General features: G+C 36.9%; 3 protein-coding genes across 4 annotated transcripts; 2 read left to right on the plus strand and 1 right to left on the minus strand.

Moving 5' to 3' along the window:
- Nucleotides 1–21,528: 21,528 nt before the first annotated feature.
- On the plus strand, nt 21,529–35,346 carry ENAM (enamelin). Its single transcript, XM_067036247.1, is given in 11 exon segments — nt 21,529–21,582; nt 23,422–23,490; nt 23,620–23,664; nt 24,114–24,155; nt 25,861–26,136; nt 27,143–27,209; nt 28,208–28,211; nt 28,646–28,694; nt 32,506–34,219; nt 34,222–35,224; nt 35,226–35,346. Coding segments are annotated over 11 exon segments (3,444 nt in total).
- Nucleotides 35,347–42,272: 6,926 nt separating this feature from the next.
- Nucleotides 42,273–53,143, minus strand: JCHAIN (joining chain of multimeric IgA and IgM). Of its 2 annotated transcripts, XR_010841022.1 has the most exons (5): nt 52,946–53,088; nt 48,428–48,554; nt 44,661–44,741; nt 43,805–44,069; nt 42,273–42,355 (listed from the first exon to the last, which is right to left on the minus strand). XR_010841022.1 is itself a non-coding variant. In XM_059065789.2 (4 exons), exons 1-4 carry the CDS (start codon nt 53,007–53,009, stop codon nt 43,865–43,867), a joined length of 477 nt encoding a protein of 158 aa, XP_058921772.1. In that variant the 5' UTR covers nt 53,010–53,143; the 3' UTR covers nt 42,774–43,864. The 2 variants fall into 2 exon arrangements, 1 of the variants encoding a protein (XP_058921772.1); XM_059065789.2 differs by lacking the exon at nt 42,273–42,355 and having other exon boundaries at nt 42,774–44,069; nt 52,946–53,143.
- A 7,034-nt stretch (nt 53,144–60,177) lies between these two features.
- LOC131757989 (large ribosomal subunit protein eL39-like) lies at nt 60,178–60,385 on the plus strand. The gene has a single exon (XM_059065790.2). The coding sequence runs from the start codon at nt 60,209–60,211 to the stop codon at nt 60,362–60,364; it is 156 nt and encodes a 51-aa protein (XP_058921773.1). The 5' UTR covers nt 60,178–60,208; the 3' UTR covers nt 60,365–60,385.
- Nucleotides 60,386–72,089: the final 11,704 nt, after the last annotated feature.

Consider the following 72,089-nt stretch of genomic DNA (forward strand, 5'->3'; position numbering starts at 1 on the left):
CATGGCTCATGGGCCCAGCCGCTCCACGGCATGTGGGATCCTCCCGGACCAGGGCACGAACCCGTGCCCCTGCATTGGCAGGCAGACTCTCAACCACTGCGCCACCAGGGAAGCCCTGCCTTTCACTTTAGTTATCTTGACATTCCCCAGACTACTAGACCTCTAGAAATGTCAGGAGCCCCATAAACTTTTGCAGTACTTATCTTCCACCCTCTGTCTTGCTACTTCATGCTAATCAAAACCTGTTGCATTGTGTCTTCAATGTAATGGATTGGCATGATTTCCTTTGGGATTTGAAGATGATCAAGGACCCTCAGGACTATCTTATGACAAATTGCAAGAGAGGTGACACAGTCCTGGGGCAAAACAGTTTAAGTTTGTATTGTTCCTGCCCTTTAAAAGCAAACTGTTTCTGATTTTTCTTACTGATTGGAATAGAAAGAAAGCATCTGTCAGATCAATAACTACATACAAAGTACCATGGGCTATACTGATTTGTTCCAATAAAGCTACCACATCTAGAACTATAGCTACCACTGGCATCACTACCTGATTGATTTTGCAATAATCCACTGTGTCCCCATGACCCATATAGCATTTGCATCAGCGAAACAAGTGAGTTAAGTGGGGATGTGGTAGGTCATCTCCCAAGCCTTCAGTGGTGACACTAATCTCTGAAGTTCCCCCTATAGTTTTTACCATCTTGCTGAGGGATTAAAAAAAGGAATACAGTTCTAGGAGTTTCCTTCCATTTGGCGCTTCCTACCATTATAGCTTTCATTCCACTGGGGTAGGAATCAATGTGGAATGCTGCCAATTGTTAGGCATATCTATTCTGACTATATATTCTGGGACTGGGGAAATAACGGCAAGATAGAGTCATTGGGCCACGGTTAGATGGATGTGGACCAAGATTCCATCTCTCATCTGACTTCTATAAGCTATAACTGGTAAACTATGAAGATTTTCAGGTTCATAACCACTATCTAATAACCTCCGGAAAGTTTGGGTATTTCTCTTCCCTCACTCCACCCTACACAGTCACCACAGTAAACTGCTTCAAGTCTTTCCAGAGAAAACCTAAGGAAACTTCCATAATATACATATGTGGTCTTTCTCACAGGGACCTCATCTCCCCTCAGCTAAGGGGCTCTAGGTCTGAGAACTAGAAAAGAGACTGTGAATTCCACTGTGGTCACTTGAGTTAGGTTCGGTGAACCTATAATCTTTCTTTTTTTAACATCTTTATTGGAGTATAATTGCTTTACAATGGTGTGTTAGTTTCTGCTTTATAACAAAGCGAATCAGTTATACATATACATATGTCCCCATATCTCTTCCCTCTTGCGTCTCCCTCCCTCCCACCCTCCCTATCCCACCCCTCTAGGTGGTCACAAAGCACCAAGCTGATCTCCCTGTGCTATGCGGCTGCTTCCCACTAGCTATCCACTAGTTTGGTAGTGTATATATGTTCATGCTACTCTCTCACTTCAACCCAGCTTACCCGTCCCCCTTCCCCGTGTCTTCAAGTCCATTCTCTACGTCTGCATCTTTATTTCTGTCCTGCCCCTAGTGAACCTAGAATCTTTTTATCTTTTTATGTCAAGCAGCACCTTAACAGGATGTCCATCTACTGTTTTCTAGAGACCATGATCTACTACTAGTCAACACCACAGATCCCTGTAGGTCAAAGCTCCCTGACTACCGTTCCATCTGGCGGCTTATTGTATCCTCCTTGTCTCTGAGAGATAAGCATCACCACCTGTCCTCTATTATTTCAGAATTCTATATTTCCCATTGATATTCCAAAGCAGCAGCCCCCATCATCTTATCTGACCAACAGAGGATAAAACCACAGAGCTCTTCATAATGCCTTAGTCAAGGAAGTGTCTTCTAGGCCATTCTGGGTGGAGAAGGGTGGGAGTGAATCTGGAATGGTAAACATAATAGATCCATTATGCCAATGTGTTTCAACTGTCATACCTGCCATCGGTGTAAAGGCAGTAATTTTGAAGTAGTACATAAATAACCATACTTTACTTACATCAAGTGATGATGGTTTTCCATTTACAGATGCAAAAATGAGGTTCCTTTTAAACTAAATTTGATTTTTTAAGTGTTAAAATTTTTCAAATTAAGTAAACAGTACAGATTAGGGTAGGATATGGCAACAATCACGAAGGCAGTAGTACATAAATGACTATGTATATGAATAAAGTTTGGGAAAACACTAACTTAATTCAATCTTCTCATTTATAGGTGAGGAGTCTAATACCCAGAAAAATAATGTCTTTTTTCAAATTCTACTTGCTGTTAATAGCTGAAAAACGCAGGCCTTCTGATTTCCCATTCAGCGCTCTCACACAGACCCTCCACAGCAGTCAAGCATCCACTTGAGAATCAAATTAAAGCTATGAATCATCTTTCCTAGTATTCATAAAATTCTGCCTACAATTTCAGTGATTATTCAGACAGCCTGAAGTCTAATCATTCAAATACCTTCCAGTATATGGTATTGTACGACTTGAGGCAAATATTCAAACTGACCCTGACTCACAGTCTGAATTTTTCAGAACTTGAAAATACTCTCTTCGGGAAAACAAGTCTCCAACTCATGACAGCTTTGAATTCCTAGGTGTGTTCTGCTTCCATCCAAATCTGCAGCTCGCACTGAAAGGTCGGCTCATATGGGCTGCATGTGACTATCAGTCAAAGGACATCAACACACAGGCTGGGCTGCATTTTGCAAAGAAGGGCACCAAACCCAAAGTTTAGACAGTTCCTTTCTTCCATAAACACTAGAGACTAGGGGGAAAGTAGGAGTACCAGCAACCACACTCTGCAGAAGCCAGACGCTAGAAACAAAATTCCCAGCTTTGAGAAATGATCATTATGAAGCTGTTTGTCAGCATACCTTTTGCTGATGCCTTCAGCTCTCTGCCTGCACTTTCATCTTTCACAGGGCTCAGCACCTTTCTGCCCAGAAACCCTCACATAACCACCAGGTTGATAATGACTTAAAGATAAGCTATGTGAGCACAGAGAAGGAAATGACTGGGGGTTTTCCTGAGTGGATGGGGATTACATTCTAATTTATTCACAACCCTAGAAATGTGGAGGTGTTATTTAAAGATGTGTTTAGAAAAACTGACATAAAATGGTCAACCCTGGAGTCATGTGTCTAGCACAGGTTGGACATCATTTCAACATGACTGCCTAGGGCTATGCTACTCCATGAAGCAAGGAAGGCTAAGTCCCAGATGATGGAAGCTACAGCATTACTACAGGGCGCAACCTTGGGGAAAAAATGGCAGATAGAAAGTCAGAAATGCTGAGACTGTCCCTCTGTCTTGGATCTCTGAGACTTCCTTTTATACCCATCCCATGCCCAAACATGCCAAGTCAGCTACATTCAAGCCAAGTTTATGAAAGGTGTGGGTGTTGAAAACATAGATTTTGTCTCCTTTTTTGCAGTTTTAGAAATGTTAGTGCCAAGCACATACATTTGTGAACGATCCCATGCTAGTGCTGAGGGTAGTAACCTATCCCAGTCTCCTGGAAAGCACATTTGTCCAACAAAGACCCAAGTGAACACCATGCACTAAGCACTATTTCAGGCATTGAAAAAAACAGCAGTAAACAGAACACCAAATCTGTGATACAATGATAAATAATGATAAGCCCTGTGTAGAAACTAAAACAGAGTGAGGGAAGAAAGCGGAAGAAGATACTACGGGGTGGTTAGGGAGAGGTCACTGAGGAGGTGATATTTGAATGTGATGATTTCCAAACTGAAAGGTCCTTAGAAAACCTTTAAGGTACATTAAAATTTTTAAAAATAAAACACTGAATGCCAAAAAAGTTAAATAACTTGCTCAAAATTACACAGAGAAGAACGTGGGACCCACAACTGGAAGCCAGTCTGACCAAGGTATTCCCAGTCTGTTATTCTGTGCTACCTTCTACCACTTCTAAAGCACCTTCTGAGTCTTGGTGTTACACAGGTGGAAGGAAACCTGTGAATTAACCCTGACTCCATGGCTGGATTTCATTAGACAGCAGTACAACACAGTAGTTTAAATACCAATTCTGCCCTTCCTGGTTTGTGACCCCATTCCTTCATCATTCTGTGCCATGGCTTCCTTATGTGAAAGCAAAACATGCAAGGTTAAGAAAGGTAATAAAACTCAACGTTTGTTAAGAACTTACAATAGTGACTTGCATATTAATAGCTCCATAAATGCTAGCAATTACTGTGATTTTTAGAAATACTGATGTATATAATATCACCTATCATTACAATTGCAATGAATTAATTATTTGTGTAATGTTTGTTTAAATCTGCCTCCCCTGCTATAGCCCCATAAGCTCTGTGACAGCAGGGATATTTGTCTTGTTTACCTCAGTGTCTCCAGATGCTAGAATGGTAACTGACTCAGAATATGTGCCTGATATATATTTACTGAATGACTTAATGAATTAAAAATGCATAATTGCCATAGATTTTGGAAAAGAAAGCAAAGCTGGTGAGAATTTTGCCAGCAAAAGCTGCCATTGCACATTTAGACTTAATGAGTCTCTAATTTAGACTATTTTTTGCCACAAGAGGGCTTTAAGTAGGCAATAGCCTAACTCATTTTGTATAAACAGCTACATGTACATGGTCCCCTACTTTATACTGCCCATAATTACTTATCATAGGAGCCAAGCTCAGTTAAGCTTCTGCGATTGTACTTAATTCATTCAGCCAACACATTTTGAGCACCTACTAGACCCTGGTACTGTGCTAGCCACTAGAGACACAATGATACCAAGATGAGTAGGTAACTCATGCTGTGGTAAATGCTGCTGCTTAGATAAGGACTCAAAGAACAGAAAAGTTGACTCTGCTGGGAGAGAAGGGTAGAGTTTCACAGAAGAGGGTATTTTGGGGTTGGCTCTGAAAAGATACAGAGTTTTTTAAGTGGAAGAAGTAAAGAGGGAATTCAAGGCTCAGAAAACTACAAGTGCAGATGGACAAATATTTAGAAAGCTCTGGAGAGTCTGGGGAGGGTAAATAATATGGCAAGAGTGTCATGATGTCAGGAAATATTCTTTAGTGTTAGGTTACAAAAACAAGAGGAGGCAGATAGTGACTTGTATGCCCAGCTAAGGAGTGTACATTTTGTCCTGTAGCTCTCAGAGAAGAGTGATACAGGACCAGAACTGGTCTGGGTGAAATTAACCTTGATAGTAGTGAAGTGGGTTGGAGGGTGTCTTTGAATGGGGGATGGTTGGAGGTATGAATCCAGTTAGGACTGTCTGTCCTCTGAGTCTTTTTTCCTGTCTGTCCTTTCTGTCTCCACAACCTCTGTGTGTGTGTGTGTGTGTGTGTGTGTGTGTGTGTGTGTGTGTGTGTGTGTGCACGCGCGCATGTGTGTCCCCCTCTCTCACACCCTCTGGCTCTCTGCTCTCTCTCACTCTCTCTCTCTCTCTCTGGTTGACTGCCTCTCCCATTATCGTTATTTGATGTACTGAGTCTCAAACCTGGAGTGTGGTATCAACTGCTAAGAACTGCTCAAAATAAAACATCGTGTGGTGAAATTGACATTAAATTGAAAGTCAGTGCCACCAACATTGACCCTAACCAGGAGTGGAACCTTAAAAAAAATCAATTAATCTCTCCAGACCATCATGCCCCCCCACCTTATATGCACAATGAAGTGGTCGAATTACCAGATTTTATTTAATTCCACAAATATTTACTGAGTGCTTACTATTGTTCAAGGTGCTAGGGATTCAGTAATGGACAAAACGGATAAAATTCCCTGCCTTTACTGCAGAAGAGGAAGACAGACAAAAATTTGTTAGAAAAATATATGTTAATTGATGATAAGTGAAATTGAGAAACATAAAGCAAGAGAGGGGATTAGTGAGGATGATAGGGCTACAGCTTTACCTCACTGAGAAGGTAAACTTTGAGTGAAGACCTAAAGGAGGCAGGGGAGTAAGCCGCATAGACTCTGCGTAAGCATTCTAAGCAAAAGGCATAGCAAAGATCCTGAGGTACAAGCATACCCAGTATGATCAAGACAAAGTAACAAGGCCAGTGTGGCCTGAGCAGAGGAAGGACACAAAGTAGGAGGAGAAGGACATCAGAGAGTTGGGGTCAGACACATAGGGCCTTGTGGCTGTTTAAAGTCTGTCTTTAACACTGGTTGAGATGAGGACCCATTAGAGGAAGGTCATGATCTGACTTATATATTTAATGTATCACTCTGGCTGCTAATTTGAGAATAAACTGAAAAGGAGCAAGAAGCAGAGGGACCATAAGGTGGTAAGATTGGACCACAGTGGGTGGAAGAGGTGCAAAGTGGTCTGATTCTGGATCTGTTCTGTAGGTAGGGCTGACAGGATTTTCCGAGGAATGGGAGAAGAGTCAAAGATTATCCCAAGGTTTTAGGTCTGTGAAACTAGGACAAGGACACCATCCCTTTAGATAATCTTACAGTCTCTTCTACCTCTGAGATTTGATGATTTGGAGAAACTTTTTCTCTTCCTTCATAGTGGAATCTTCCACTATTTCAGAAACCAGTTCTTAAAAAACTGAACATATATGATATCTCTTTTATATTATTTCCTCTCTTCAGGAAGCTTTTCCAATGCAGGAAAATCTATGAAAATCTATTTCATTGTTTAGAAAAAAAAATGAAAGAAAAATATCCTTTTGTTTAAAAACCCAATCTTTTCCAGTTGCTTATCTTTTTTAAAAACCATCTTTATTGGAGTATAATTACTTTACAATGTTGTTTTAGTTTCTGCTGTATAACAAAGTGAACCAGCTATATGTGTACATATATCCCCATATCCCCTCCTTCATGCATCTCCCTCCCACCCTCCCTATCCCAGCCCTCTAGGTGGTCATAAAGCACCGAGCTGATCTCTCTATGCTATGCAACTGCTTCCCACTAGCGAGTTATTTTACATTTGGTAGTGTGTATATGCCCATGCCACTCTCTCACTTCGTCCCAGCTTACCCTTCTCCCTCCCTGTGTCCTCAAGTCCATTCTCTATGTCAGTGTCTTTATTTCTGTCCTGCCCCTAGGTTCTTCAGAACTTTTTTTTTTTTAGATTCCATATATATGTGTTATCATATGGTATTTGTTTTTCTCTTTCTGACTTACTTCACTCTGTATGACAGACTCTAGGTCCATCCACCTCACTACAAATAACTCAATTTCGGTTCTTTTTATGGCTGAGTAATATTCAAATGTACATATGTGCCACATCTTCTTTATCACTTCATGTGTCGATGGACACTTAGGTTGCTTCCATGTCCTGGCTATTGTAAACAGACCTGCAATGAACATTGTGGTACATGACTCTTTTTGAATTATGGTTTTCTCAGAGTATATACCCAGGAGTGGGATTGCTGGGTCATATGGTAGTTCTATTTTTAGTTTTTTAAGGAACCTTCATACTGTTCTCCAGAGTGGCTGTATCAATTTACATTCCCACCAACAGTGCAAGAGGGTTCCCTTTTCTCCACACCTCTCCAGCATTTATTCTTTGTAGATTTTTTTTAGGGTGGCCATTCTGACTGGTGTGAGGTGATATCTCATTGTAGGTTTGATTTGCATTTCTCTAATGATTAGCGATGTTGATCATTCTTTCAACAATCTTACAGATTGTTGGCAATCTGTGCATCTTCTTTAGAGAAATGTCTATTTAGCTCTTTTGCCCATTTTGGATTGGCTTGTTTCTTTTTTTGATATTGAGCTCTATAAGCTGCTTGTAAATTTTGGAGATTAACCCTTTGTCAGTTGCTTCATTTGCAAATATTTTCACCCATTCTGAGGGTCATCTTTTCATCTTATTTATGGTTTGCTTTGCTGTGCAAAAGCTTTTAAGTTTCATTAGGTCCCATTTGTTTATTTTTGTTTTTATTTCCATTTCTCTAGAAGGTGGGTCAAAAAGGATCTTGCTGTGATTTATGTCATAGAGTGTTCTGCCTATGCTTTCCTCTAAGAGTTTTATAGTGTCTGGCTATACATTTAGGTCTTAAATCTATTTTGAGTTTATTTTTGTGTATGGTGTTAGGGAGTGTTCTAATTTCATTCTTTTACATGTAGCTGTCCAGTTTTCACAGCACCACTTATTGAACAGGCTGTCTTTTCTCCATTCTATATTCTTGCCTCCGTTATCAAAAATAAGGTGACGATATGTGCGTGGTTTAGCTCTGTGCTTTCTATCCTGTTCCATTGATCTATATTTCTGTTTTTGCACCAGTAACATACTGTCTTGATTACTGTAGCCTTGTAGTATAGTCTGAAGTCTGGGAGCCTGATTCCTCCAGCTCCATTTTTCTTTCTCAAGATTGCTATGGCTATTCAGGTTATTTTATGTTTCCATACAAATTGTGAAATTTTTTGTTTTAATTCTGTGAAAAATTCCATTAGTAGTTTGATAGGGATTAATTAAATCTGTAGATTGCTTTGAGTAGTATAGTCATTTTCACAATGTTGATTTTTCCAATCCAAGAACATGGTATATCTCTCCAGCTGTTTGTATTATCTTTAATTTCTTTCATTAGTGTAATAGTTTTCTGAATACAGGTTTTTGTCTCCTTAGGTAAGCTTATTCCTAGGTATTTTATTCTTTTTGTTGCAATGGTAAATGGGAGTGTGTCCTTAATTTCTCTTAAAGATTTTTCATCATTAGTGTATAGGAATGCAAGAGATTTCTGTGCATTAATTTTGTATCCTGCTACTTTAGCAAATTCATTGATTAGCTCTAGTAGTTTTCTGGTAGCATCTTTAGGATTCTCTATGTATAGATTCATGTCATCTGCATGACATGAAGCTTTACTTCTTCTTTTCCAATTTAGATTTCTTTTTGTTCTCTGATTGCTGTGGCTAAAACTTCCAAAATTATGTTGAATAATAGTGGTGAGAGTGGACAACCTTATCTTGTTCCTGATCTTAGAGGAAATGGTTTCAGTTTTTTACCATTGAGAATGATGTTGGCTGTGGGCTTGTCACATACGTCCTTTACTATGTTGAGGTAAGTTCCCTCTATGCCTACTTTCTGGAGGGTTTTTATCATAAATGGGTGTTGAACTTTGTTGAATGCTTTTTCTGCATCTATTGAGATTATCATATGGTTTTCCTCCTTCAGTTTGTTAATATGGTTTATCACATTTATTGATTTGCATATATTGAAGAATCCTTGCATTCCTCGGTTTAACCCCAATTGATCATGGTGTATGATCCTTTTAATGTGCTCTTGGACTCTGTTTGCTAGTATTTTGTGGAGGATTTTTGCATCTATGTTCATCAGTGATATTGGCCTGTAGTTTTCTTTTTTTGTGAGATCTTTGTCTGGTTTTGGTATCAGGGTGATGATGGCCTTGTAAAATGAGTTTGGGAGTGTTCCTCCCTCTGCTGTATTTTGGAAGAGTTTGAGAAGGATAGGCGTTAGCTCTTCTCTTAATATTGATAGAATTTGCCTTTGAAGCCATCTGGTCCTGGGCTTTTGTTTGTTGGAGATTTTTAATCACAGTCTCAATTTCAGTGTTTGTGATTGGTCTGTTCATATTTTCTATTTCTTCCTGGTTCAGTCTCAGAAGGTTGTGCATTTCTAAGAATTTTCCCATTTCTTCCAGGTTGTCCATTTTATTGGCATATAGTTGCTTGTAGTAATCTCTCATGATCATTTGTATTTCTGCAGTGTCAGTTGTTGCTTCTCCTTTTTCATTTCTAATTCTGTTGATTTGAGTCTTCTCCCTGTTTTTCTTGATGAGTCTGGCTAATGGTTTATCAATTTTGTTTATCTTCTCAAAGAACCAGGTTTTAGTTTTATTGATCTTTCCTATCGTTTCCTTCATTTCTTTTTCATTTATTTCTGCACTGATCTTTATGATTGCTTTCCTTCTGTTAACTTTGGGGTTTGTTTGTTCTTCTTTCTCTAATTGCTTTAGGTGTAAGGTTAGGTTATTTATTTGAGATGTTTCTTGTTTCTTGAGGTAAGATTGTATTGCTATAAACTTCCCTCTTAGAACTGCTTTTACTGCATTCCATAGGTTTTGGGTCATCGTGTTTTCATTGTTATTTGTTTCTAGTATTTTTTGATTTCCTCTTTGATTTCTTCAGTGATCTCTTGGTCATTTTGTAGTGTATTTTTTAGCCTCCATGTGTTTGTATTTTTTACAGATTTTTTTCCTGTAATTGATATCTAGTCTCATAGTGTTGTAGTGGGAAAAGATACCTGATACAATTTCAATTTTCTTAAATTTACCAAGGGCTGATTTGTGACCAAATATATGATCTATCCTGGAGAATGTTCCATGAGCACTTGAGAAGAAACTGTATTCTGTTGTTTGGGGATGGAATGTCCTATAAATATAAATGAAGTCCATCTTGTTCAATGTATTATTTAAAGCTTGTGTTTCCTTTATTTATTTTCATTTTGGATGATCTGTCCATTGGTGAAAGTGGGGTGTTACAGTCCCCTACTATGATTGTGTTACTGTCAATTTCCCCTTTTATGGCTGTTAGCATTTGCCTTATGTACTGAGGTGCTCCTATGTTGGGTGCATAAATATTTACAATTGTTATATCTTCTTCTTGGATGGATCCCTTGATCATTATGTAGTATCCTTCTTTGTCTCTTGCAATAGTCTTTATTTTAAAGTCTATTTTGTCTGATATGAGAATTGCTACTCCAGTTTTCTTTTGATTTCCATTTGCATGGAATATCTTTTTCCATCCCCTCACTTTCAGTCTGTATGTATCCCTAGGTCTGAAGTGGGTGTCTTGTAGACACCACATATATGAGTCTTGTTTTTGTAACCATTCAGCCAGTCTATGTCTTTTGGTTGGAGCATTTAATCCATTCACATTTAAGGTAGTTATTCATGTGTATGTTCCTATTACCATTTTCCTAATTGTTTGGGGTTTGTTATTGTAGGCCTTTTCCTTCTCTTGTGTTTCCTGCCTAGAGAAGTTCCTTTAGCATTTGTTGTAAAACTGGTTTGGTGGTGCTGAATTCTCTTAGCTTTTGCTTGTCTGTAAAGGTTTTAATTTCTCTGTTGAATCTGAATGAGATCCTTGCTGGGTAGAGTAATCTTGGTTGTAGGTTTTTCTCTTTTATCACTTTAAATATGTCCTGCCACTCCTTTTTGACTTGCAAAGTTTCTGCTGAAAGATCAGCTGTTAACCTTATGGGGATTCCCTTGTATGTTATTTGTTGTTTTTCCCTTGCTGCTTTTAATATGTTTTCTTTGTATTTAATTGTTGACAGTTTGATTATTATGTGTCTTGGCGTGTTTATCCTTGGGTTTATCCTGCATGGGACTCTCTGTGCTTCCTGGACTTGATTGACTATTTCCTTTCCTATATTAGGGAAGTTTTCAACTATAATCTCTTCAAATATTTTCTCAGTCCCTTTCTTTTTCTCTTCTTCTTCTGGGACCCCTATAATTCGAATGTTGGTGCGTTTAATGTTGTCCCAGAGGTCTCTGAGACTGTCCTCAGTTCTTTTCATTCTTTTTTCTTTATTCTGCTCTGCAGTAGTTATTTCCACTGTTTTATCTTCCAGGTCACTTATCTATTCTTCTGCCTCAGTTATTCTGCTATTGATTCCTTCTAGAGAATTTTTAATTTCATTTATTGTATTGTTCTTCATTGTTTGTTTGCCCTTTAGTTCTTCTAGGTCCTTGTTAAATGTTTCTTGTATTTTCTCCATTCTATTTCCAAGATTTTGGATCATCTTTACTATCATTACTCTGAATTCTTTTTCAGGTAGACTGCATATTTCTCTTCATTTGTTAGGTCTGGTGGGTTTTTACCTTGCTCCTTCATCTGCTGTGTTTCTCTGTCTTCTCATTTTGCTTCACTTACTGTGTTTGAAGTCTTCTTTTCACAGCCTGCAGGTTCATAGTTCTCCTTGTTTTTGGTGTCTGCCCTCAGTGGGTAAGGTTGGTTCAGTGTGTTGTGTAGGCTTCCTGGTGGAGGGGACTGGTGTCTGTGTTCTGGTGGATGAGGCTGGATCTTGTCTTTCTGGTGGGCAGGACTGTTTCTGGTGGTGTGTTTGGGGGTGTTTGTGAACTTATTATGATTTTAGGCAGCCTCTCTGCTAGTGGGTGGGTTTGTGTTCCTATCTTGCTGGTTGTTTGGCATGGGGTGTCCAGCACTGGAACTTGCTGGTTTTTGAGTTGAGCTGGGTCTTAGTGTTGAGATGGAGATCTCTGGGAGAGCTTTTGCTGTTGGTATTACATGGAGCCAGGAGGTCTCTGGTGGACCAATGTCCTGAACTCGGCTCTTCCACCTCAGAGGCACAGGCCTGACACCTGGTCGGAGCACCACGACCCTGTCAGCCACACGGCTATTCCTTCCTCCTGTTTTCTGATGACCAGTATCTTCAAAGGCTCTCCAGAACTCTGCAAATGTAGAAACTTCAAGAAAGGTAGGAAGGAAACATAGCCAATTTGTTTATTACTTCTGGATGCAGGGTTACTGGTATTGTGATTATGAAAAGCACACAGTACTAATGACAGATTCTCTTTCTCCTCTGAAACTCCAGAAGAATAGAGATGCAATCCTGGGGTCAAAGGACTGCTCGTCAGACAGCAATATTTCCCACTGCGTGCGCAAACCAAGCCAAAGGACAGCAACAGCAGCAACACACTGGGCTTATTCTAGGGCTTTTGGCTCAGCTTCCGGCTAGAGGAAAAGCTGCTACTGCAGCCGCCACAGCCACGCTGGGTCTGCCACTCCAGTTGCTTATCTTTTGAACACTAAATTATGCTGGGTTCCTACATTTCTTATATAGAAGGCAAATACTAAATTGCTGGTGAGCCCTGAATTATCTTGTCATCAAAGGAAAGTGGAAGAACCAAGATGGACCCCCAGCCAGAAATAGAGGGAAACTGCCTGAGGGCAATGTTGACTTACTAATGTTGATGGCTCCAGTCAGCTGGTCCCCCTGTACTGGCGTTTGCCTAGCCCTGTGATGATGGTATTGTGGCAACTGGAAAGTGGAGGCAACAGACATTGGTGCAAACTAATGCTTTGTGTAGCCTCAGCTTATGTTTGTTACTTAATCACCCCAAGTTTCTGTTTCTACCAGTATTAAATATCTACCATTCAGAGTTACAAGGGAAAGGCCACATACCTGAAGTACACAACTCTAACCCTACATCTCAGGCTGAACAAATGGGTGGTAGCAACTCGGAATCCAAGTTCACATTGGTCTAGCATTCCACAGGTGGGTTTATGAGACCCCCTCCCTGTGAACAGATGGGTGAATGTCGGTGGTGGCAGATGGGAAAAGGAACCCATACAACACAAAAGCCATAACCAGAAGACTGTATCCCATGTATTTGGGCCTATTGAGGAAGAAGAGCTTGAAATGTGTGCATCATTTCAGTGTGGATGTGTCAGCGTAGATGCTAGCATTTCTGAAAAAAGTGATTAGATGATGTCTGGTAAGAAATGACGTGATAGACTCAACAAGCGTCAACTTACACAATTATCTAGTCTGCTCTAACTGTTTATTTAAAAATTGATTCATCTTGCCCAGTATGCACTACACTCCAAATACTGAGAAAGAGCCTCTTGTTTTCAAGAGAAGCAAGACTTTTTCTTTACTTTTCATGCAATTGGACTTTAAAAAATCATAATTCATGTTAATATTTGGAATTGAAATTTCACAAACCCATTTCATATAAGTTCACATACCACTTCATTTTTACAAAGAAGTCCTTTGTAGAAACTTGGTTCTAGTATCCTGACACCTCTGATAAAAACATACATACCATGTATGTCTACCCTATTTAGACAGAAATAGTTAAGTGCAGGCAGACATGGGTTCAAATCTCCATTCTACCACTTAGGCTTTGGCAAGTTATTTAACTTCATTAAGACTCCATTTTTTCGACAGTAAAATAAATCATCTAAAGCACTTAGCCCAGTGCCCAGCATGCAGTAAGTGAAGTTATTTATTGTTATATATTTCAAGGTGTTATTACTGTAAAAGAATGATAATTAGGCAGGGTTTATTATTGTCACTATTTCATTAATTACATTTTTTATATCTGTCTCTTCTCAAAAACTATTTTAGACAGTTCACAGCAAGAAACAGTAAAATGGGGGGGGGGGATAAATTAGGAGTTTGGGATTAATTTATACACATTACAGATAAATTAGGAGTTTGGGATTAATATATATACACTACTATATATAAAATAGGTAAACAACAAGGACCTACTATATAGCACAGGGAACTGAGCACACTCAATGTCTTGTAATAACCTATAATGGAAAAGAATCTGAAAAAGAATATATATGTGTGTGTGTATGTATATATATATATATATATATGTATAACTGACTTTGCTGTACACTTGAAACTAACATGACATAGTAAATTATACTTCAATTAAAAAGTGCAAGAAAAAGAAAAAAACTCATAAAAAAAAGAAATAGTAATAAGGTTAGTAATATTAGAAGGTAGACACAAGCAAAAAGAAATTCACAGTCTCAACATAGGGTCAGAGGTTGAGTCCGTTGCCTACAATTGGTTAAGCCTGCTGCCTCTTTCCACTTCCATGGTCCCTCCATCACGCTTCTCCTAAATTCAAATGGCATTGGAATAACCATGGGCATTTTCAGAAGCTGAGATGTGGAGACATTTAGTTTGGGTTTAGTGTGATATATTTATGTGATCCACAGTAAACTTCTATGTATAGTTAAAATATAGCTAGCCATCCTCATGTGGGAATAGCTTCCAAGAATATTCCTACTTCCCATGCCTAATTCTCAATACCTACTCATCCTACACCTGACCTAAAGGTGCAGGACCAGACATCATACTGTGAAACGAATATGTCTTGAAAGCTGGAACTGGCAACATGTGAGTAGAGGAGGAGAAATAGGGCTTCAAACATACAGATGCTATAATAGAAGTCAGGTAGTTAGTAAAAATATTAAGTTGTTTTTTGAGATTTTATATTGCTTGTACTATTTGTCACCTCTTAAAAATCTGAAATTTGTTGCAATTTCTTTCCTTGTCTAAACAAATATTTTTCTTACCTAAATTTTGTGTTGTTTTTCTTAAAGGAAAAGCCCCCAAAATTATACTAGCTAAGACCTCATATAACCTGGATCCACTGTTAATTAAGCATCATATTTAGCTTAGCTAGTAACCAGAGTGGTAGGAAAACACAGAATGTTACATACTTCTTATTATGTCAAAGCAGGAAATAAATCACATGATAGTTGTAAGAAAAGTGATTAGAATTCCTAAAATAAGATGTAGAAGGGAAAGGCACTGGTCTGGATACCCCACTAGCAATGTGACTCTGGAAAAATAAGTTATTAGATGTCAAGGAGAGCAAGGATTTTCCTGAAATAAAATTCTAGAAGAAATTTCCTCTGTAGAGTTTTATATAATGCATATTAAGTGACATAGTACAGCTTTCAACAATATTTTATGGAAAAGTCCTTCTCTAGGCTTGAGATTCTGTTTGACTAGCCCTGCTCACCTCTTCTAGCCTCATCTCTTACCACTCTCAGCCATGGAGTTCTTTTGCAGCCATTGTAGACTTTTCTAAGTTGTTAGAATTCACCTTGTTCATTCTTCTTCCAGACTTCACCAATGCTATTCTCTGCCTTGAACATTTTTCTATGTTCTTCTGGCTACCTTCAACTCAGACATCTGGTTGTAGCTTATATCTCACTTCCTCTGAGACACCTTCCATAAAATCCCTCCTTCGTATCCCTCCAATGTCAGTATTACACCTGACATTGCAAGGTCTAGATCCACTATTGGATAAATAGCTCCATGATGGCACAGTCTTTGTCCGTGGTGTTTACCATCATAACACCACTTACTTGCACTGTTTCCAGCACCTGCTGGGTGCTTAATAAGAGCAGATTTCCTACATCTATCTCTCATTTGTGAGCTTCAGTAAATATGCTTTAGTGGAAGTGATTCTTTAAAGGAGCTAAGTTAATCTAAAGGTATGGGCTACAGATTGTGTGACTCAAGTCACATCAGAGACAGAAAGTGGTTGAATAGCTCTATTCCCAAAACCACTTCTCTCAACCAGGCATTTCAGCAGAACTGAACTGCAAATATTTTAAGGTTCTCTTAGATTGAAAGTCCAGACTACTAGTATTCTACTCTGCTGATAGAAGACAATATCATAGGCTTTGGAAAACAAATAGGGAGATTCTTGTTAAGGGAGTGAAGTCTAAGGAAATTCCCAATGTCCCAGGGTTGGTGAGTGATCAATTAATCTAGAAACTAGGTATTCTGACTCCCTGTGATTTTTCCCCACATTTTACACCACGATACCCAAATAGGGACAATGGCAGTCATTGTTAAGAAAAAAAAGCTAAATAAGCTGTGTCTTAATGTCACTGCTTCAATTCAGGCCAAGACAACATGGAGTAGAGGACAGAACAGGGACCTTGGGGTCAGACTGTCTGGCTTTAGCCACTTACTGGTTATGTAACTAAACAAGCTACTTAATCTTTCTATGTGTTTCTTTATAGTAAAATGTATATAATAATAGAACCTATCTCATAGGCTTGTGGTGAGGAATGGTGAGAATTAAACCATGAAAATTGCTTATAGCAGCACCCAATGCATATAATAAATGGTCAAGATATAAAAGATATTACTTCCATGATGAGTTGACATCACAACCAGCTTCCATGAAGTATAAGAAGTAGAAAAATGCTTAAGTCACATGAAACACCTACTATGAGTCAGGCACTATTCTAAGTATACATTACTCAGTATTTTGAAACTCAAGGCCTGTGTTCTTAACTATTGGGTTACATTTTCCTCTCAGACTGAAGATAGAAGATGGAGAACAAAGTAATCTTCTTAGATTCTGAGTCATTTTTAAGCTGATCTTCAGTACATATAAACACTACCTCTGAGGGTGGCCCAAATAAATAACCACCTGCCAGCAGTAACTCACTGGCATCACAGAGTAACTTTTGTATTTGTAGATCAAAAGTTGGACTTAAACTGAATAAATCTGATAAACTTTATGATCCAGTTTTTTTTTCTATATTCTATTTATGAAGATGTTTGTTTGCTCCTTAGAGGTTTTTTTGTTTGCTTTTTGTCTTTTTGTTCTTTTTTTTCATCAATAAGCATAAAGAGGTGAAACAGCCTTAAACATCTTTAAGAAATGTGTCAGTGGTAACAAAACAGCTATCGAGCAAGTTCTAATCATAATCACAGGTAACATTTATATATCTATTTATGGCATTTATTTAAGCTACATACTAAGAACTTTAAATAAATTATTAAATTCTCAACAAACTAATGAAGGAAATACTATTATTAACCCCCACTTTACAAACAAGGAAACTGAGGCTTAAAGACTTTAAGTCACTTGACTAAGGTTTTAAAACAATTAAGTCATAGATATCAGAATTCAAACCCACTACTGAGTTCTGACTCAGAAAATTTCCTATCCCAACAGCTTATGCAGGATGTGTGGGCACCTCAGCTGGGGATTTGCATGAAGAGGCTGCTCGGGAAATGTCTGTGGAATAAACATTAACCACTTAACCTGTGAAAGATTAAACTACACGTTCTCTTCCTTATGAAAGAAGTTTTCTCACATTTAGGGCCTGAGATATGCTATAGGAATAGTTCCATAGAGAAGTCAAGATTGTGGATGCTTGGATACTATTTCGCCACAATAGTGGATTCCTAAGACACTACTTTATTTCAAGTATCCCAAGTTCAGCAATCCTGCAGTGTAGAAGGGTTCTACTAATAATAATCCACAGAACTTCAGCATGACAGTCATGCTTAGAATATCTATTTGCTCTGAGAATCATGACTGCCTTTATTGCTCGTAGGTCCTTAATTATGAAGTATAATGTAGAACCACAAAAGTACCTTAATGTATTGATCAGTCATACACTGATCATCATACAGTGCCTGCTAGGTGCCAGGCACTTTACACACATTATTTAAATTACTTCCTAGAAGAAACTTATTACCCCCATTTTATTGAACAGGAAATTAAACAGTTGGTTAATTTGTGGAAGGTTTAAACTCAGATCTGGCAACTCCAAAGCTCAGCCTCTTTCCACCATAGAAATAAAAAGATTTTTCTGCTCCCAGCGGCTTAAAATCTAGGGCAACGAGAGGATCTTAGGAGAGTGGGGAGGTCACAGACCCTTCAAGGATATAGGTTCTCCTTCAGGGGAAAAAATTTGCATCCACACAAATTCTTACATACAATGGCATGTAAGAGACCGAATAAGAAGTCTTGTTTTATGGACAAAAAGGGAAAAGGGAAACAGAGAAAGAGAGAGAGAGAGAGAGAGAGAGAGAGAGAGAGAAATTCTAAAAATTTAAAAAGCCAAATAATAAACATATTCAAAAACAGTCGTAATCGTTTGGAGGGAAAAAGTATTTATAAAATAAGTAAAGATAATTGGAGTAAAGGAGGAAAAGTCACAAAGGACTAATTTCAAAATATTCTATGGAGTTAAGCACTTCTTTAGTGTTTTTAAAGAAAAAAAGATGCCTGGTTGTTTTCTCAATCTGATCCACCACTACTAAGAGTTCACCCATTAAATAGCTTAGCTGTTGTTTTCTTTTTAATATTTATTTATTCATTTTGGCTGTGCAGGGTCTTAGTTGCAGCACACGGGATCTTCGTTGTGGCATGAGCGATCTTTAGTTGCAGCATGAGAACTCTTAGGTGCGGCATGAATGCAGGATCTAGTTCCCTGACCAGGGATCAAACCCAGGTGCCCTGCACTGAGAGTGTGGAGTCTTACCCACTGGACCACCAGGGAAGTCCCTTAGCTGGGTTTTTTAAACATGGATTATTTCATGACCACTAACCAGCCTTATGGCAGAGGGAACAAGGGTAAACAGAGAAGTGATCAAGTGAGGTTTAGTAGCAACTCCCAATAACCTATATGGCTAAGGCTAATAAAACTCTAGGCTCTTTGTGAAGGGTACAGGCAGAAACCAGGGTCATCCAGCATCACGATTCCCATTTCATCTTCGTGAATACACTGTTCCCTCGGTGTCCTACCACTTACAAACAAATCTCAGCATACACACAGTATTGTAATTCCTACTCAGTTTCTACAAAATCAGATAAAGACAGTCAGACACTTGGAGCAGATATAACTTTACACACTTTCTTGGACACATACAGACTTAAAAGATATTTAGAGATTAATTTAAAGTCATCTATTCAGGTGCAATTTTATTCTTTGTGGTACTAAATTCAGGGAGTTTGAGGGCTAAAAAATGCAGTGTTATTTGGCCCAAGAGGAAGGACATGGCACCTCTCATGCCTTGGAAGAACAGCACCTTGTACAACCCCTGGGTGAACTGATGTGCACATCACACAAAGTAGGAACCATCTTTTGGCATCAAATTCAAAAATTCTTACTCGTTAAATGCCAACATTAAAATAAGCAAATATCGGGCTTCCCTGGTGGCGCAGTGGTTGAGAGTCCGCCTGCCGATGCAGGGGACGCGGGTTCGTGCCCTGGTCCGGGAGGATCCCACATGCCGCCGCGGAACGGCTGCGCCCGTGAGCCATGGCCGCTGAGCCTGCGCGTCCGGAGCCCGTGCTCCGCAACGGGAGAGGCCACAACAGTGAGAGGCCCGCGTACCGCAAATAAATAAATAAATAAATAAATAAATAAATAAATAAGCAAATATCACCACTACAAATGGAGCCATAGGGAACAGGAGAATCTAAGTTCAGCAAAGATAACAAAGCTTGCTCTTGTCAATGAAAAGTATAATTGTCCTATTTATTTATTTAGCAGTGAAGTCTTTATTACGGAAAGTCAGATTTCTAAAACCATCCATAACATAATTCCTTCAGCAAATTTCTCAACTCCAATTTTCATGAGGTTGTATTATCATGAATAGCTGAGAGTTCATTTGTCACTTTGCCTTTCTCTTCTACAACTCTGAATCCCCAGTAACTAACCTATATTGATTTCAAAAAGAGCACTATGTCCTGGTAACCTTATGTAATATGAATCGAATCAAGTCACTGAGTTGAATGTTGACATAACATTCCAGTTAATTTTAATTATATATTAAATATATACTAACTAAACATATTAAACTAAATACATATTTTGGCTTGCCTTTTGATCATGGTCAATGCTTTATGACGATAGCATATGGTTAATATTCATTCACCTTTGTGCCCTAAATATCTTTGCATAAACAATGTTTCTATACTTAAAAAACCCCAAGAGCTTCCCTGGTGGCACAGTGGTTGAGAATCTGCCTGCCAATGCAGGGCACATGGGTTCGAGCCCTGGCCCGGGAGGATCCCACATGCCGCGGAGCAACTAGGCCAGTGAGCCACAACTACTGAGCCTGCGCGTCTGGAGCCTGTGCTCCGCAACGAGAGGCCGTGATAGTGAGAGGCCCGTGCACCGCGATGAAGAGTGGCCCCCGCTCGCCGCAACTAGAGAAAGCCCTAGCACAGAAACGAAGACCCAACACAGCCAATAAATAAATAAATAAATAAATAAATAAACAAACAAACCCAAATTCATCAAGGAAAGCATCTTCTAAATCTTACTGCTGTAAGCTCATTTTCCTGGACTGTTATTATACGTAATAAGAGACTTGATTTGACAGCTCCTATAATAACATATTATAAATCTTACATTGGATGTGTTTTTTTACCTTAAACTCTTGTGACGGCAAAACCATTTTTCTCAAAGCTGATTGGTTGTGCAGGTCTACAACAGTGCTTAAATGTGACCCAAGCTTTCTGACAAGGAGGAGTCTTTTTATTTTAAGCCTTTTTGGTACAGAACATGACATCTTCATGAAGAATTTTTGTTTTATCATTAATAAACAAATGTGTCTAGCTTCTTGAGATCTCCCTAGCTTTAGCAACTTGTAGTCATTTCCACTGTAGACCATTAAGAATATATTTCAAAGACAGGCTAGAAAAGTTCAAGTAAAAGTTGTTTTTTATATGTTGGAGCTTCTAAGTGGCATTGGGTGAGTATTAGAGATTTTCAACATAATTAAGATAGTTCCAAATAATGAACTTAATTCATAGATGTTGGTTGACTTCCTGATTGCATTCTTTGATGTTTGTTGATAATCAATTTTTGCACAGTAATCTTCTGATAAAACTTTAAACTTCTTGATTTAGTTGGTGTATTTATTTTTCTTATAAGCTTTCTTCCAAACTAATTAGATCTCATTTAACACTGGGCTTTTGTACACGTCCCCATTGAGCATTCAAGTTTTGTCAACATTGCACTAAATGGATCTCAAAATACAGTGCCTGGGTCATTTTCTCTCTGATTTAGCTTTCACCCTATACTCTTAAAGCAATAGCAGATTAAGCTTGAAGAGAGTTTGAAGACTCTCTAATAAAGGTAGAGCTGAAGCTTTGCTCTCAGTTTCTTCATTTATTTGTTTCATTTCTATATTTGAGTTTCTTCTCATGCAAAATCTATACTTTTCGTAAAGGCTTATGAAAATTTTGGTGAAAAAATGTTGCTGCTGCAGTGCAGGCATGAAGCCTCATCTCCTAAGCTAGATAACTTGGTGAGTATTTTCATTTATTTTTCCTAATACAAACAGATCACATATGGAACTAAATATTGTCAGAAGTACATTTGAGAGGATAAAACACTATTTAAATATGTCAGAAGAAAAAAGAGCATCTGAGACTACAGACGGAATGTCAGAACTAAGAATTTACATAGTCATTGTATTCCATAACAATCATTATAATTTTTTTAAAAAAAACAGCTAAGCATAGACTTTTATCCAATCATGAATTTTTAGAGATGGAAGGAATCTTAAAGTCATCCAACATCATATATTAATTTTATAAAAGAGAAAAAGAGTGACATTTTATATTTACAAAACAAAAGACCACATGTTCCTATATAAGTGTGTAGCATTATCAAGAATCTCAGTGTCTGCTACTATAGAAATTAGATGGATGATTAAGCAAGATAGAAATTAAACATACAAAGGTTACCCCAAAATCTCAGGCCATAATCTGAGAAAGTAGATTTAGGAAAGCATTCACCAGTATTCTCCTTATTAACTTCCTTGTGTTGTTGTAGCCTATACTAAGCACACTAGTTTCAGTTATTTTTACTTCTCTACAATGCTATGATTCTGAAAATCTTTAATTGGTAGGAAAGACATTTACATATTACTGCTTCCTTTGTTTAATTACACTCTCCCAATTTCTCTGATACATAAAAGGTAACTGGTTAAGCCTACAGTTTAAGAAAATGATGAAGTGTCCTCTAGTTATATTGCTTCTGTGGAAAGCAAGTAGAAGGGTGAGCATTCACTCAAATCACTACTAGGTACATTTCATGCCCAGAAAATGAAAGAAGAAACAAAAGGAATGAGCAAATACTGGTGTCTATATCCTGGTTACTATGCTAGGAATTGTCTTGCATCTGATAAACCATGAAAATACATCATTCTGATTAAAACCTTTATTTTTGTCTATTGCATATGCAAGTGGAAGAGTTTTCTTAAGGGGTTACCCAAGTAAATGCTTTAGAAGAAACTTTGTTCAAAGATGTAAATACAAGTATTAATTATACAAGCCTTGCATAATTAACTAGAGTGGGATAAATAAAATCCATGAAAACAATCTCCAAACTTCATATATGTCTATAGTTTCTATTTTTTCTCTATGTTTAATCAAAGTGTCTAACAAAGAGATAAATTTATAGTGTTTCTTATTTTTTCCCATTTCTTTTACCAGACCTTGAGCAGAAGTGATTTGTAAAAAGATTAAATAATAACAACAATAATAATAGAAACAACAATAGCGGAAAGAAGAAAAGCATAGATTCTAAAATATTCCCATGTATATAACAAGCCTTTTTATAATGGAATGTAGTCTATAGCACCTTAGAAAGTAGCTCAAAGCACTGATTTTGGATTGTCCCATTACTGGGACTGAGATTATCCTGAACAGTGCATATAGTTAGACACTACTATGACTTTCTAAACCAGTCTAGCAACTAGAAATTCAAAATCACCAACATTCATATTTTTCAAGATAAACTCCTAATTTCTAATTTTCACATTCCAGTGCTATGAGCCATCTTTTCAAGCATCAATGTTTTCTCTGTCTCTCTGTCTGTCTCTCTCTCTTTCTCTCTCTCTCTCCCTCTCTTACTTTTATCTTTCGTTTTTAACTGACCCTTTTGGCAGCTTAGAACAGTACCAGGTAATAACTATCTAATAGTTTCTTAATGTAAAATAAACATGGCAGCAGAAGTCCCTTTCACCGTGTATATCAGTGTTCTCCTTGACAGGCAGGTGGGCTAGTGCCTGGATAAGCACCAAGTGCCCGCAGCAGAATTATTTCACAGTTCAAAAATAAAATCCAGTTTTGTATTCCAGGTACCAAGTGGAAAAATGAAGATTCTCCTGGTCTTTCTAGGTCTGCTTGGTTATTCCATTGCTATGCCAGTGAGTATTAAAAAAAAAAAAAAAAATAGGACTTTTCTTTATGTTCTATTGTTGCACAGCTTGGGGACAATTCCTGGGCTTATTTCAATTGATGTTCTGAATTTGTCACAAATATTCTCTCACTTCCAGATGCAAATGCCCCGAATGCCTGGATTTAGCAGTAAAAGTGAGGAGGTATGTATGTTCAGTCTCAGGAGAGCCATTTTCCAGAGCCCTGTCCTGAGAGTTCATTTAAAAAGAAGAATATTAGGGAGTTCTCTGGTTGCCTAGTGGTTAGGATTCTGGGCTTTCAATGCCAGGCTCAGATTCAGTCCCTAGTCAGGGAACTGAGATTCCACAAACTGCAGGTGTCACTAAAAAATAAAAAATAAAAAGGAGAATACTGGAAAACTTTGATATATAAAATTTCTTGTGAAAGAGGTAGAGAGGCTCTCTACCTCTTAAACTCTCAAATCATAGTGCCATAGAAGGTTTATAAATTTTATTACTTATTTTAAATTCATGCATAACTAGTAAAAGACATTATGACTGTTATACCTAAAAATCAGAAACTTACTTCTTGTGATTTTATTGAATAAAAAATTTTCACTTTGTGCCACATAAATGGATTCCTTTTGTCAAAGATGATGCGCTATGGTCACTTCAATTTTATGAACTCCCCACCTGTAAGTTCTGCTTTATATTATTTCTAATGATTTCTCATTTATATACAGATAGTTATAAGGTTTGTCTTAGCTAATAAAGACACCAATCATTATTCACAAGTTTTAATTAACCATTATAAGAGTTTCAAGGAAAAAAAATTATTTCACCTATCCCCTTACACCAAATTTTCTTCTTATTCATTAATATTGTACTTTCATGTAGATAAAAAGCATTTATTAAATACACTGCTTCTTTATATCTGTGATAAATTTGTTCTGGGAAAAGACTACACAAGATATATGTACAAATAATGAGAACAAAAAAATAGCATAATACTGGGAGGGGGATAAAGTTTTATTTGGATTATCTTGAAGGATAACACTAAAATTATGAAATAAGTTTTTGTCTAAATTTTAAAATTTAGCTTATATTTCCCACTATGTGCTAACTCTTAGAACTAAGTAATAATGAACGTATTATCAGTTGAATCTTCTGGCATAATTTTTCTGAAAAAATTGTATGATAGTACAATAATACTATATGCTACTTTTGACTTTTGTAACATGATCATGAGACCCCTTGGGGGGAAAAATCAAGGACTTCATCAATTTTCCCTTAATCTTTTTCATTTAAGTCATTCTCTTTTAAAGCCACTCACCTAAAATCATCATTGTCAATTTTCTCATCTTTATCTTTTGATAGGCCCAAATTTTCAAACTCTCATTCTCAGTTTTAGCAACTTTGCCAGTGATTTGATATTTTTACCAACTTAATTGTCATGAAATCCTACATCTTATTGCAAGATTTGCAATTTCATCTTCCATCAATCCACATGGCATTTGCACGGTATTGTGTGTGTATCATCCATAGACAGTGAGAGACTGATTAATGAAGCCTGGAGACAGAGACTGGTGTTAAGTCAGAGAGGGAATGTTTGAATGGGAACTACTGTTGTAAGAGGTCAATTCATACATTAGCATTTGCAGATTAGAACTACTTTTGCTTCCCTGCCAACCTTGTGATTGTGGAGATTTTCATAATGAAAACGGAATTAATGACCATTCACCTGTAATCGAGAAGCATAGGTCCCATATAAGGATATTTACACACATAAAATTTTTACTCTTTCTCATTTTGTTTTTTAACACTTTAACTTCCTTTGTCTTCTTTTTGCTCTTTCTCCTCTTCATCCAGCCTGTAACAAGTCACAGGAATTTTGAACTTGATATCAACTCCTCTGTAACTTGACTTGTACACTTCTTACCTGAGTCAGGGCTTCAGAGTTAGAAAATTATAAGCTGAATTCTTTAACTGAAATTTCTCACCTAATTCTGCCTTTTTCTTTGTTTCATTGGTTTTCTGAAAGACTGAAATTCATTTCTGGAAGAAAACATGTAAAGAAATGCTAGCTAGGGGGGTAAGAGGGAGGTCCAAGAGGGAGGGTATATATGTATACATATAGCTGATTCACTTCGTTGTACAGTGGAAACCAACACAACATTGTAAAGCAACTATACTCCAATTAAAAATATAACAAAAATAAAAAGTATAAGAGAGCCTTAAAAAGAAAAATGCTAGCTAAAGAGCTTCAAGCTTCCATTGTTGACTTAAGCTTCATAGGCTTTTTAAGATCCTGGACTGAGTTTCAGAGACTGACAGAAGAGGGTGGGGAGAGCTGGAGTACCAGCACTCATGTGATTTCACTGTTATTTACTACCCTTGCAGATGGCACACCTGGGTCCCTTGTATAGAAATGGTATGCAGCTCCCTCAGCTCTTCCTGCCGTACCAGATGCCCATGTGGCCTCAGCCACCAGCCAGCAAGAAGCGCCCACAGAAACCTTCATCTCCCTCAGCACCCAAACACCAGAGCAAGACTGATCAAGCCCCAGAGACCCAGAAACCCAACCAGCCTCAACTAAAACAGCCCCTACCAGAGCATCCTTTAAAGCAGCCATCACCCACCCCAACTCAGCCCCAAGAGGAAACCCAGACACCTCAGGTGAGGCTTGCTCAGCAAAATTGAAAACCAGAGTCATAAATGGCCTCAGAGGGCTTCGGAGGGCCATGCCACCCCCACAAACACACTTCCTCCAATGCTCCTCAACACGGATACTGCTATGTACAAAACAGAATCATTAGTTTGGACACTTTCTTCCAAGGTGATGCTGTCACCACCTATCCAAAACTGCCTGGCGAGTCTATTCTAGCCTTCATTTAATGAAAAATTACCCAAATACTGTTGAGAAGCTCCTTTTAAAATACAGAGTCAACAGGGTATAAACATGAGCACCAATAGAAAAGTCAGGGAACAGAGATTCAAATTCTACCCCAGCCCTTATTAGTTGTATGATCTTGAGCAAGTCACCTTGCCTTTCTAGGCTCCAGGTTCATCACGAGTAAATAGAATGTTCTCTAAGTCCCTTCCAGATCTATGCTTTGATGATCTAAAATATTGCTCTGAAAGTTAACACTGTTTACAGGACTTCAGGATAGCATAAATGTAGTCCTGACTTAAAGCAAGAAGACAGGCAGATGGTTGCTCAAGATCTCATCCATCATGGAGCTTCTAAAATGTTGTCTTGAGTCGATTAGCCTTCATTATCAGACCTATTATAGCTGTAGAGAATACAAATTTGAATGAAAAGACACTCCTAGCTTTGAATCCTGGCTTCAACCATTTACCAGCTCTGAGATTTGGGGCAAGTGACTCAATTTCTCTGAACCTCAGAATCTTAAGTGAAGTGAGAATCATAATAGCACATATCTTCTACAGTTATATGAGGATTAAATAAGTTTACTAGTATAAAATTCTCAGCACATTACCTAGAACATACGTGCTCAATAATACTGTTATTATTATCATCCCTGCCCTTAAAAAATTCACAGTTTAATGCAAAGGAAGATGTAGACTTCCAAGTTCCAAATAATTGTCTTTAATAAGTTTGTTTCATTTTTCATCTACTCATCTCATTTCCACATCACTCTGATTCTTTTGTTCTTTCTAGGCATTCCCACCATTCGGCAATAGGCTATTTCCCTATCAACAGCCACCATGGCATGCTCCACATCTGAGTTCTTTTCCTTTAAACTAGAATTGAAAAATAATATTAGCATGTTGTATCTCACACTAATTTGAGTTCATACATTCTAAATGGAATGCCATATGCCAATCAGTAGAGAATATGAAACAAAATCATCACATCAGTAATCATGTAGGAAAAAAAGAATTTTTAAAATGGATTTTTTACTCAAATTGGTGAAATGAACATAGCCTAAATCATCCAACACTACTACTAACTTAGATAATGAATTAATTTCAAAAGGTTGTGCTCCTTCACTATTATTCCTCACCCAAGAGATGAGAAAACACAAAGATTATCTTCATTTAATGTAATGGGGAAATTGGGACAAAATGGAGTTTGAAAACCATGATTAGACTAAGATCTTTCCATAATATCTACTTATTTCTAGACAAAGATATTTCATTGTAAAGAATCTTGCAAAATAATAATTATAGGAATCCTTTAAAGGTTAAAATCATTAAAATAAAACAATGTTGAAATTGCATGACAAACATTTAAAATATGAATTGCAAAATAAACTAATTGAACTATACAGAAATATTAATGGTCAGTTGCAGTTAAACTAACAAAAACAACAACAATAAATATCTGATGACTCTTTATTTACCTATGGCATTGGTTTTTCTTGTCTACAACTCTGCAACCAAGAAGGCTTCTTATAACCAAGGAACAATTCATTTCAAGCAGTAAAAGTTTCTTATTTCTTTTTCCTTATAAGAGTGACATCCTTTTTACTGGCAATACTGAACTAAGAAAATGAAGGCAGTACCAGGTAAAGATTTAAAAAGGAGATGAACATGATTCTCTTGATGAAATATCTATTAATCTCATCTATGTAGAACTTCTGTGGGAGCTGAATTGCTTTTTGAAACTCGCCCATTATGCTTTTCTCAATCCTCCTATGAGCAGAAACCCAACCTCCTAGTTTGATTAGGAAAATAAACCTTGGTTTTGACTATTAAAATATTTTAGTAATAATCCAGGAAGGATTGTCAGTTTGTCACCTTAAATGTAAACATTCAAAAAATAACATCATTATTTAATCTCAATTATTAGATATTCTAATATAGATGTTTGGATCCTAATAGCACTCAAATCTGTGTGTGTTTGTGTGTGTGTGTGCGCGCGCATTCATGTGTATATTGGTGATGGGGCAGGAAGACTGCCAGGAGATGCAGCCACACATGGTATTTTGCGTAAGATAACCTGGGACCCAGCTGAAGGCTTTGTATTTACCAGAATACACTGATGGTTATGTCATAATTATTATTAGCTAGATTTTAAGAGCTAATGACTCAGAAGCTAAAAGCCACCAACAGTGCTAACACTGACTTGAACTATTTTTTTAAATCTTGAGTTTTACAATCAAATGGCAGCATAGAAAGTGGTTTTCTCTGTGTTCATTGTGTTTTTCACCTTTCAGAGGGTACCACCAGGTTATGGACGTCCACCAGTCAGCAATGAAGAAGGTGGGGTAAGTACAAGCAAAGCTACATTCCTCATTAGGAATTACAATCTGAAAGTCTCTGCTTTTTTTCATCCCTATCTAATAAGAAAGTTAAAATCCAACACATGAACCTGTAGCTCAAGCACCCGTGATTTTTAAAAAGTGAAACCAACCATGCAAGTAATCTAAAATAAAATAAATGTGATATATCATTTCTCCTCTACATGTATAGAAATCAACCTCTCTCTCTCTCTCTCTCTCTCTCTCTCTCTCTCTCTCTCTCTCTCTCTCAGAAGGCTAACTTACTAACCTTTCTTTGCTCAAGGTTGATGCTGGACTCTAAACAGTGATGGAACAACTAGTCAACAGGAACGAAGTAAATCTATCTCAGAATGTTATCCCCAGAAGGGAATTAAGTAATCATCTAATGACCTCATTGTACAAATAAATTGAAGCCAAGAGAAGCTAAATTACTATTCAGTTTTACCTACTAAGTTAGAGGATAAACTGGACCCAGAATCCAAGTGTTCTGATATCTTATCCAATGGCTTTTTTAGCACACCACACTAGGAGAGAGGCCAAATGCAGTGATACACTATTTAAATATTCTAGCAATGTGTCATCAAAAAAAGCCATTGTAGTGATTGTGGCACAGTACCCCACCCCTGGAGCATACTTCCTCTTTTTCCCTAAATATGTGATATGTCCTCAGTGAAATGTGGAAACCTGATAGTTCTAGGGGGAGGGGCTGAGGGGTGGGTAGTTAAAATAATGACATTGAAAATTCCTATTCAGTAATGGCATAAGGTGCTTTCAGATATATAATTGTGAGATAATCCCAAATGGTTATTCAGATAAATGTATGCCACCTGGAAATGGGCACTTCAATTTTTAAAAAAATTTTTATTGTGGTATAGTTAGTTTACAATGTTGTGTTAGTTTCAGGTGTAGAGCAAAGTGAATCTGTTATTAATATGCATATATCCACTCTTTTTTAGGTTCTTTTCCCATGTAGGCCATTACAGAGTATTGAGTAGAGTTCCCTGTGCTATACAGTATGTCTTTATTAGTTATCTGTTTTATATATAGTAGTGTGTATATGTCAATCCCAGTTTTCCAATTTATCCCTCCTCCTCCTTACCCCCTGGTAACCATAAGTTCATTTTCTACATCTGTGACTCTGTTTTTGTTTTGTAGATAAGTTCATTTATACCTTTTTTTTTAGATTCCACATATAAGTGGCATCACATGATATTTGTCTTTCTCTCTCTGACTTACTTCACTTAGTATGACAATCTCTAGGTCCATCCATGTTGCTGCAAATGGCATTATTTCATTCTTTTGGACATTTAGGTTGCTTCCATGTCCTGGCTACTGTAAATATGGGCACTTCAAATTTTTACAAACATTTCATGAGAGAGTGAAAGAGGATGACCCAGGCAATTAGCATAGGTATTAACAAATCTGCATTCCACCTCTCCCAGACACTGCCTTGATTTCCTGCATGCTGTGCAAGACATAGCCTCACCCATCCATCTCTTTATCTCTATCCACAAGTAGGGATAAAAATACTTTTTCTTCAGATTGTATTTTTTTTAAAGAAAAATTAAATGACCTAAATGCCACATGTGTGTCTAACAAACATACTAACTGACACTGCTCATGATGATTGCATCATTCATTAAACAAACATTTATTAAGCACTTCCCACCGTGCTAGGTACTGGGGAAAACAAAGATGAGAAGAATGTTTTCACTCAAAAACTTCACATCAAGTGGGAGAATCCCAGAAAAATAAGCAACTGAAATTCAGTGGGATAATTGTTAAAGCAGAAGCCTATACTGCTGTGGACACCTGAGAGTAGAGCCTAATTCTGCCTAGGAAAACCAGGACAGAGAAGGGAGCATTCAAGCTGAGTCCTGAAGATGAATCAAGTTCTCCAGGAGGGATAAACATATAGGCAAAGAGAAAGTTCAAGAAGCCACGTGAAGAAGCCACGTGCAAAGGCACTGAAACACAGAGTACTCAGAGAACTAAAAGTAGTTGGTTTTTTTTTTTTTTTTTTTTTTTTTTTTCGGTACGTGGGCCTCTCACTGTTGTGGCCTCTCCCATTGCGGAGCACAGGCTCCGGACGCGCAGGCTCAGCGGCCATGGCTCACAGGCCCAGCCACTCCGGCATGTGGGATCTTCCCGGACCGGGGCACGAACCCGTGTGCCCTGCATCGGCAGGCGGACTCTCAACCACTGCGCCACCAGGGAAGCCCAAAGTAGTTGTTTTTTAATTACTATTTATTGTATTAAGAACACTTATCATGAGATCTACCCTCTCAACAAATTCTGGAGTATACAATACAACATTGTTGCCTATAGGTACAATGTTCTACAGCAGATCTTATTCATCTTGCTTAACTGAACCGTTAAGCCCGTGGATTAGCAACTCCCCATTTCCCCCTCCCCCTAGCCCCTGGCAATCACCATTCTACTCTTTGATTCTATGAATCTGTTTTAGATACCTCATAAAATGGAATCATGCAGCATTCATCTTCCTGTGACTGGTTTATTTCACTTACCAAAACGTCCTCAAGGTTCATCTATGTTGGTGCATATTGCAGTTTCCTTCTTTTTTAAAGTCATTGTGAATAGTGCTGCAAGTAGTGTGATTTACAACTGCATAAAGTACAAGGGGGAGGAAATGAGGCTGGATATAATTGTTATGGGCCAGATGACTATTTAAAATAATAATTATTATCTTTATTAATATTATATATTATTATTATCAGGCACTTAGTAAGTAACAGGCACTGAGCTTTATATATGTTACCTTACTTGATCCTCATGATAACCTATGAGGTAGATATTATTTTATTATCTCCATTTTACAAAAGAATAAACTGAGGTTAGCCCAGAGTCATACTATTAGTACCAGTGGAATAGGAATTTTAACCAATATTTGTCTAGAGCCCCACTCTTTGGCACCATGCTTTGTATGTTATGCTCTGGGTTTAGAGTTTGTCCTGTAAGGTAAGGGCAACTTTAATTAATATTTAAGGAGGAAAGTGAAAGAACTTTCCCACATACTAACCCCCAACCTCCACTACTCTGATGGCAATGGAGAGGCAGGATTATAGGAAAGTAAAATTATATCCAGAGTAACCAGTAAGAAAACTGTTGCAGTAGTTCAGGGGTATTGGGGATAAAGGAGGAGGCGACAAAGATGAAAGTTTAGATTTTATAAGATTTGGTCATTAATTATCTGGGGGAAATAAAGGAGAGAGTGGAAACTTGGGAAACTGGGTAGATAGTGGTGAATTCTGCTTAGATATAGAATATTAGAGAAAGAGGTTTTGGGGAAAATGAGTCCAGTCTGGGTACATTCAATTGGAGATACTCATAAACTCTTTAGTGACGCAGTCTTGCTTTCTCAACCTCAGGAGAGAATCATGTGCCAGAGTTATGGCTTTAGGAGTCACTGGCATGTATCTGTATTGAAAGAACTGGACTGCAATAGATTGATCAAAGCAGGTGTGCAAAATGAGAACAGAAGAATAAGGTGGATAGAGGATGGAATCCTAAAAAAAAAAAATGAAAAAGAACTTAGATATAGAATCCAGGCCTAGGAAGAGAAAACTGAAAAGTAATGGTCAGAGAGTAGGAGTACCAGAAGGAAGAAGGGTCATGGAAGCCAAGGAGGAATCAAATTTCAAGAAAGAAAGCATAGCCAACAGTGATTTTAAAATTATGTGGCCAATAAGATTTTTACTATTACTTTTAAAAATTCCAAGCAGCAGCATGATGGGAAACAAAGAGTAATTATCAATTTCCATCTTCTTCCCTACAGAATCCTTACTTTGGAAATTTTGGATATCATGGATTTGGGGGCCGTCCTCTTTATTATTCAGAAGAGATGTTTGAACAAGATTTTGAAAAACCCAAAGAAAAAGATCCTCCTAAAACAGAGAGTCCAGCCACTGATCCTTCGGCTAATTCAACAGTTCCTGAAACTAATCCTACCCAGTCAAATGAACACAATCCCAGAGGGAGTCAGGGTGGAAATGACACCAGCCCAACAGGAAACACTGTCCAGGGGTCTAACACTGTGAGCAATCCTACAGCTCAAAACAGCCCTGCAGTAAATGTTTCAGGCCAGGGAGTTCCAAGAAGTCAAACCCCATGGGGACCAAGTCAGACAAATATTCATGAAAATTATCCAAATCCTAACATCCGAAGTTTTCCTGCAGGAAGACAATGGCGACCTACTGGCACCGCTATGGGGCACAGACGTAATGAGCCTTTTTACCGAAATCAACAAATTCAAAGGGGTCCCCGGTGGAACTCCTTTGCTCTGGAAGGCAAACAAGCAGTTCATCCAGGATATCCAATATATCGCAGAGCTTATGCTTCCACTGCAAGAGGCAATTCTCCCATTTATGCAGGAAATCCAGCAAATTTCAGAAGAAAGCCTGAAGGGCCAAATAAATACCCTGTGGGAACCAATGCTGCCCCTCTGGGTCCCAAACATGATACTGTTGGCCACAATGAAAACATCCAAAATCCAAGAGAGAGGCCAGTAAGTCAAAAAGAAAGAATAGTCATTCCTACAAGGGATCCAAATGGCCCCTGGAGAAACTCTCAAGACTTTGGAATTAATAAATCAAACTATAAACTGCCTCATCCTGAGGATAACATGCTAGTCCCAAATTTTAATTCTGTTGGTCAACGTGAAAACTCTTATTACCTGAGAGGAGATTCCAGAAGAGCTCCAAATTCTAATGGACAAACCCAAAGCCAGAATTTGCCCAAAGGGATTATTTTAGAGCCAAGAAGAGTTCCATATGAATCAGAAATTAATCAGCCAGAATTAAAGCACAGTATATATCAGCCTGTGTATCCTGAGGGATTCCCTTCCCCTGCAAGGGAACATCTTCCTGCTGGAAGAAATACTTGGAACCAACAAGAAATCTCTCCACCTTTTAAGGAAGATCCTGGAAGGCATGACCAACACTTACCTCATCCTTCCCATAGCTCTGGAGGACGTGTTTACTACCCTGACTATAACCCCTATGATCCCAGGGAAAACTCACCATACCTTAGAAGTAATACATGGGCTGAAAGAGATGATTCTCCCAATACAATAAGGCAACCTGAAAATCCACACTATCCCATGAATACTCCAAACCCAAAAAAGACAATCCCTTATAATGAAGAAGACCCAATAGATCCAACTGGAGATGAATCTTTCCCAGGACAAAGTAGATGGGGTGTGGCGGAGTCAAGCTTTAAAGGAGACCCAACAGTTAAGCACTATGAAGGCAAGCAATATAACTCCAGTCAACCAAAGGAAAACCTTCCCTATTCCTTAGATAATCCATCAAAACCCAGGGAGGATTTCCCTTATGGTGAATTTTACCCCTGGAGCCCAGATGAGAATTTCCCATCATATAATACAGCTCCTACTGAACTACGGCCAGTGGAGAGCAGGGGCTGTTATGCTAATAATGCCGTTGGACAAGAAGAAAGCACTATGTTTCCTTCTTGGAACTCCTGGGACCACAGATTCAAGCCCAAGAGCGGAAAGAAAGCAAGCCATATTTTAACAGAAATTTCTGGGATCAGCCAACAAATTTACACAAAGCCCCTGCTAGTTCACCATACCAGAAGGAGAACAAGCCTTATTCCAGTAACTCCCCAGCTGGGCTTCAGAAAAATCCAATATGGCATGAAGGTGAGAATTTGAATGATGGCATGCAGATCACTAGGTTAAATTCACCAGAGAGAGAACACTTGGCTTTCCCAGACTTAATTCCTCCAAGTTACCCAGCAGGTCAAAAAGGAGCACATTTATTTCACCTAAGCCAGAGAGGCCCTTGCTGTGCTGGTGGCTCCACAGGGCCCAAGGACAATCCACTTGCTCTACAAGACTACCCTCCATCTTTTGGTCTTGCACCAGAGGAGAACCAAGACACCAGCCCTGTGTATACAGAAGACAGTCATACTAAGCATGCAAGATATACTATCTCCCCGACAAGCATCCTACCTGGCCAAAGAAACAGCTCAGAAAATAGACTGCATGGAGAAAGTCAAAACCCAAGTCCTTTCAGAGATGACACGTTCACTCTGAAGAGGAACACACCATGTTCTATAAATCAGTTGGGCCAAAGGGGAATTATGCCCTTTCCCGAAACCAGTTCCCTTCAATCAAAGAATATACCTTGTCTCAAAAGTGACCTTGGAGGAGAAGGAAACATTTTGGAACCAATATTTGAAGGCAACCAGCTCAATGAAAGAACTGTTGATCTTACTCCTGAGCAGCTTGTTATTGGTACACCTGACGAAGGTCCCAAGCCAGAAGGAATTCCAAGCGAAGTGCAAGGAAATGAGGGTGAAAGGCAGCAGAGACCATCTAGCATCCTACAGTTACCATGTTTTGGCTCCAAATTAACAAAGTATCACACCTCCAGCACTGGAACTCCATCTAGCATTGGAAGGCAAGGCTCATTTGATGGGGATCCAATTATGCCTACTGAAATTCCTAACTCACTGGCTGAGTTAGCTACCAGGGCAGTTTCAGAATATAAATGTAGACCCACTTAATGCAGAGGAACACACTCTATTTGATTCTCTTCAAGTAGGAACCAATCCACAGGACCAGGTGCAAGACTGCTTACTATTTCAGGTCTAGGAATTATCTCAATCAAGCATTCTTTGGGGAAGGAAAATACCTGCTATTCTACTGTGGTTTCCAGACATTCTTCCCCCAAGGCTTGATAAGTATCTCACCCTCTTGGCGATCCTTAAGTTTTTCCCCATTCCAGCAATAGGAGGTTGGGGCTCTGGGAGTTGCTAGATCCAGTATTGTCACCAATTAGCACAGTATTTTAAAAGAAAACAAAAACAGGAAGGCTATGACCACCACTGCCTTGAAACTTGGAAGCCACTTGTCTGGATTAGTTTCCCTTTGCTTGCCGATTCTTCCTTTTTCTCTCAAGGTTCCATACATGCAAAATTGTCTGATTTTGCAAGACAAAAAAGCAGGTGAATTTTCCATTTTATGTATGGAGATCTATACATCAATATAACCCTAATGCACTGTACTTTTTTTTTTTCTCGTGTTGGTCTTTGTCAGGTTTTTTTTTCCTGGTTAATATTCTCTTTTGGAATTTTTTCTTCTACTACCTCTTTCTTTACCTTTATCATTTCCTTTTTTATCTTCCTTCCTTCTTTTCTTTCTTTCAACCATTCTATGTTTAGCTTTCTATTTTTTCCTTCCCCATCTTTCTCTATCACTTCTTATATAATAAGCTATCTTTAACCACCACTAGTCGTTACATCTACTTTCTCCATATGTCTTCCTCTCTTTTCACCTTCCTGTTCTGTCTCCCAATGTATCACTTGTCAATCAATCTCTTTCTCTGACTCTATTCTTCCCTTCCGTTTCTCTCTTTTCCCTGCTATACCATTTGCATATCTTAAGACTGCCCATCTCACTCCCTCTTTGTATTTACTCTAAATTCTATCCCAATTTTTCTCTTGGTCCAGCCTAACCATCATTGTAGAATGTATTATGGAAACAGTAGACACTATTACCTACTTTTATTTTTAATTTTCTTATGGCCTTTACCAGGTAGACACAGCTCAGCCAGAGGAACATATTCAAGAAGAATGGGGGAAGAGAGAATATTTACCCAGAACTAGTAGCCTGGAGACAAGACTTAGGAAGGTAGAGAGGGAAGGACTCCCCCTCTTCGACTGAGCATTGGATAAAAAGAGTAGGACTTGCCATACCCCATCACCAATTCATAATCTGCAGGACCTAGAGAATATATTGCGGGTAACACTATCCTAATCAAATAAGAGAAACAGTGGTTAATTTCTTTAGTAGCCCAGTATAAGTGATTCTACTGGTGTATGCTACTACTAACATATAGACTTATTCTTCATGCCCTGGTAGAATTATTCACAGACACACTTCCTTTGTATCTTGATTAAACAGTGTAAATTATTTTGTAAAGTAGATATTTCTATATTGCCTTGCTTAGAATACATCTAGGTATTTTGTTTTTACTAATGGCACTTCGGCCTACTCTCTGTATATTCCTTCCTAGAGAGGAAGAATTCTCTGAATTATCTAGAAAGTTACTTTTTAGCTCTTAGGAATTTATTAGGAGAAAATTTCCTGGGACAGATTTCACAAGAAGATCTCAGACATTTGAGAAAATATGTTGAAAACTTCCTGAGGAAAGGATTCTTGTCCTTTGAGTCTTCTCAAGTTCCTAGCACAGTGTCTTGCACATAGTAGATAGCTTATAAATATTTATTGACTGACTGGTTTTAAAACAGCTTTTGAAGCTCCCACAAAAATAGCACAGTGTGCTTGTCCTGAGGGTAAACCATCTGGGATGCTGAACGAGCCACCACACTCTGTAGCTTTACATATTCAACAACATTTGCATTGTAGAATCTCAGGGTAAGAAGGGATCTTAGAGATAGATTACCTAGGCCAATCCACTAGTTGCTTAAATCCACCACCGCCACCACCAGATTTTAATCACACACTGAAAAATTATTAACTTATTCTATATAAAACTGTCTCTTAAGAATTCTCATCAAAATAAAACTACATTGTTATGTTTCATTACTATTTTCCAAATGATTTTTAAAATCTAGATATGAATACTCTCACTGTAAAATACTCATTCACTTCAATCAAAATGCATGGATCATATATTCCTTTTGGCAGATATGTCAATGTATCTTCATCTACAAGGCACCACAGCTTTAATTTATCATCTGAGACCTCTGTAATGTAAAATATAAAAGCACAGTGGGACAAAAATATCTACTGAATTTGAGCATATAGAGTTAAGAAAAGGGGGGAGGAGACATCCCTGTAGAAAATGACTCTTCATCTTACCACCACAGGTATTCTTCCATAAACCTGGATACCAGGGCTAAGTTCCTTACAATAAGTAACTTATTCTGTGTGCCCTTGCTAAGTTATTCATTAAGCTTTTAAAGTCAGCTCTAAGATGAAGGTGCATACAGTGGGGATGGCAGGCCCTGAAAGTGATCCCCTCTTGTCTCTAGTGCCCCCATCCCACCACCATGGCCCTATTTCTATGATGCATTCCTATGTTTAGTGGTCATCACCTGCTGATTCTAAAATGGCTGGATATATTCTGGTGATGACTCCAGTTGATAAATTAAAGAAGAAAAAAATAATATCTGAGGATGACAAACAAAGGAAATAATCCAGCAAAGCTAACACACACTTGCCTTATAAGCTTTTCTGTCTCACAGCCTATAACAGATTTCTCTAAGGGGTGGTTGGGCCTTGATCCAGTTAGCTGGAGGAAGTCCTTTATTTTTTCACTTTGAGCAAGAAGCAAAATAGGATGATGAAATATAGGGTCCAACCACCTCTGAAAACTCAGCCTAGTAGCCGTTATCACAGAGATTCTTCCCTGGCTTTTTGGATCCCCTGAACATGATTTATTTTAGTCACTCATATCAGAGTCTTAAATTTATATATCTTTAAAGAAAATTCACAAGACATGCCATGTGAGTTACTTTTATCATTTGTTTTGACATGACTCTGCCCTCACTTAACCTAGTCTCCTTTGGTCGTGACCTGAAGGACTCTAAAGAAGATTCATCTTGCCTTCAAGAAACCAAACTTTATTTCTAAAAGCCAAAAAGGGAACCAGAAATGTAGGACTTGAAGTCAACAGCTCTGTCCTTCCTTCACAAAACCTCAAAGGTTTCACTGTGACTCAGACCAAGTACGCAACTAAAACTCAGAAGAAAACTGCACTTGATAGGAAAGAGGTAATCACAATTTCATAATGGGTTATAGCTATTAGTTTTGTCCACCTGTTCTTCCATGCCTCTGCACCTCATCCCTAGCCCAATAACATCAGCCACTGGATCTTTTTCTCTCCCTTTGAATTCATAGCCAATAAACAGGATTCAGCTGGTAACAAACAGAATACCATGCTGAAAGAGCAGAATTCTCCAAATAAAGGAGCAAACTAAGCTGTAATTCAACACAGGTGTAATTGTGAAATAGCTGAAGCTGCCCTCAATGCCCCATCACCTTCCCAGTCAAGGTCCTCTGCTATCACAGTGCCCCATTTCATCTCCCTGAGGACACAGCACCTGCACCCTCCATTTCTGTGCTTCATCAAAATGGGACAGTAATTTCCTCTGTACTTATCCAAATAACCATGCCTCATTCTTCCCTGCACTGTATACAGCAGATATTTGCTATGGTTAACCTGGCAAAAATATTCCTTCTCAAGTGTTGGTTAATATGTAGTCCTCCCAGATCATCCACCATGCCCTTAAAGAGTGAGTCTAATCATGGCATGCTACATCAGAGTTTCTTGAGCATTAACGTGCACATGAATCTTATTAAAATGCAGGTTTTTGATTCTGTGATCTGGAGTGGGGCCTGGAATTCTGTATAATGAACATGCTCCCAGATGATGCTGAATCAGCCAGTTGGTAGATCAAAGTTGGAATGGTGAAGTGCTAGGCTATTTCCTGTAAGTAAGGGGTAACTGCACACTCACCAGAGAAGGAACAGAAAGGTCTCGACCACTGAAAAAACTGAGTATCACCAATTTGAGGGGATTTATATAAATGAAGCATGTAAGTGACAGGTTCGATGCAGAACACAAAGAAAGAGGGGTAGGCCAATCCTGTCTCTATTCCTACATGTATGTTATGCTTCCTCGTGTCTCTTTGCCTGGCTCATGTAGTTCTAGAAAGTTCTACTTCCATCCATGAAGGCCCTATTCTGTTAATATCTCCTCCAAGATTACCCTAGCCCTAAGCTCTCCAGCTTCCATGAAGGCTCACAGCACATTGTTCTTTATATTTAATCACTCACTGTCTTATATCATGTGCTGATTTTTTCCTGTGTTAGTTCTACCTGTAGAAGAGGGAAGAAAACTCCTAAAAAGGGAGGCTCAGTTCTTATTCATCTCAGGTAACTATCACTCACAGTAACTGGCCTTGTGCTGAAGACAGAGTAGATGCTAAATAAATGTCACTTTTTCTTTAAATACATTTTGTAAATGGATAGAAATTTAGAATTTCCCAAATTTTAATATAATTGATTAAAAATGACAATAACAATATTTTTCTAGTTACCAAAATACATACTAATTGTAGAATGTTTGGCAAGTGATAAAAAGTAAAAGGTAAACAAAAATAACACATAATCGCACTAGCCAATGTTAATTTAATACTTTGGTCTATTTTCTCTTTTATGTGTATAAAGGAGGGAGGGTCTTGAAGTAATTATTTTATAAAATAGCCTACATTTCCCTCTTCATGTTATATAAGCAATTTCCATATAATTAAAAATACTTAAAGCTGCATGTTTGTTGTCTGTAAAATATTCTCAAGTATACACTATATTATCATTCCCTTCAATGATGGACTTAAAGTCTCTTATGAATTTTCACTATAATAAATAATGTTGTGATAAATATATTTATTCCTCTTTGTCCATACTTCTGATTACTTCCTCAGAAGTGGAATTACTGGGGGAAATGGTCTGAAAAATGTATTTTAGACAGGATAACACTGAATGAGATCATTGGCTTTGGAGCCTCACAGTCTGGATCCAATTATCAGTTCTCCATATACTATTTGTCAAACCTTAATAAGATTACTTTATCTCTTTGTATCTTAGTTTCACGATTTGTAAAATGAAGACAATGATTATTTCACAGGACACTTATGAGGACTAAATGAAATGTGTTAAAATGCATATGCATTGAATTTCATAAATCAACCACTAGGTGGAGATGGAGGCTTATAATTCTAAAGTCGTGGTTCTAAAGCAATTCCCAGGCAGCAGCAGCACCGGGGAATTTTTTGAGACCTGCAATTTCTCCTGTAGCATCCCAGAATTACTTAAATCAGCATTTCTGAGGGTGCGGCTCAGCAATCTGTTTCAATGAGTCCTCCAGGTGAGTCTCACACACATTTAAGTTTGACAATCACTGATCTAATACGTGTTCACATTTTTCTCTGATTTGCTGCCTAAGCAAAGAGATGAGCCAAAAGACAACACACATTATCAACTGTAATTTACAGAAGGTTACTGAAAGCTATAAAAGCTGTGTTAAGTGATATACATACATTATGGAATGTATGCTTATTTTTATGATAGTTATTTCATGAGATATTTTATGAGATAGTTATTTTTACTCATTTTTCAACCTTACATTGAATAAACTTGCCCTTGGTGACTTGTCATTTAGTCTCTAAGTAGAGTATTCCAAGCTAGGCCATGGATTTAACCACTATACTACACTGCCACCCCAAAGCCTGTCTTAGTATCTTTGCCACACTCAATTATCATTGGTTGGAACAGCCCACGGACCTCACACAAACACAAAGACAAAGGAGAGGTTCCTTTCACAGTTGCTTCATCTGCACTGACTCCTCATGTATCCCTGTTAAATTGTCCACTTAAATGTATGAATGAGACTAACAGGAAGGCTTTAATCACTCTTCAGTAACTCATTTAAGAGTCACCTGCTACTCTGGATTTATACTGAATGAGTTAATGCTTAATAAAGCACTTAAGACTAACACCTAGCACTTAGTATAAGTGCTAAATTGTTATCAATATGATAATTTTAGAGTTTAACTGAACTTCTGAAAGAAGGAAGACCCGCAGGACTTTAAGTTTGCAGTCCTCTTCCAGCTGGCATTTAATGAGGCAATAATACTGGCATAGGGCTCTCTCCTACAAGAATCTGCAACATGGTACCAAAAACTTTTTTTATTGGGTATGCAGAGAAACTAAGGCAAAGATGGGAATACAGTAGAGGAGCCTCTTCAGAAACAGTCTCCCCCTAAAAGTTCTCATCACAAGGGAAACAAAATTTGTACCTATATGAGGTGATGGATGTTAACTAAACTTATTGTGGTAACAATTTCACAATAGATAAGTATGTGAAGTCATTCTGCTGTGCACCTTAAAACTTATACAAAGTTGTATGTCAGTTATATCTCAATAAAATTGGGGGAGAAGTCTCCCATAAATTCTCAGAACACTTCCAAACCTATTTCTTTGCTTTACGTGACTCTGCCAAGTGACTGTGATTATGCATATGTCTTGTTTCCTCAACTAAGCTGTACTCATATTCATTCATTCAACGCATATTTATCGAGCTCCTCTATGTGCCAGACACCCTTCCCAGTGCTGGGGATACATCAATGGGCAAAATAAAAATGGCTGTGCTTGTGGCGCTTACACATTGTTGGAGGAGACACCATAAACATAATATGTAAGTAAAATGATATAGTCTGCTAGAGGGTGATAAGTACATGGGGGTGGAATAAACCAAGATAGGGAACAGGATTTGCAATTTTTTTTTTAAGTAGTCAAGGTGAAGATTGTTACCGAACTGAACTGGGGTCCAACTGAGCAGAGGTCTAGGAAGTGAGTGGCACTATCTTGAGGGCACTTATCACAGATTAATCACCAAAAATCTAGCAGAGTTCCTTGCATGTGGTAAATATTCAATAACTGTTTACTGATTAAATAAAGTTCAAATTCTTGGCTAAAACCACATACCAGATTGAAGATTGGTCAAGAATCATTTGTCTTTAGCATGTCAAAACTATGATTCCTACAGAAGCACCAGAGTGTCGGAGCTTTATCCCTAAAAAAAAAACAAAACACTGAATAATCAGTATGAACACAGTGGAAGTTATTAAAAATGAATATTACCATTTAAAAAAAAAGAAAACAATGTTTCTTCAAGAAACTGATTTTACTAATCAGCCTTTCATTATTTTAAATGCAGGGTCAGCATTTACTTTCCACAGTAGTCTTAGATATGTACGCCAATTGGCCTTGACTTTCTGCCATAAAGAAGTTTTATGTGCCATGAGAAGCACTATATTTGTCAGGAGGGACCTGGCCTTTTAATTTAAGTTTAGGTATAAAATGACAAAGCTACCTCAAATATTACAGGTTTGAATTCAGTGATTAATGCATAATTATACTTACAACTGTTCCTCAGTAATAAATGATATTTTTATTTATTTATTTGTTTATTTATTTATTTATTTATTTTTGGCTGCACTGGGTCTTCGTTGCTGTGACAGGCTTTCTCTGGTTGCGGCGCATGGGCTTCTCATTGCAGTGGCTTCTCTTGTTGTGGGGCGGGGCTCTAGGTGCCTAGGCTTCAGGAGTTGTGGCCTGTGGGCTCAGTAGTTGTGGCTTGAGGGCTCTAGAGCACAGGCTCAGTAGTTGTGGTGCACAGGCTTAGTTGCTATGCAGAATGTGGGATCTTCCTGGACCAGGGCATGAACCTGTGTCCCCTGCACTGGCAGGCGGATTCTTAACCACTGCGCCACCAGGGAAGTCCCATAAATGATATTTTAACTTACATACAGCAAAGTTAACACAAGCAAACTTTTTTCCAGTAAATTATTTCACACAGGTATATGCTTATGAATCTATTTAATTGTTCAAACTGTGCTGGAGAATACATATTTTGGAATACATAATTTGTTAGATTCAGTTATAACAGGTGATTTTTAATGGGAATTTCTCACACTATCCTGATTATCAAAAAAATTTTATTAAAAAAAATCCATATCATTTGCTCCCAAATCTGTTATATCAGAATATATTTTTCAATTATACACTTAATTATGTCACTTGCATCTAATTGGTTTCACAAATATTACAGATCCCATTTTAAATTATTTTATAAATATTTCCAAAACATGTTTTCCAATTATTCTTTTTCTAATGAAGACAAACAATTGACCGATATTTACATGTAAATTTTCTCTGCACAGTGATACTTTTTTTAAAGAGAATAATATGGAATGTGCAAAAGCTCAGGCTCTCCAGGGCAAAGCCAAAAAAAAAAAGGCAAAATTTAATTATGTCTCCTGATTTTTACTCTTTTGAGTTTTATTTTCTCCCCTTGTCTATTTTTTTAAATGCTAGAAATTTACCTTTAAAAATAACAATGCTACTATTTCAGTTATTTGACCAGGGGCAGGTGAGTGGGGGGGAGTAGGGTAGTTAGTTTTATATTATCCCCCCAAAAAATCACGGTTTCAAATTCATTGGTAGTAAATATATTAACTACCTGGAATCAAAATGGAGAGCCTTTCAAGGTAAGGAGTTGTGCAGTCAGCAATGACTTAAATTAGTCAGGATAGCAGGAATCTGGGGTCAAAGCTGTTTCCACCATTTTGGTCTTACCACCATAGGTAAGTGGGACCCTGTTTGTATAGCACTTGTTTCTGTCATAAGTGTAACAAGTCTCAATGTCTTCATCACAGATATTGCTCTGGGTGGCAGTAACTATTTGATTATCCAGCTCCACTTCTGTAAGATCACATTTTTTACAGCTGAAAAACAAATATATGCATTAGACAACCCCCATCAAATGTTGTCTCAGAATCTGAGTAACTATACATTTCTATCCAAAATCAATTAGTTCTGACAAAGAGTGACTCCTTTCAGACTTCAATGTCTCTATAATACAGAATTATTTACATAATTTTTCAACCTTCAGTTGAAAATAAGCAATATAATTAATAATATGATAATATGATTGTGAGGTACTAGGAGTAAATGAGTTATTTATAGTAACAAAGAAGGGTTTGTTCTTTAATTTTTTATGTTGGATTCTATAGTTTCCAAAGAAACATCTGCATGTTAATGTGTCTGAATTATTGAACTATAAAGACAAATTGGTCCTTTGTACTAATGGCAATAATTTCATCTTTAGAATAAATTTACAGCTAACTTTTATCTGTGATAAAGTTTTATGAATTTATGATACCTAATGATTAACATAGGAATTAATATATTCAAAAGTTCAAATTATATTGGTAAATGTTTATACTCCAATTTGTTTTCAAAAACATTCTTACTAACAATTTAATTAAAAGTTATTGACTTCAGTATCTATATTAGTATGAAGGAAAATCTCTTACAGGTCGGACAAATGGTACACAAATTTGGTTCTCAGAGGTGAGGTAGGATCAGAGATATTCTCCCTGCTGTTCAGAGGAACACTAAAAAAAAACAAAGAAATAAAGAAGAATAATGAAATCAGCAGATACTGCTATTTTTGGTAATAGGTATATTGCTAGGACAGTACTTACTATTTCATTCAGACATTTAGCACCTATAAACACTCTTTAGTAATACTACCACTCAGATTTCACAGTAATTGGTACATTTTAAGCATTGTCATTCAAAATAAACCTCACAACAACTCCTCTGTCAACTATCTTTGATTACTTGGCAAATCCCTGCTTTTCCTTTAAAAATAAGCTCAAGTTTTACCTTCTCTGTGATTTTTACCTTGATCCCATCCCCACCCCTCAATAAACTCCTTCCTCTGTAGTCTCATTAAAGTTTCATATATCTTATTATAACAAATGCCATATTACAGTTGCTTACATAGTTAACAGTAGTTGCTTCTAGATTCTATAAATTCCTAGAAGCAAAAACATTTACACATTCCCAGTGCCTTGCTACATGTGTGGCATGTAGAATATGTTCAATATTTATGGAATGGACAGATAATAATATTCACATTTTAGAAATGCAGTAATTATAAATCAAAGAGGTTGGTGACCTACCCAAGGTCACATAACTACTAAGTAGTAAAGCTGGAAATGGAATCCAGACCTCTTGATTTGGAGATGTTCCATGAAAAATTACACATCAACTAGTTCAGGTGATTTCATTAAATTTTACATTTCTTCATCTATGTCACCACTCCTCATCATATGCATCCCTCCCTACCAAAAAATACACACAAAAAAACAACTCATGCTTCCTAACTCAGTATTTAGCAATACTATCCACATAGATATCCAAGCCAAAAACTTGGATACCACCCTCAGTCTTCCCTTTCTGTCATGACCTATATCTAATCCATCTCACAGTTCAATTGATTCTGATTCTTTGCATCTGTGAACTCCAGTTACTTGATCAGGACACCACCATTTCTCTCCTAGTTGGCAGCAATACACTCCCCTTCAGTCTTGACCCCTCCAATGTATTAGCCACATTATTGCCAAAATAGTATTTTTAAAATATAAGCCTAATTTCCTTCTCTGCTTAAAACCTACACTGTCTCCCCCTAGAAAACAGGGTATCATTAAGATGGCACAGAAGACACTACATGAAATACCTCTAACTCTCCAGCCTTATCTCTCACCACACCACTCTTTTTATAACATGTTCCAGCTGTAAACAGCTGCTTGCAATTGCACAAACTTACCACGATTTTCTCATCTCCAAGTCTTAACAATGACAAAAACAATAACAGTTCTACAATTTACTAAGCACCTACAGTGTGCCTGGTACTATGATAAACATGTTAACATGATGATCTCATATAATCCTCACAGCAACCCTGTTCCCTTTTCCTGGCATGATCTGCTTCACCTATCAACCCTGCCGTCCCCCATACACATTTACCTAGCTAACTCCAGTTCAGTCAGCTAACAGCCATCATCCACTTCTACCACTTACTCCAAATACCCTCTCCCACCTCCCCCAAGGACTGGACTGGGTGCCCCTGCTTCGTGCTCCTATAACATCCTATGCCTATTCTTGTCATAGCATTTACAATACTGTATTGAAATTGCCTTTTCAATTATTTAAAGTTCCCTACTAGACTGTAAATTCTTTGATGGCATGGACTGTGTTTTATATAAACTATTTTATCCCCAGCTCCAATCCTCAGTGGTTTTCAGAAGCACTCAATAAATGTTTGCCAAATGAATGAATGAATGGTCAACTCTTTATTACACTGTAAAATCTCTAGTAGTATTAAAAGATGCTTTAAATAATGAGAAAAATAAGGGAATAAACATGTATAATTGTTTCACCATGGACCAAACACTGTTCTAGGTGCTTTTATACATTACTATGTTTAATCCTCACAACCTAATGAAGTATATGTGTATATATATATATATATATATATATATATATATATGTATATGTATATATATATATATATATATATATATATATATACATACTTACATAATTATTCCTTTTTTTCTGTTTAGGAAACAGGCTCAAATAAGTTAAGTAACTTGCCCAAAGTCACATCATTAGTAAGTGATGGAGCTGGGAATAATGCCATAATGACACAGTAATGATAATAAAACTTTCAGAAATAAGATTAGGGAAGCATCAATACACATCAGGGAAGCGGCATGAAGTAACTGAATTGCCTGATTTCAATAAATAATATATCATAAAAAGAATCGTGTAATAGAAGAAAAAGATAAATTAAAGAATCCTGGTGTGCCATTTTAAATCTGTCCCCTGGAAATTTAAACATAAGATAGACACTCCTCTTCAACATGGTTTAGGTGCCAGTGTCATGGATGCCATCCCCTCAAGTTACATGCTTCTCCAATTGTTCTATCCTTAACAGGGAGCTATGTGGTATAGACTCTGTGGTCAGAGAAAATTTGCTAGAGGAAGAGATGTCCAAGCTAAGACATGCAGGGTGAGGAGTTAACCAGGCTAAGAGGGGTGGGAGAAAGAGTTCTTCAACCAGAGGAACTAGGTTATGCAAAAACGAAAGAGGAAGAGAGCACTGTGAGTGTGAGGAAATAAAGGTACTGCAATGTACTGGCTTTTCAAACATGAGGTGAAAAAAAAAGTGTCAATGAAAGAGCCTGAGAGTTTTGCCGAGTGTTATAGGTTAGGCTGAGACATTCGTAATTTATCCTAGTAACAACATTACGGGAACCAGCAAAGGGATTTTAAGAAGGATAGTGACATAATGATAACTGGCACATAGGTTAGGTGAATAAATAACAGCAAATATGTTTTGAAAATGTGCCAGGAACTATACAGTCTTTAAAAGGAATAGATTTTCTCAATTTATCTTTACAATAACCCTATGAGATACATATTTTCCTATTAGTAAAGATGAGAAAGTTGAAGTGTAGATTGGTTAAGTAACTAGCACACTAGAGCACATAGCTATTTAGTGACAGCCAGAACTCGAAACAAATTCTTAAGCATGTTATACTTCTCCCATTGATTAAATGGGATCGAATGCTATGTTCTGTTTCAGTAAAAGGTATCTGATTTGGGGGGAGGCTATTCAAGGTAGAAGTAGTTCACAAGGAAGACATTAATGACTAGATCCAATAGGAATCTCAGTTCTTAAGTATTATTAGCATTTTTGCTGTTGAATAAGACTCATAGCTTATGACAGACTATGTGTGAAATGAAATAAATATCTGAAGTCCAATATACAAGTGTAGACGAAATTAACTTAGTCAATTTGATTAGTCTACCTTACTTTTATGGAGACCAGCAGTGGAGTACAAAGTGAAATACTCTGTGGTCCATATATGGTACAAAAACAAGCCTTTTAATGTTTTGTCAAGGTTCACTTTGAACTGATCAAGGGCAACTAAAAGTTCTGATTCAAATTGAAATAACTCTGTATAAACAGGGCATGTTGATGACTAGATGCAACCTTCAGTTTTTATTTAATCTAGCTGACTGGTTTTAGGTTGCCTGGAAACCTTTGTTCCTGCTCCCAACTTCTACATAATTGGCTCAAGCACATTAACCAGATTCAACTAATGTAAGGTGCTACACACCAAAAAGAGGAGCAAAGATATAGGTATCACATGCAAACAATTGCTAATATCAGAAAGTATATCTGCTCACAATATGAAAAAATGAAACCTGAAACACCACATACATAATTCTGATGTTTCTCTCCACAATGTCTTGACTAGGATCTTCAGCAGAAGGGATGATCCTGGAAGTAATCCGGGCACACTTACACTTGTTGTCAACAAGAACAGTCCTTTCTTCTTCATCTTGGGCTTGAAAGATAATACATATTAAGAAGAAAGGTAAATGAAAGTCTATTTTTACACTTTCTATCGAGTTAATTTATGCCCCTCCCCCCAGCAGAAAACTTAAGTTTTATGGTTGATCAGTTTTGGCTTTCTCCATTTGTTCTTTTTCCTAATCTAAAATAGCTAAATGGAATCTCACAGCATAGTGAAGGAAATCCAAATGAACTCCAAAAGGAATTTTCTCTCCTTCCCTTGGACCAGTCCACGGTCTTTCTAACCTGACTGAAAGAATTCTGGTTTTAATCTAATGTTAGTAATAGAGGCACAACCCTCTGAATGATGTGGCTTTGTGAAAATGAGTGCCAAATGCCAAAATGAGAAAGAAAACAAAAATCTAAACCGGATTTCTCTCAGACCAGAGCAATTTATTCAAAAGTGAACAAAAAGTAACATTAGCCTTTATAATAAATCCAGTTTGAAGTGTCACGTCCTTCCTGAACTCCCAGTTATACTTTCTTTTTTCCTTAGATTGCACTAGAACTAAGAACATGCAAATTTTCCCAAAATTAACCATATTTTGTAAGACTTTAAATATTCTCCACTGAAAGTTTCCTAAACTTAATTATATTCTTCTTTGCATTAATAACATTCAGGTTATCATAGTATAATGATTAATACAATAAAATAATAAGTGCTATATTTATTAATATTTCTTATATATATATATATATTTTTTTTTTTTTTTTGCGGTACACGGGCCTCCCACTGCTGTGGCCTCTCCCATTTCGGGGCACAGGCTCCGTATGTGCCGGCTCAGTGGCCATGGCTCACACAGGCTGAGGACGCGCAGGCTCAGCGGCCATGGCTCACGGGCCCAGCCGCTCCGCGGCATGTGGGATCTTCCCGGACCGGGGCACGAACCCGTGTTCCCTGCATTGGCAGGCGGACTCCCAACCACTGCAGCCATCAGGGAAGCCCAAGAATTATTTTTAAAGATACAATATATATAGACATAAGGTGCTATAAATTTGCTAAAACAATTTAGAATATATTGTAAGGTACAAGTTCTATTTCATATAATATGCATGTGTACAGAAAAAAATAATAAATGAATGAGTGAATACACAGATGACTATTAAAGCCTTAACTCTGAATGTCAACATTTATTGTTTAATCTGAACATTATACACAGATGACTATTAAAGCCTTAACTCTGAATGTCAACATTTATTGTTTAATCTGAATATTATACACAGATGACTATTAAAGCCTTAACTCTGAATGTCAACATTTATTGTCTAATCTGAATATTAGACAATGAGGTCTGTTAAGTGCTGCAAAGAATTAACACAGAAAATTTCTTATTATCTGGACTTAGATCAGTTAACAGATACCTGAAGAGTTAATAGTAAATAGCTTTACTGGTGAGTAGGAGACTAATAATCCCATTAATAAATATAGGGAACACAGAAAAAAAAAAAGCTTGGAAAGGAAAATAGTGAATTAAGTTCCGGAATATATTTTTAAAGTTTTACATTTTTTTATTCTGAAATGATTTTAGTCTTACAGAAAATGTGCAAAAACAGCACAGAAAGTTCTCATATATCCTTCACCTAATTTCCCCTAATATTTACAACTTACATAACCATAGTACAGTTATCAAAATGAGGAAAGTAACACTGATAACAATACTGTAAACTAAACTACAGATCTAATTCAGATTTGACCAGTTTTTCCACTATTCTTTTCCTGTCCAAGGATCCAATGTGGGATCCCACAATGGATTTAGTTGTTGTGTCCCTTTAGTATATATGTATGTACTCTAATCTGTGACAGTTCCTCAGTCTTTCCTTGTCTTGTAAAAATTTTTAATAAAAAAAGAGAAGATGCTTATAATATATGTAGTGGGGGGAAAACAGTGTCATTTCATCTCTCTTAAAATGCATAAGAACCTGAGTAAAAAAAAACATTGTTTTTTCTTTAAAAAGTTGAAAAATTATTGTAAAAAATTAAAACAATGTAAAAGACATAAATAAAAAGTGACATTCCACTCCCCCCCAAAATAAATAGCTTTATTTAATAGTGTTAATTAAACAATAATAATGATGTTAAATATCTTTTTTATTCCTATAATTTTAGCTAAGTGACCTTTAAAATTTCCTTCCATCAAGCCTCAAGTAAAAAAACAAAGACTTAGCACACAAATTCAAGTTTTAAAGGTTAAATGATAAGGATAAAGATAACTGTAACTGGAAATCTAATTATTCTGGTGACGATCCCATAGCAGAAAGGAGCTAACTGAACTATTTCAGTCTTAATGATAACAGTCATTACAAAAACATTTTAAGACCATTGTTATTATACTTATAATTGTTTTGAAGTAATTTATAATGCATTATTATGCTATTATTCGTAAGTTCTTAATAAATCTTCTGATAAAAGTCTGTATGATAAATCATTATGAAGCAATTTAAGACAATGATATAATTCTTAATTTTTTGAAAAGAGTAATAAGATGACTTAAATGGTGTCCTTTCCCTCCTCCTGTATTCATGACTCTTAAATGTTTTCTCACAATAAAATAGAAATGAGCATGTAATGCCTGACCAAAAAATACAGATTGAGTCAAGTAGTGACTTGACCATTAAGTCTTTTTTTTTTTTTTTTTTTTTTTTGGTGCTAGGCGGGCCTCTCACTGTTGTGGCCTCTCCCATTGCGGAGCACAGGCTCCAGACGAGCAGGCTCAGCGGCCATGGCTCACGGGCCTAGCCGCTCCACGGCATGTGGGATCCTCCCAGACCGGGGCACGAACCCGTGTCCCCTGCATCGGCAGGCGGATTCTCAACCACTGCGCCACCAGGGAAGCCCTTGACCATTAAGTCTTAAATAGAAAATATCTGTAGTTTAGTTATGGCATATATTATATTTTCTTGCCAGAAACCTAGGAAAAAACCATCATTACTGTTACTATACAAAAATACTAGGTAGCCTAATATACCTACCAGAAAAATGTACAAATACTTTCAATTCACCAAGACTTATAAGATTCTAACATTCTGTTTCATCAACAAGAAGTATTTTTCCTAATAAATCTGTTATTGTTGACTATGCCTTACTTTATTCCAAGAGCACCAGAAAGATAGTTGGTGCTCAATAAATATTTGTTAAATTTAATTCAATTCAAACGAATAAGAAAATAGACTTAATACATACTAGATATGAATGTAATGAGTTTACTAAAAGGTGATTCTCTTATACAGGAAGAATAGGATAGTAGTTAGGAGTGTGGACTATAGTGTCTGATGGTCTGGGTTCTACCTACCACATGCTTGTTGTATGACCTTAGGTAAGTTACTTCATCTCTTTAAATTTCAATGGGCTCAACTATATGTCAGAAACAATAATAGTACCTACCCTCCAATGGTTATTGTGAGAATTAAATGGAATAGTATATGTAAAGCAGTTAGCATAATGCCTAAAATATAGTATATACTCAATAAATTATAGCTCTTTTATACATATATAGCTATATATATGTTTCACATGTTTATAGGTATATAAATATGTTATAAACATGTATTTATATATATGTATAGGTACATATACATGGTTTACTAATATCTTTGTTTTAAATATTATTAGAAGTTCATTATTCTTAATGCTAAATTAGTATAAACTACATGTAAAATCACTGTTCTTAATTACATCATACTCTGTCTTGAAATAAGAATGAGATCAAAAAAAAAGAATAAACTCAGTAAGTCTTAGAACAAACAAGCCAAATTATATCACTTCTAATTCATATGCCCTTCTAGATGAAAATTACTGTACTTCTATATTCAGAATATAATCCATTTTCTATAATAGTTTGAAAAGTTAATAAACAAAATAACTGAAGTTCAGCCATCAAGTTATAGGAAATATGTACAACAGTAAACATTGTTAAAGGGTCATAATAAATCTGTAGGCTCAGATCCAGGAACATTGTTAGAACGTATTAATACCAAGCTCTCTGGGGAAATAAAATCCCAATGCACTCTATATTGTATTTATAATAATTATTACTTCATTTCTCCAGAATATAAATTTGAGACACTCAAGGAGAAGTTTACTGATTTTCAAGATTCAATATGGGTATTCGTGTAAGTATAGCTATCTGTACTTATCCAGAAATATCTACTTTCTTATTCTCTAGGTTGTAGTAGGCAAACAAGAGAAGAGAAAAAAGAATAAAAAGAATTACAATGAATCTTGTCCATGTAAATATCACTGCTCATACAAAGATTAAGACATGCTAGAAAAAAGGAGCCAGCTAGCTGTCCAACCAAAACACAAATATAAATGTTTAAATCTGAAGAACAGATCTGTGTTCTATTTTTCCTTTAATCTGGGTTCATTCTCAAAATACCACATACCTGTCACAAGAACAGCCATAACAAAAATGGCCAGGACTCCCCAGAAAAGCAAATAGTTCTTCATCTTGACTTTCTTTTGAAAAACTGGAGCTAAAAAGTCAGGGTTAAGGTGTGTGATCTATAAGAAGTGTGCAAATGATGGTGCTTCTGCTTTCTTAAAATAACACTCCAGGCAGCTAACTAAAAACAATCACAACTGCGGTTGAAGTCTGAAATTTAAATACTGCACTGGAAAGAAATTATGGCTCAGATTTACGCATTTTCTTTCAAAATATCCCCCAAAGCCATGTTTTGGTGCAATCACTTTTTATTTTATATTTATTCTATATAATTAAATCAGAAGACTAATAATAATTTCAAGGCAGTAGTCCATTAAGAATGTTTAAATGGGGATTCTCAACGTTATTACCTAGATAATAAAGTTTTCAAGTCAAACATAATATGATATTTGTTGTGCCTGGAACAATAAATGAAGGAGAGAGAAGGAGGAAAGAATTAAAGCCCTTTAAGGTTCCAATTGCATTTTAGGTCAACCTTTTCTTCTAGTCCTTCATTAACCAAGTTATCAGGTTTAACATACAGATTATAGATTATATATATAATATATACATATTCTCATTACTTTCAGTTATTTTATAAGTTCAAATGTGGAACTGGAATTAGAAACAGGTGGATGCTAGATGTTATCAGTTGCCATGTTTCAATTTGATAGTATTAAAGCAGACCCTGTATTTGCTCACCCAGTTATACCTTTCAGAATTGTAAATCCATGAAATGATGCATGTTTGAGATGCCTCAACAGAAAACTGAATCACCACAGTATTGCTTATAAATTTTTTTCATTAATTAGTGTAAACAAACAAACAAACAAACAAAAACCTCTGAGCTTTTGGATAGGGCATCCCCCTACCTCCTACCCCAACATGCTAGAATGTCTCTTAGGCAGGGTTAGCTACAATTATACAACATCAAATGTATGTTACTTTGGGTTTTCAGATCTCTAATTTTTTAAGGATCTCCTAGAATTTTGTGAGTTACTAAAGAAATACTTCAGGACCATAAGTAGGCAACCGGATTTCACAGCTGGCAGTAAAAAATGGCAGAATGAAAGCTATTAAAGACTAGCACATAATTGTACTCCTTCAGTCAACACGTACTGAACGTCTAGCAAGGACAAAGTGCCAGGCACTAGAACACACAATATTATTGCACTGTCAAACTTTGTTCTCATTTTAATTTCTACTTTCATAGGACTTAGAAACTATTTGAGGTTAAGAAAAATATACTGGATTCACATGAATAATTATACTTATAGAAAAAGAAACATCTGAAAGCTCATTATTTTAGTGTGTGGTCAGGATGTCAAAACAAATATCAACCACTTAAGATCTAAATAACTGATTTATTATATCACTCCAAAAAAAAGAGTAATTAAAAGTTAGTTGGATACATTTTTTAAGCCATTATTTCCTTGAAAATAAACTCAAAGGTAGACTGCCTCCCCAAGTTGGATAAATCTCTGGAGACAAATTAAAGCCTCCCCCAAAACTTATTTTTTATAAAAGCCAAGACTGACATATAATTACTAAGCTAAAGAAAAGCTCTATATTTGATTTCTATTCTTTCAACCTTATAGTTTTATAATTCTATTATGTAAACCATGCATCTAAAATAAATTATTTTAATAAAAATAGTGTGAACAGTGCCAAGTGGCACTTTTGCTATCAGAAGAGAGTTACCTATACATGGAACATAGGATCAGGACAAGTGTTTTGTCAAGTGTGGTCCCAGGGTCATCTCCCCTAGAGTATTAGTCAAAATATAGATTTCCTGGCTACATACACCCTATCAGAATTTCCAGAGATGTGACCTTGAAATACGTATTTTAAAAAAGTCTTCCAGTTGATTTTGATGTACACTAAAATTTGAAAATTAGTAGACTAGAAGACTGTGGGGAGGGGGCATAACTAGCAGCATTAACTATGGAAGAGCCAGAAGCTAATAAAGGTAATTTTTTTAAACAAATGGGTCTACATTGGAAATCACTTAGCTGAGGCTTATATTCACTTCTATTTATGTTTTATAGGTGAATTGTTTCATAATCTTTTAGTAGGTCTGGTTTAATTTTTAAACCACTTCATCTCTGATTTTGTTCTTCCTACTAAAAAATGTGTCCATTCAAGTGAGTTAAATAATTGGGAGCTTAGCCCCATGTTCTAAATTCTTCACCAAAAATGGTTTATTTTTCCACATTTAAACATATGATTCTTACAGTAAGAGTTTCAGTGGTAGACTCATTTGGATAAAAGAGATCTTAAGGTAATGTAGTCTCATCTTCTTTATTCCCACTCAAGTTTTGTTTCAATTTCCTATACAGCAGAGAGCCTGAGTTCAGAAAACCATCTTAAATAGGTCGATGCTTCACTTCCTCTGTACATAGCTTATTATATTTAGGATACTCAAATCATGACAAAGACTTGATTCTCTTGAGACACAGACAATACACTCTCCTTGTTTTTTTCCTATCTGACCGATGACTCCTGTTCAGTATCTTGCTGAGTTTTCCTCTGGATACTAAGGTTGATCCTCAGCCTTCTCTTTTCTCTCATCCTCTCCCTAACTGATTTTATCTGATCCCATGGCTTTGAATATAGGACATGCTGTGATTTTCAGATCTATAACTGTAGACTTTACCTTGCCCATCGAGCTGCAAACTCCTGTATCCAACTCTCTATTTGGTACCTTCACATGGCTATCTAACAGGTATCTAAAACTTAACCTGGCAAAACAGTACTCTTGATGACCAAGCCACCCTTACACTTCCATTCCAATCTCTTTTCATCTTTAGTCTTCCTCATCTCGGTAAATGGTACCTCCATCTACCTGGTTGCTCAAGGCAAAATCCTCTTTGATCCCTTTCTGTTCTTCTCCCTCATATTCAATTTACTACCATGTCTTGTTGGCTTTATTTCCAAAATATATCCCAAATTTATGATTCTCTCCATTTTCACTGCCACCCTATCCAAGCCTCTGTCTTCTTTCCTAGACTACTATAATAGCCTCAGTAATAAAAAGTGATTTTTTCCCTTTGCCCCAGCATTGGCAACTAGGACTCACAGATGACAAACAAGAATGGCTAAGTATCCTAAATTCTAAAGAGAGTTGGATACTTCCTCCAAGACTTAACAAGAAGCAACAGAACTCAACTTACTACCATCACCACCCCACCACTTCCAGGTTCAATCCTCTAGTCTTTAGAGAACTTTGGAGGGAAAAGGGAAATGCTATCGCAGAAGCTGTTGGCCTTTTGGAAATAGCACTGTTTGTGGTAAGAGACTTTCCCCCTTTTACTTTTCAGAGGGGGAAGAACAAGGTGTTCTTTTCTCCCCAAAGTTAAGTGAGGGAGAGAATCAAGAAAATAAAGAGATCAAGAACCCTGCAAGAAGGGGGAATTGAGAAACAATATACATAATAGTTAATATTGGGCTGGCCAAAAAGTTCGTTCGGGTTTTTCTGTAAGATGTTACAGAAAAACCCAAACGAACTTTTCGGCCAATCGAATAGAAAGGATTCTGAGTCTGACTGCTTGGGTTTACCACCCAATCCACCACTTACTAGTTGTGAGACACTAGGCAAACCTTGGTCAATTCATTTAACCTCTACGTTTCAATTCCCCTCTCTATAAAATGGGGATAATAACAATACATAATACATATTTCATAGGACTGTTGTAAGGCTTAACATGTATTACTACATATAAAGAAGTTAAAACAGATCTTGGCATATGGTAAGTGCTAAATAGGTACCAGTGATTATTATCTTCATCATAACAATTATCACCAACATTATGTTGGTCACTCCTTGTTGAGTTGAAGAAAATGCAAACCCAACTTGGGGCTATCAGTTGCAATGAAGTTTAAGGAAAACATGCCTTGGAGAGCTTCACATATCCTCTTGGGTTGCAGACATGTAGAAACACAGAAACTGATATGGGCCCCTGCTATATGACCCTTATAAGGTATGAATGAAAATATCCAACAAATCTATATTAGTAATCAGAACAGTAGGATACTGGCATGAAAACAGACACATAGACCAATGGAAAAGAATCGAGAACCCCAAAATAAATCCACACATATATGGTCAACTAATATTTGACAAGAGAGACAATAATATTCAGTGGAGAAAGGACAGTCTCTTCTGGATATTCACATGCAAAATAATGAAACTGGACCTCTACCTTACACCACTCACAAAAATTAATTTGAAATGGGTTAAGGAACATAAGACCTAAAACCATAAAATTCTGAGAAGAAAACATAAGGGAAAAAACTTGTAATTGGTCTTGACAATAATTTTTGGATATGACACCAAAAGCACTAGCAAAAAAAGAAAAAAAAAATCAACAATTGGGACTACATCAAACTAAAAAGGTTCTGCACAGCAAAAGAAACAGTTAGCAAAATGAAAATGCAGCTTATGGAATGGGAGGAAATATTTGTAAACCAAATATATGATAAAAGATTACTATATAAAATAAATAAGGAACTCATACAACTAAATTGCAAAAAAAAAAAAATCTGATTTTAAAATGGGCCAGAGTATTTGAATAGACATTTCTCCAAAGAAAGCATATAAATCACCAACAAGTACATGAAAAGGTGCTCAACATCACTAATCATCTGGGAAGTGCAAATCAAAACCACAATGAGATATAACATCATACTTGTTGAAACGGCTTATCAAAAAGACAAAAGACAACAAATACTGGTGAGGATGTGGAGAAAAGGGAACCCTGTTGTACTGTACATGGGAATGTAAATTGATACAGTGGCTATGGAAAACAATATGAAGATTTTCAAATAATTAAAAATAGAACTACTCTACAACACAGTAAGCTCACTTCTGGGTATATATCCGAAGGAAACTGAATCACTATCTCAAAGAGATATCTACACACCCATGTTCATTGCAGCATTATTTACAATAGCCAAGACGTGGAAATAACCTAAGTGTCCACACACAGACAAACAGATAAGGAAAATGTGATATATATATTAAACTTACACACCATTATATGCCAATTATTTCTCAATAAAGCCAAAAGGAAGAAAAAGAATATATCCAAAGTTTTTCTGACTTGGAGGAGGAGGCAGAGGACACTTGGGAAAAGTGTTAGCTTTATTTGTGATAGCCCAAAACTGGAAGCAACCTAAATGTCTATTAAAAAAACTGGATATGGGAGGGAGGGTGACGCAAGGGGGAAGAGATATGGGAACATATGTATATGTATAACTGATTCACTTTGTTGTAAAGGAGAAACTAACACACTATTGTAAAACAGTTATACTCAAATAAAGATGTTAAAAAAAAAACTGGATAAACAAATTGTGGCATATCCATTACTCAGCAATAAAAGTGAATGAACTGTTGCTATACACAACAACATGGATGAATCTCAAAATAATTGTTCTGTGTGAAAGTAGCCAGAAAAAATATCAAAAAGAGTACATACTGTATGATCCCATATATTTTGTATATTTAAAATAATTTAAATATATTATAAAATATATAATCATATATTTTAAAATATTCTTTAAATTATTTTAAATGTATGATTATATTTATATTAAATTTTATATTAAATGTTACATATAAAATACATAATGTTTTAATATAAATAATTCTAGAAAATGCAAACAAATCTATAGTGATAGAAAGCAGATCAGTGATTGCCTGGGAAGGTAGGGACAGGGAGAAAAGGGAGAGAGAGTAAGATTACAAGGGTGCATGAGGAAACTCTTAGGGAGGATGGATACGTTCACTATCTTGATGTAGTTATGAATTCAGGAGTGTACATATAAATCAAGATTTATCATATTGTATGGTTAAATGTGTACAGTTCATTGTATACCAATTACGTCTCAATAAAGCTGTTAAAAAAATTCACATCTTCAGAATTCTTTTTTTTTTTTTTTTTTTTTTTTTGGCGGTACGCGGGCCTCTCACTGTTGTGGCCTCTTCCTTGCGGAGCACAGGCTCCGGACGCGCAGGCTCAGCGGCCACGGCTCACGGGCCCAGCCACTCCGCCGGCATGTGGGATCTTCCCAGACCGGGACACGAACCCGTGTCCCCTGCATCGGCAGGCGGACCCTCAACCACTGCGCCACCAGGGAAGCCCCAGAATTCATTTTTTTAAGTATGATGTTAGATTTTCCTTGAATGTCCTTTATCAAGTTGAGGAAGTTCCTTTCTGTTCCCAGTTTGCTGAGAGTTTTTTTTTTAATCAGTAATGGATATTGTATTTTTTCAAATGCTTTTTCTCTGTCTACTGGATGACCATATGATTTTCCTTTTTTAGTTTGTTAATATGGTAAATTACATTGATTTTAAATGTTAAACTAACCTTGCATTCCTGGGATAAACCCCACTTAATCATGATGTAATATCCTTCTTATAAATTGATAGATTCAACTTACTAAAATTTTACTTAGAATTTCTCCTTATATGTTCATAATGGATATTGGTTTGAAATGTTCTTTTCTTGTAATGTCTTTGCCTGGTTTCATCAGGATAATGCAGGCCCAATAGACTAAGTTTAGAAGTATTTCTTCCTCCCCAATTTTCTGGAAGAGTGTAGAATTAGTATTATTTTTTTCTTTAAATGTTTGGCAGATTTCACCAGTGAAGCCATGGCCTAGAAATTCTTTCAAGGAAGCAAGTCATATTACTCTATTTTATTTTCCTCATAGTATTTATCATTGTTCAAATATCTTATTTAGTTTACTTAGTATCTGTCTCCTCCTCATTTGAATAAAAGCTCCTTGAGAATTGCATTGTCTTGTTGCTCACTTCTGTTTCCAAGAACAAAGCACAGGACTGCCTAAAATATATTAATTGAATAAAGGATGAATGGAGAACATCTTCACAAGGCATTGAAAACTGTGTCTAATTTTAAGTCCTCTAATACTATTAATCTCTTTTTTGGACAGGTTCCATAGTGTCAATGTCACTTTTTAAAGTGTAATGTCCAGATATGTATACAACTGTCCAAGTATTATTTGACCAAGTACAAAACACAGCAGGAATATAACATTTTTCAATAAATGATACTTAAGATTATAGTATCTCTTTTTTGACAACTGTGTTACTCTATTGGCTTCTATTACGTGTCAGTCAACTAAAATCTTTTTTCAAAAAATAAGTGTTTCTAGTCTTTTCTCTTGTCCGCCATCCTATGTGCGGTTGGATTTGCTCCTCACCATGTCTTCTCACAAGACTTTCAGGATCAAGCGATTCCTGGCCAAGAAACAAAAGCAGAATCACCCTATTCCCCAGTGGATTCGAATGAAAACTGGTACTAAAATCAGGTACAACTCTAAGAGAAGACATTGGAGAAGAACCAAGCTGGGTCTATAAGGAGCCTCACATATGAAGTGGCACACACTTACGCTATCAAGGTCAACTGTATCTTACCACATCAGAACATCATTAGTGTCTGGAACAGCTGCCTGTGTTTGATGCTCTCTCCTCTTTTCTTGATCTTTCCTAACCAATGCTCACTGTGTAGCTCAGTAATAAATATGTGAACCTTTTGTTGGAAAAAAAATAATAAGTGTTTCTATAAAGTAATAACTTCCTCACATTTAATACTTGAACAGATGGGATTTGGGTATGAGATTTAGCATTGGTCCCTAAGTTTTCTCTTACTAAACTCAGAACAACATTACAACCTATTAGATTCTTTTTGAGTCCAGATTTTGAAACCTAGCACATTAGTTATTTCTCTTAGCTCCACAGCATCTACAAACTTAATATACATGCCATCAGAATCCTCATTTAAGTCAGTAATAAAAATGTACAGTGGCATAGTGCTGAAGATAGACTTCTATGGCATACATCTAAAGTCCCACCTCCAAGCTAACAACAATTCATTAATAAGCACATTTTGGGTACAGCAGTTCATTTCAAGTTAACCCATACTATCAAGTTAATACCACACTATCACACAGACTGTAATTCTCCATTTCATCCATAAGGAGAGCATGAATACTTATCATAAGTAATCAATCTCTCTTTAGCCTCTATCTTTAATATCATGTGATTTCTCTCCTTGAAAGTCTTCCATAATATAAAAGGATCCTTGATATCCTGGCATTTTGCCAGTTAAACACTTAAAAGGATGATATTTTTTAATAGCCTTCTTGGCTTTAAATCCAAGAAGTAGCTGAACACTCTTGATTTTCCTTCTAATGGATTAAATTCTACATTTAGTGTTAACAATTCATTGCTCCAATTTGCCTTTGAACTTTATATGAAAAACAGGTTTTGGTAATAAATAGTACTGCCCAAATCAGCTCCAAAAAATAACTTCTAAAATATGTTACAGAGTCATCAGAAATAAAGCCTTTACACCTTCTCTCTATACACTATATATCTATTTTCTATACCTTTGAGACACGAGACAATACAAAAGTAATTTTTGAATTAACAGGAAAATAAACTGAGGGAAGATCATATTAGCACTGGAGGAAAGATCCAAGAATCATTAACTGCAAAAATGATCTCCAAGAGAAGTGAAGCAAGATAAAGCATTCAAAAGCGGAAAATTCTGGGGACTTCCCTGGTGGTCCAGTGGTAAAGCATCCACCTTCCAACGCAAGGGATGCAGGTTCCATCCCTGGTCGGGGAACTAAGATCCCACGTGCCGTGGGGCAACTAAGCCTGCACCTCACAGCTACTGAGCTCCCACTCCTCAATGAGAAAGTCTGCATGCCTCAACAAAGATCCCTCATGCTGCAACCAGACGCAGCCAAAAAAAAAGTGGAAAATTCTTCGTGTATTTATAAATAGTATAATAAATATATAATTGTTACCAACTTAATTTTAAACATCCTAGAGGCCCCAAAACATCCCATAGTCATTCAAAGTTCCACAAATCCATTGTATGTAAAGTTACTCACAAAGATTAAAGAGGGAGTTTTTCTATGACAAATGCAAGCTAAAGCCCTTGATCTACTGGTAATCTATTTCTCCCCTGGAAGAGGAGATCCTTCCTGGCTGGGTTGCTCTGGACTTCCCCAAACACCTGTAGAGCACTCTCCTTCCAATTCCACAAAAGCAAATGTAACTTATTGAGAAGCATTGTCAAAAAAATTTAAAGGTATGCTTAATAATGGTAAGAAGTAAACAAGCAATTACAACTGGATTTGTAATGTTTTATTTCTTGAATCAAGTAGTAGTATATGGGTATTTGTTATATTATCCTTTACAACTTATATATTCATAATAAATTAAAGATACTTGAGTCAGTATCAAAGAAAGACCAATTAGCACTCCAAACAGTGCATGCCTATCCCTTCCCTTTCAGAATCTTAACCCTGGATCTATTTTGTAGATTAAGAATTAAATGATGGCCTCACATTTTGCATATTATTACAGGTTAAGCAAGTGCTTAGAATTAAGGGCAGAATTAAGAATACTAAACTTTATTTCCAAAATTAATTTCTAATCTTTAAAAGTCTATATAAATGCATTTTACATGATTATACATTTGTGCAAATTATTTTGTTCCTCTTTGTCACTTGTATATTTTATAGAGCAATTTCCAAAAATTGATATAGAACGCACGTTAACCTTTGAAGTAGTTATGTAATATTCCATACTATGGTTTGTCACAAAGTCTCTATTACCCCATTTGGAGTTATTTCATTTACTATTATAGGCATACGTCGGAGATATTGCAGGTTTGGTCCCAGACCACTGCAAAAAGTGAATATTGCAATAAAGTGAGTCATATGAACGTTTTGGTTGCCCAGTGCATATAAAAGTTATGTTTATACTGTACTTTAGTCTATTCTGTGTGCAATAACATTATGTCTAAAAAAAAAAAAAAAAGTACTAACCTTAATTTAAAAGTACTTTAGGGACTTCCTGGTGGTCCAGTGGTTAAGATGAGCATGGGTTCGATCCCTGGTCAGGGAACTAAGATCCCACATGCCATGTGGTGCAGCCAGAAAAAAATTTTTTTAAAGTACTTTATGCTAAAAAAAAATACTAACCATCATTTGAGCCTTCAGCAAGTTGTAATTTTGCTGGTGGAGAGTTTGAAATGGTCAAAGAATTATCAAAATGTGACACAAAGACATAAAATGAGCAAACAATGTTGGCACCAATAGGCTTGCTCAAACGCAGGGTCACCACAAACCTTTAATTTGTAGAAAACACAATAAAGCAAAGTGTAATAAAACAAGGTATGCCTATATATCAAAAATTACTTTTCAAAAAATGTATGTTGCCAACCTAATATGTATTTAATATGTTGTATCCTTGGTGCTAAGATACAGCTGACCATGACTAACCTGTCCTGCCTTCCCAGAGATTATACTCCAGTGGAGAAGACAGATGAGAAAAATAAATAAAACAATCACAGTTTGCAATAAATGCAATGAAGCAGATAAACAAAGTACAGTCGGCCCGCCACATCCACAGGTTCCACATCCGCAATCCACTGACCCATTTTATATAAATCCCATTTCATATAAGGGACTTGAGCATCCACAGATTTTGGTACCCCAGGGGTCCCTGGAACCAATCTCCCACGGATACCAAAGGACAACTGTAGTGTGACAGAGAGCATCTGGGGTAGGGCTGATGTAGCCTACTTTAGAAGACATACTCTGGAAAGGGCTCTCTGAAGAGGTAACATCTAAGCTGAAACAGGAGCAAGTGAGAAGCCTGAACTAGCTTTCTATGGTGCTATAACAAATTATCATAAATTGAGTGGCTTAAAACAACACAAATGAATTATCTCACAGTTCTATAAGTCAGAAGTCTGGGTAAGTTAATTCCTCTGCTCTGATTTCACAATGTGGAAACCTAGGTGTCAGCCAGCCTGAGTCTTAACTTATCTTGAGGCTCTGGTAGAGAATCTACTGCCAAGTTCATTCAAGTTGTTGGCTGAATTCAGTCCCTTGCACTTTTAAAGCTGAGGTCCCCATTCCCTTGCCTGCTCTCAGCTGAAGTTTGTTCTCAGCTTCTAGATGCTGACAACACTCCCTGACTAGTGGCCCCCTTGATCTTCAAAGTTAGCAACAGTGGGTCAAGTCCTTCTCATGCTTCAAATGTCTCTAACCTGGGCTTTTGCTGTATCTCTCCTGCTTCCAGCTAGGGAAAGTTCTCTGCTTTTAGGGGCTCATGTGATTCCATTGGGCCCAGCCAGATAATTGAGGATAATCTCCCCATTGTAAGGCCCCTACCTTTAATCACATTTGAAAGTCTCTTTTGCTATGTAATGGGTAACAGATTCCAGGTGCTAGGGACTAGGGCATGAACATTTTTGAGGGGACATTATTCTGCCTTCCACAGACTCAGAAAAACACTATCCCAAGAAGAAAGGAAACAGCAAGTACAAGGCCTAAGATAGGAAAGAGCCTGGTTTGCCCAGGACAATAGCAAAAAACAAACAAACCAAAAGGACCCTGGAGGGCTTCCCTGCTGGCGCAGTGGTTGAGAGTCCGCCTGCCGATGCAGGGGACACGGGTTCGTGCCCTGGTCCGGGAAGATCCCACGTGCCGCGGAGCGGCTGGGCCCGTGAGCCGTGGCCGCTGAGCCTGCGCGTCCGGAGCCTGTGCAACGGGAGAGGCCGCAACAGTGAGAGGCCCGCGTACCGCAAAAAAAAAAAAAAAAAAAAAAAAAAAAGGACCCTGGAGCTACAGCAAAATGATGAAGGGGAAAACCATAGTAATGACACCATGCACTTCTTTATATTGATAAGAGTAACTTTTTTCCCATTTAAATTGTACAAGTTTAGAATCTACTTTGAATTTTTCAATCTTAGTCATTCTAAAGCTAACAGTAGAGCATTAAGCCTCCTAACTTCTAGTCTCTTTCACTTCCCACAAAACCAAAAGTGATCAATAGTATTTTTTTCACATCTGTATGGAGAAATTTCTTCTAACTGACATTTTTTAAGCCTAAACATTTTGGTTCTTGCATACAGAATTTCTTCGGGTATTGATCTGCCCCCAATCACGGCATATGTAAAATTTATATTTACATATCAGGAGGCAAAAATAAATTTTAAAAGAATTCAAACTATGAGAAAGAAACGTCATCCTCAACTCTTTTAAAAATTAAAACAAACAAAAAACTGAATTATCTTTCTTTCCCAATGGCTTTCCACATAGACTTTCAGGGTAGCATTCTGTGGTTAAATGTTTATAAGGAGAATTGCACCTGTGTTGTAGTCTGTTTTTAAATAAACTTGCACCTGCAGTGGCTTTTCATAGAATTGCTATTTGGGATACTACATATTAGTCATTTAACCATTATACACAGCTCTTCCCTCTCACCACACTACCTTCTGGGCTGGTCCTAATTTACAAACAGCTTATCTCCAAAAATTCATTTGGCAAACAATGGTTTAGATTTCATGATAATTTTTGAGATACAATAATTAACAAGGTTTCCAGGAAACCCTTCAAACAACAATATACTCCTTCCAATCCATTAACTCCAGTGGTCTGGTCCCTTGCTGCTTTAAGTAAATTCTAATTTATTTTCAAGGGAGGCCTCTGCTCTAGTCAAATATGTCAGCTTTCCTTTTCCTATATATGATTTGCTAACTCCTGTTTCAGAATCTTTTTTACTCTGTTATTTCCTCACCATAAATTTCGTTTTTCTTCCTGCCAATCTGTGTCAAAAATCCTAAAATTTTTTAAAGTAATTTTAGTAAGTCTTCCCTGCTTCATGTCATCCCATTCTGTTCACTCCATTACTCTGTTTCTTCATTGCTAATAAACTCATCTTATATCTCTTTATATCATTTTACACAAGTTGACATATTACTTTCCATTTTTATCACTCTTCCTCATATGTGTACAATTTATCTCATACTAAATTAACACTTTCTAGCGACTTCCCTGGTGGTGCAGTGGTTAAGACTCTGTGTTCCCAATGCAGGGCGTCTGGGTTCAACCCCTGGTCAGGGAACTAGATCCCACACGCATGCTGTGACTAAGAGTTCGCATCACAACTAAGGAGCCCGCCTGCCACAACTAAGGAGCCCACGTGCCAAAAGTAAGGAGCCAGCGAGCCGCAACTAATACCCAGTGCAACCAAATAAATAAATATTTTAAAAATAAAATAAAATAAAAAATAAATTAACACTTTCTAATAAAAACAAAAATAAACAAATGGGACCTGATGAAACTTAAAAGCTTTTGCACAGCAAAGGAAACCATAAACAAGATGAAAAGACAACCCTAAGGATGGAAGAAAATATTTGCAAACAAAGCAACTGACAAAGGATTAATCACCAAAATATACAAGCAGCTCTTGCAGTTCAATACCAAAAACCAAACAACCCAATCCAAAAATGGGCAGAAGACCTAAACAGACATTTCTCCAAAGAAGATATACAGATTGCCAACAAACACATGAAAGGATGCTCAAAATCACTAATCATGAGAGAAATGAAAACCAAAACTACAATGAGGTATCACCTCACACCGGTCAGAATAGCCATCATCAAAAACTCTACAAACAATAAATGCTGGAGAGGGTGGGAAGAAAAGAGAACTCTCTTGCACTGCTGGTGGGAATGTAAATTGATACAACCACTACGGAGAACAGTATGGAGCTTCCTTTAAAAACTAAAAAATAGAACTACCATATGACCCAGCAATCCCACTCTTGGCATATACCCTGAGAAAACCACAATTCAAAAAGAGTCATGTACCAAAGAAGACATACAGATGGCCAAGAAGCACATGGAAAGCTGCTCAACATCACTAATTATTAGAGAAATGGAAATCAAAACTACAATGAGGTATCACCTCACACCAGTTAGAATGGGCATCATCAGAAAATCTACAAACAACAAATGCTGGAGACGGTGTGGAGAAAAGGGAACCCTCTTGCACTGTTGGTGGGAATGTAAATTGATATAGCCACTATGGAGAACAGTATGGAGGTTCCTTAAAAAACTAAAAACAGAATTACCATATGACCCAGCAATCCCACTACTGGGCATATACCCAGAGAAAACCATAATTCAAAAAGACACATGCACCCCAATGTTCACTGCAGCACTATTTACAATAGCCAGGACATGGAAGCAACCTAAATGCCCATTGACAGATGAATGGATAAAGAAGTTGTGGTACGTATATACAATGGAATATTACTCAGCCATAAAAAGGAATGCAATTGGGTCATCTGTAGAGATGTGGTTGGATCTAGAGACTGTCATACAGAGTGAAGTAAGTCAGAAAGAGAAAAACAAATATTGTATATTAACGCATATATGTGGAACTTAGAAAAATGGTACAGATGAACCGGTTTGCAGGGCAGAAATTGAGACACAGATGAAGAGAACAAATGTATGGACACCAAGAGGGGAAGGTGGCGGGTGTGTGTGTGTGTGTGTGTGTGTGTGTGTGTGTGTGTGTGTGTGTGTGATGAATTGGGAGATTGGGATTGACATATATACATTAATATGTATAAAATGGATAACTAATAAGAACCTGCTGTATAAAAACATAAATAAAATAAAATTCAAAAAAATATTAAAATAAAAAAGAGTCATGTACCACAGTGTTCATTGCAGCACTATTTACAATAGCCAGAGTATGCAAGCAACCTTAGTATCCATTGACAGATGAATGGATAAAGAAGATGTGGCACATACATATACAGTGGAATATTACTTAGCCATAAAAAGAAAGAATCAAAATTGAGTTATTTGTAGTGCGGTGGATGGACCTAGAGTCTGTCATACAGAGTGAAGTAAGTTAGAAAGAGAAAAACAAATATCATATGCTGACACATATATATGGAATCTAAAAATAAAATAGTTCTGATGAACCTAGGGGCAGGACAGGAATAAAGCCGCAGACGTAGAGAATGGACTTGGGAATGGGAGGGGGGAAGGGTAAGCGGGGAAGAAGTGAGAGAGTGGCATGGACATATATACACCACCAAATGTAAAAGAGATAGCTAGTGGGAAGCAGCCACATAGCACAGGGAGATCAGCGTGGTGCTTTGTGACCACCTAGAGGGGTGGGATAGGGAGGGTGGGAGGGAGACACAAGAGGGAGGGGATATGGGGATATATGTAGATGTATAGCTGATTCACTTTGTTATACAGCAGAAACTAACACACATTGTAAAGCAATTATACTCCAATAAAGATGTTAAAAATAAGTAAAAATAAACACTTTCTAGATGCAGAAAGGGGTTCATAAAGAGCAGTAGCAATTGGCACCCCATTAAAAGGATATAAGGAAGTACCAAAAGGGAATTATAAAGACTCAGTTAGGAAAATGGTTAAGAAAATAAAAATTTTCTTGTTCTTAACTCTTTTACTCAGTTTTTACATCATATTTAAGTGCCATACTAAGTCTGTTTTCCCCCAAAACAAGGAAAAAGCATAAATCCATGGTGAGGAATATCCAGTCAAAGAAATTTTTTAAAATATCTGATGCATTCTTTCAAAACTATTATATAATTCTTTTCTATTTCTCTCAGAGTTTCAAGTAAGTTGCTTTGGCCCAAAATATGTGCAATAATTGATTATTCCTGGCTAACTTTTTTATAGCACCAATGTTTATTACAGCACCAATAAGAAATTAATACAGCTATCTTTTTGGCTCATAATTTCCTCATATAATTGGAGGTGACCACATTTTTATCTTTAAAATTTAAAAATAAATTTTAAATTTATTTTCTCTTTATGATACTGAAATAAAATTGCCAAATGTGTATATGTGGTCTGCAAGACCAATGCTGCTTACCTGGCCCGTAATTCAAATGTCATTCATTCATTTTTTCTTTCTCTCAACAAGTATCTATTGGCATCAACTATGTGGCAGAGATACAAGTGAACAAAATAGGTAAGACCCTTGATCAAATGGGTTTACATCATGACAAGTACAAAGTGCGACAGGAGCACAGATGTTGGGAGAGAGGTAGGCAGGGTCAAGGAAAGGTTCCCAGAGGAAGTAATATCTACACTGAGATTGAAAGATGAGTAGAAGTAGGGCAAAAATGGGAGGACTATGGTCTAGGAATAAATAAAACATTGACAATTTGGAGTTGAGAGAAAACATGACTATTGAAGGAAATGAAAGTTCAGTATGGCAGTATGAGTCCAGAGACCATATATTTCACGTTTCAACACACTTACCCTTAAGCACCTAGTACAGTGATGTGTGCTGCGCAAAATTAAAATAGTTTACATGGATGTAAACTTAGCATTATTATATGATATGGCTGTAATGATTTTGTATAGATAACAATATTATATTTGATTATTAAATATCTTCATTCAATTCAGCTCTTTGGCAACATGAAACAAATTTTCAAATATAATATCACAACATTATCAGTGACTTATACTTATATGAAAGGAAACAAGTAATATGTTCACTGTTACTTTAGATACTGCATAATAGAACATTAATTGTATAGTTAGTAATCACAATGTGAAGTAATGCTCTGATACGGCAATCAGTGTTAACAAAAATAAGTCGAAGTAAACAAAGTAATTTACAGTGAATAAACAATTTTACCAAAATAATAGAAGAAAAAAAAACCACAGAATAAACCTGCCCAAAAAAATCAATGAAAGAACAATAGATCAATCTCTTAATGATATCCTCTAATTATACTTTATGACTATATTTGCCTGTACTCTGAACAAATCTACTCAATTCATGCTTTCCCAGGCCCTAAAATAAAACTGGAGAAATGCAATATGGCTGATGCCTCCTGATTCTCCTATTTTTCTGCCATTATATTGGTTGAAATTGATACCATATCTCTGAGTAATCTTAGTCTATAAATCTGAGAGTTCAAGTTTTTTCAATACGTATTGAAACAGAAATGCATATGTCTCTGGGCATAAGTTTTTCATTGTGATAAAATGTAGACTAAGAGACAGTGTAATAGTTTAAAAAAATAACTTCAGATTGAGACAGACTTGGGTTTAACAACCAGTTATATAACCTCAGGCAAATTACTTCACATCTCTGAGCCTCATCTGTGAAAAGAGGATAATAATGGCACCCTTACCATAGATATATTGTGAGAATTAAATAAGATAATATACTTAAGACACCTAGCAGAGTGCCTGATACATAATTAGTATCTCCCCAAATATTCAATGCTATTGACAACAGCAAGTGGAGAAAGCCCAGACAGGGACTAAAACTTTTGAACATGATAAAAATGTAAGACGAGCATACATGAAAGCTTTATTCAGATGTATTTTTTGTTATTGTTGTTTTTAGTAATTTTTCATGGCTTAGTTTTACAGGTAAGTTTAGAGGTCTTAAACTTGAATAGGTTTAAAATTACATAATTGCATATAGCTCATTTATTAATCCAAACATTTTAAATTTCACACTTGATGATAGTCTTACAACTGTAGTGGCAGGCAGGTAGTATATCCCTTCGGTTGGACTAATTCATGCACGCTAGCTACTTACGTAAAAACAACTCCAAACCATATTTTGTTTTTTAGTTAAATAGCAAATATAGTCTCATGTTCCAACTAAATGTGGAAGACACCCAAATCTCTTGCTCTAGTTCATATTCTCCCCCCAAGCTTCAGAACCATATATCCTACTGTCTAGAAGAGATTAGACACTTAAACCCCTTCACAGACACCTCAAATGCACAATGTCCAAAACTTATTTTTCTGTTTCCTGACCCCTGCTAACATCTTTCCTCCTGAGTTTTCTTAGTGGAGGGTACCATCATCCTCTAAGTTGTCCAAGAAAACCTGTGAGTCACTTTAACTCCTCACCTCCTCATCCTTAATCAGACACTGAGTCCTATAATACCATCTCTTAAATAGCTGTTAATCTGTGTACTGCTTATATTTTTGTTCCCAGGGCCCTAGTTTAGACACTAAAATTCTTCACCTAGATGACTGTAACAGCCTCACACTAACTTCCTCTCTATAATCTTACCTCTTCCCGTCAATCCTCTAATCTTGTCCTGTTTAAAACCCTCTAATGGTTCCCCTTTGCTCCTAGCATAAAGTCTAAGTTATCTCTTAATGTCAAAACTAGATATAGACCAATGTCACATTTTCAGACTCATTAAATTCTTAAGTTATGTTTACTAACTTCTAATACCTTATTGAAATTTAAGAGAACTCAATTTAACTCTCATTATTTGATTAGCTATTTATTGGTACTTACTATGTAACTGTATCAGATATTATAAAGGTTACAGAGATGAATGGTGATATACCTGGCAGAAAATATAAAACAAGTATATAAATAATCTCAACACAATGGAGAAAATGTTTTAAAAATCCCAAAATAGGACCTACATACACATTTTTCCAAATACATACAGATGGCCAACAGGCATATGAAAGGATTCTCAACATTGTTAATTATTAGAGAAATGCAAATCAAAACCACAATTAGGTGTCACCTCACACCAGTCAGAATGGCTACCATCAAAAGTTTACAAATAAATGCTGGAGAGGGTGTGGAGAAAAGGGAACACTGTAGGTAGGAATGTAAATTGGTGTAGCCACCATGGAAAACAGTATGGAGGTTCCTAAAAAAAACTAAAAATAGAGCTACCATATGATTCAGCAATTCCACTCCTGGGTATATATCCAGAAAAGATGAACACTCTAATTTGAAAAGATACATGCACCCCAATGTTCATACCAGCACTACTTAACAACAGCCAAGACACAGAAACAACCCAAGTGCCCATCAGCAGACAACTGGCTTAAGAAGATAAGATGTGGTGTGGTGTGGTGTGGTGTGGTGTGGTGTGGTGTGGTGTGTGTGTGTGTGTGTGTATACACATCTACAATGGAATATTACTCAGCCATAAAAAAGAATGAAATATTGCCATTTGCAGCAACATGGATGGACCTAGAGAATGTTACACATAGTGAAGTGAGTCAGACAGAGACATACAAATACTATATGACATCACTTGTATGTAGAATCTAAAAAAATAATACAAATGAATCTATATACAAAACAGAAACAGACTCACAGACATAGAAAGCAAGCTTATGGTGACCAAAGGGGAGAGGGAGAGAGGGGCAAATTAGTAGTATGGGATTAACAGATACAAACGTCTATAAATAAAATAGAAAAGC

Source organism: Kogia breviceps, chromosome 6, assembly GCF_026419965.1.
Source record: "Kogia breviceps isolate mKogBre1 chromosome 6, mKogBre1 haplotype 1, whole genome shotgun sequence".
Classification (NCBI taxonomy): domain Eukaryota; kingdom Metazoa; phylum Chordata; class Mammalia; order Artiodactyla; family Physeteridae; genus Kogia; species Kogia breviceps.

Bases quoted from the DNA above. Each gene is read 5' to 3' on its own strand.
- JCHAIN (XM_059065789.2), bottom strand. From the start codon at position 53,009: ATGAAGAACTATTTGCTTTTCTGGGGAGTCCTGGCCATTTTTGTTATG. The intron at 44,742-48,427 runs GTATGTGGTGTT...GTTTTTTTTTAG, and splicing joins GAGAGAAACATCAGAATTAT to TGTTCCTCTGAACAGCAGGG. The intron at 44,070-44,660 runs GTAAGAGATTTT...TTTGTTTTTCAG, and splicing joins GTGTACCATTTGTCCGACCT to CTGTAAAAAATGTGATCTTA.
- LOC131757989 (XM_059065790.2), top strand. From the start codon at position 60,209: ATGTCTTCTCACAAGACTTTCAGGATCAAGCGATTCCTGGCCAAGAAA.